The following is a 63,580-nucleotide window of genomic DNA, read 5'->3' on the forward strand; positions in this document are numbered from 1 at the left end:
GCCATCCCTGTGCTGAGTTCCCGGATCTGTCTGTACACCTGCTGTGGTGATATATTATGATGGGTGAGGGTGATATATGATGGATGGTATATGATGATGATGATGGGTGATGGTGGTATATGATGATGGTGGGTGATGGTGGTTTATGATGATGATGGGTGATGGTGATATATGATGATGGGTGATGGTGATATATGATGATGGCATTGGTGGTATATGATGATGATGGGTGATAATGGTATATGATGATGGGTGATGGTGGTATATGATGATGATGATGATGGGTGATGGTGGTATATGCTGATGGGTGATGGTGGTATATGATGATGATGGGTGATGGTGGTATATGATGATGATGGGTGATGGTGGTATATGATGATGGGTGATGGTGGTATATGATGATGATGATGGGTGATGGTGGTATGTGATGATGATGATGATGATGATGGTGGTATATGATGATGATGGGTGATGGTGGTATGTGATGATGATGATGATGGTGGTATATGATGATGATGGGTGATGGTGGTATATGATGATGGGTGATGGTGGTATATTGTGATGATGATGGGTAATGGTGGTATATGATGATGATGGGTGATGGTGGTATATTGTGATGATGGTGGTATACTGTGATGATGATGGGTGATGGTGGTATACTGTGATGATGATGATGGGTGATGGTGGTATATGATGATGATGATGGGTGATGGTGGTATATTGTGATGATGATGGGTGATGGTGGTATATGATGAAGAATGATGATATGGGTGATGAAGAGGAATGATGGTGGTATATTATAATATTATGAGATATAATGGGTGGAATGTGATGATGGGTTATGGTGGTATAATGTGATGATGATGGTGGGTGTCAGTGGTATATGATGATGATGGTGGGTGATGAAGAGGGATAATGATGATATAATAATTTATTATGAGATATATACAGATATAATATAGATAATATACAGATATCACACATCGCCCCCTCAGAGGGGGTTGGTGTTTCCTCCCCAGCAGGGAAGGTTGGTAGAGGGGGGTCTCGGTGACGTCACAGGAAGTCTGACCCCCGCTCCATCTCCTCTCTGCACAGTCCCGCTGCGAGGTGGGCGGCCATATTTCCGGTGACAATCTGACTGCGGACAGGCCGAGCGGCTCCGGGATCATGGCTCCATGGCCGGGGACACGTGTGGAAAATAGGAGCTGCGCCCCAGCGCTCGCAGTCACAGCCCGGTGACATAATAAAGAGCCGACATGTTCTTGGGAGTTTACATTTTAGTGATTGCAAACTGGAGGCAGATGTGTCTCCTATAGTGCGGCCAATCCGGCTGTGACCTGGCCAGACAGGTGAGCCTGATGCCTTCCAGCGGACAGGAGGGGGGCGGGGCGGCCTGCATGGGGGGAGGAGCCACACAGCACCTGTACACAGGGATAAGGACAGAGAGCAGCCAGGCAATGTGCAGAGCCCAGCACAGGGAGATCCTCCTCCATCATCAGTGCTAATCATCCATTTATTATATATATTAATACATTTTATATATAATAATTACATATATCAATTAATAATATATACAATTCTGCAGCACAAGAGCTTACACTCTAATGTCTACTAATAGTGTAATATTATTATATATCTCTGACATATACCGCAGTGCTGTACACAGAACATCTCACCTGTTTCTGCACCAGAAGAGCTTACACTCTAATGTCCCCCCACAGTCACTATTATACATTTATATAGCTCTGACATATACCATAGTGATGTACAGAGAACACACTGGCCCAGATTCAGTAAGAATTGCGCTTTTTTTTCTACGGAGGCGCAGGGCAACGTTTTTGCCCTGCGCCCCCGCAATTATTTTGCGCTGCCCTCGGTTCACGGAGCACAAGCTCCGTAAATTGCGTGGGAGCGCCGGCAAAATGCCCGGCGCAAGCGCGCGCAATTTAAATGATCCCGTAGGGGGCGGGAATCATTTAAATTAGGCGCGTTCCCGCGCCGATCGTAGAGCGCATGCTCCGTCGGGAAACTTTCCCGACGTGAATTGCGGCAAATGACGTCGCAAGGGCGTCATTTGCTTCAAAGTGAACGTGAATGGCGTCCGGCGCCATTCACGAATCACTTACGCAAAGTACGTAAAATTTAAACTTCGCGACGCGGGAACGACGGGTATACGTAACATTGGCTGCCCCTGCTAATAGCAGGGGCAGCCTTGCACGAAAACCTGCCGTACGGAAACTACGTAAACTGCGTACGCAGGGCTCGCGCAATGTTGTGAATCGGTGTTAGTATGCAATTTGCATACTATACGCTGAGCACAACGGGAACGCCACCTAGCGGCCATCGCAAGAATGCAGCCTAAGATATGCGGGCATAAGAGCCTTATGCCGCGCATATCTTAGGCTGCAGTCGGCGTAACGAGGTTCCTGAATCAGGAGCATTTGCTACGCCGGGGCAAGTAAGCAATTGCGCTGTGTAACCTATGGTTACACAGGCGCAATTGCTTCTTGAATCCAGGCCATTCATTGGCTATGGAACGGGGGGGGGGGGGCTGGATAATCATTAACGAACGTTCGCAGGTGAAGAAGAATATTCCGGAGTCCTGAAAATCCTCTACAAACATTTCCTTCTTTTTTTTTTCCAAAAAATAGAATTTGTCTGACAAAAAAAATATCACAATGTGTTCCCGGCCCCGCCCACATTCCACGGAGACCTCCTCTTTTATTCTTTCCATCCTCGCCTTCATCAGTAATTTAACCGAACACCTGTAGCTGCGATGTTACATTCGGGGGGGGACTCCTCCTTTAGGGTTTCCTCGCATTCCCATTGGCTGATACCAGTTGAAATAGACGAACCGCGTAGGGGGAGGATGTTTTTTTTCCCAAGGTTTACAGGTAAAGTATTTCTCAACCAACCACATTACACTACAGTGACCAGCCGGGGTCTTTTCTAGAGCCAAAGCCGGCACCTGGTAGAACGCTATAGGGCTCCACTGTTACAGTGGACCAAGGAGCTAGCATCAGTACCTGGGGGAGGGCACACCACCCAAGGTCTTCTTTCTAGCCAAAGCACATGTGTGGGGTCATCGGTATCTTGTAGAGCCCTATAGGTGCCCACTACTACAGGATCGAGGAGCCACCATCGGTACCTGGGACAAGGCACACCATCCGGGGTCTTCTTTTTAGCCACAGCAAGTATGGGGTCACCGGTATCTTGTAGAGCCCTGAAGGGGCCCACTGTTACAGGATCGAGGAGCCACCATCCAGGGTCTACTTTCCAGCCAAAGCACACATGGGGTCACCGGTATCTTGTAGAGCCCTGTAGGGGTCCACTGTTACAGGATCGAGGAGCCACCATCAGTACCTGGGACAAGGCACACCATCCGGGGTCTACTTTCTAGCCACAGCACATGTGGGGTCACTGGTATCTTGTAGAGCCCTATAGGGGCCCACTGTTACAGGATTGAGGAGCCACCATGCAGGGTCTACTTTCCAGCCAAAGCACACATGGGGTCACCGGTATCTTGTAGGGGTCCACTGTTACAGGATCGAGGAGCCACCATCAGTACCTGGGACAGGGCACACCATCCGGGGTCTTCTTTCTAGCCACAGCACATGTGGGGGGGGCAACGGTATCTTGTAGGTGCCCACTACTACAGAATCGAGGAGCCACCATCAGTACCTGGGACAGGGCACACCATCCGGGGTCTACTTTCTAGCCACAGCACATGTGGGGTCACCGGTATCTTGTAGAGCCCTATAGGGGCCCAGTGTTACAGGATTGAGGAGTTACCATCTGGGGTCTACTTTCTAGCCAAAGCACACATGGGGTCACCGGTATCTTGTAGGGGTCCACTGTTACAGGATCGAGGAGCCACCATCAGTACCTGGGACAGGGCACACCATCCGGGGTCTTCTTTCTAGCCACAGCACATGTGGGGGGGGGCAACGGTATCTTGTAGAGCCCTATAGGGGCCCACTGTTACAGGATTGAGGAGTCACCATCAGTACTTGGAACAGGGCACACCATCCAGGGTCTTCTTTCTAGCCACAGCACATGTGGGGTCACTGGTATCTTGTAGAGCCCTATAGGTGCCCACTACTACAGGATCGAGGAGCCACCATCAGTACCTGGGACAGGGCACACCATCCGGGGTCTACTTTCTAGCCACAGCACATGTGGGGTCACCGGTATCTTGTAGAGCCCTATAGGGGCCCACTGTTACAGGATCGAGGAGCCACCATCAGTACTTGGGACAAGGCACACTATCCGGGGTCTTCTTTTTAGCCACAGCAAGTATGGGGTCACTGGTATCTTGTAGGGGCCCACTGTTACAGGATCAAGGAGCCACCATGTAGGGTCTACTTTCCAGCCAAAGCACACATGAGGTAACCAGTATCTTGTAGGGGTCCACTGTTACAGGATCGAGGAGCCACCATCAGTACCTGGGACAGGGAACACCACCCAAGGTCTTCTTTCTAGCCAAAGCACATGTGGGGGGTCACCGGTATCTTGTAGAGCCTTATAGGGGCCCACTGTTACAGGATTGAGGAGTCACCATCAGTACTTGGGACAGGGCACACCATCCGGGGTCTACTTTCTAGCCAAAGCACACATGGGGTCACCGTTATCTTGTAGGGGCCCATTGTTACAGGATCGGGGAGTCACCACCATCCAGGGTCTACTTTCCAGCCAAAGCACACATGGGGTCACCGGTATCTTGTAGAGCCCTTATAGGGGCCCACTGTTACATGATTGAAGAGCCACCATCAGTACCTGGGGGAGGGCACACCATCCGGGGTCTTCTTTCTAGCCACAGCACATGTGGGGTCACTGGTATCTTCTAGAGCCCTATAGGGGCCCACTGTTACAGGAGCCACCATCAGTACCAGGGACAGGGAACACCATCCGGGGTCTTCTTTCTAGCCACAGCACATGTGGGGGGGTCTCCGTTATCTTGTAGAGCCCTATAAGGGCCCACTGTTACAGGATTGAGGAGTCACCATCCGGGGTCTACTTTCTAGCCACAGCACATGTGGGGTCACCGGGATCTTGTAGAGCCCTGTAGGGGCCCACTGTTATGGGATCCAGGAGCCACCATCAGTACCTGGGACAGGGAACACCATCCGGGGTCTTCTTTCTAGCCACAGCACATGTGGGGTCTCCGTTATCTTGTAGAGCCCTATAGGGGCCCACTGTTACAGGATCGAGAAGCCACCATCAGGGGTCTACTTTCTAGCCACAGCACATGTGGGGTCACCGGGATCTTGTAGAGCCATGTAGGGGCCCACTGTTATGGGATCCAGGAGCCACCATCAGTACCTGGGACAGGGAACACCATCCGGGGTCTTCTTTCTAGCCACAGCACATGTGGGGTCACCGTTATCTTGTAGAGCCCTATAGGGGCACACTGTTACAGGATTTAGGAGTCACCATCCGGGGTCTACTTTCTAGCCACAGCACATGTGGGGTCACCGGGATCTTGTAGAGCCCTATAGGGGCCCACTGTTCCAGGAGCCACCATCAGTACCTGGGACAGGGCACACCATCCATGGTCTTCTTTCTAGCCAAAGTACTTGTAAGCTCACTGGTATCTTGTAAAGCCCTATAGGGGCCCGCTACTACAGGGTCGAGGATCCAGTCTCAGTACTAGAGATAGGGCACACCATCCGGCGTCTTCTTTCTAGCCAAAGCACATGTGTGGGGTCACCGGAGTTTTGTAGAGCCCTACAGACCCCCACTGTTACAGGACCAAGAAGCCACCATCAGTACCTGGGACAGGGCACACCGTCCAGGGACTTCTTTCAAGCCCAAGAAACAAGTATAGGGTCACCGGTTTCTTGTAGAACGGTTTAGGCACCCACTCTTACAGGATGGAGAAGCCAGCATCATTACCTGGGACAGGGCACGCCATAGCACATTGAACTCTCTGTTTCGTAAAGGTTAAAAAAAAGTGGGTGTGGCCTAAATATTGGCACTGTGATAGCTGGTGGTTTGTATCGCTCTGTGTCATAGGTCGGTCTTTGGTGGTATCAGTGGTTCCAAGTTGCTGGCTATATTGAAGGTCACCAGGGATGAGCCTTAGGTCCAAGTCCAGAAGTTAGCTGTCATATCTGGACCAATGAACTATGTGTAGAGGATTGCCCACTGTTCAGCTGCTCATACGTAAAGGGGCGGGGATGCTTGTGACATTATTGACCTGATATGGCCACATGGTCATGTTATGGTCAGTGTTCATGGGCTCATTGGCCCCGGAATGACAGCTGACTTCCAGGTTCCGACCCAAACTTAGTTTGGGTCGGAACAAATACAAGCTCATCCCTAGTGGCCAACCCCTGTGTCTATTGGTCACCAGTGTTGCCAAACTACCAGTTTGAAATTTACTGGCACGACGCATGAAATTTACTGGCGCAGCCAAGTTTTTACTTGCATTTCACAAAAGTTACCGTATTTATTGGGGTATAGCGCGCACCCCTAAAGTTGGCCAGAAATTCCTGTGGGAAAAAAGGATTTTGTGCTTACAGTTTTGGTGTCTTGCGCGGCGGCCTCGTCGGGTCCGGCGTCCGTCTGCGGCTTCGGGTGTCCTCTTTGTCGGGTCCGGCGTCCTCCTCGCTCGTTTCCCGCGCCAAATTTGAATACTGCACCGGCATATACCGAGCGCAGTACACTCGGGCAGGCTCGGCTACTGTCGCGCTCACTTCCTGTACGTCCAGGATGTGAGCGCGGGAGTAGCCGAGATTGCCTGACTATACACGAGTGTACTGCGCTCGGTATATGCCGGCGCAGTATTCAAACTCGGCGCGGGTATCAGCGTATATCGCGCACCCACAATTTTTCCCTGATTTTCAGGGCAAAAAAGTGCGCGGTATACGCAGATAAATACGGTACTAAATTACATTTTTAGGTGCAAATTTCAATATTTAGGCTACTTAAAAGTACGCTAGGCAAATAGCAATGTGATTTAAGGTAGATATTAAGGTAAAAAAACATATTTTTGTTATTTTCGATATATTAAGGGCAAATTATTTAGTCACATCACCCCCTGCCTCCATCCTCCTCTGCCACCAACACCCCCTGCCTTCACCCCCCTCTATGGTGCCACAATCTCCCCCTGCCTCCAATCTACCTCTGCCTCCAATCCCCTATGCCTCCAATTTGCCACTGCCTCCAATATCCCCCAGGCCCCCTGCCTCCATCCCCCTCTGCGGTGCCACCAACAACCCCTGTCTCCATCCCCCACCCTCTGCGGTGCCAACATCCCCCTCTGCAGTGCCACCAACACCCCCTGCCTTCAATCATCCCCTGCCACTAACACCCCCTGCCTCCATCCCCCTCTGCGGTGCCACCGCAGCCACCATCACCCCCTGCCTCCAATCTCCATGCGCAGTTCCAAGCCGAACCGATCTCAGCTATTTTTACTGGCACATTCCCGCAACTACAGACATTTACGAACGGGGGGAAAAGGTGCCCGTTTTTACGAACTGTTCGTAAAAAAAACGGACGGTTGGCAAAACTGGTCACTCACCAGCCATTTTTTACCGTCGTCTCTGCGCTCAGCTCCAGTTTCTCACTTAGAGCCGTCCAGGAGCCTGACTATTATGGGAGATGTAGCACAATGCTGGAGCAAATGGTAAATAAGTGACTACTGTGTCCCACCATGAGTGACTTGACACCAGCTTACCCGGTGCCAGGTCCGTAAGAACAATTTTTGTTATATTGTTTCAGAACGGTTATATGACTCCATGAGGATGGAGAAAGACAGGAACCAGATGACTGATAGGATACTGAACATCACCCTGGAGATCATCTACTTGCTGACCGGAGAGGTGAGGAGGATTCTGGGAGGTCACATGAAATCACTCTTATCTCTATTAATAAAACGCAGACCTGACCGGAGAGGTGAGGAGGATTCTGCGAGGTCACGTGACATCACTCTTATCTGTATTAATAAAACACAGACCTGACCGAGAGGTAAGGAGGATTCTGGGAGGTCACATGACATCACTCTTATCTCTATTAATAAAGCGCAGACCTGACCGGAGAGGTGAGGAGGATTCTGCGAGGTCACGTGACATCACTCTTATCTCTATTAATAAAATACAGACCTGACCGGAGAGGTGAGGAGGATTCTGGGAGGTCACGTGACATCACTCTTATCTGTATTAATACAACACAGAGCTGACCGGAGAGGTGAGGAGGATTCTGGGAGGTCACATGACATCACTCTTATCTCTATTAATAAAATACAGACCTGACCGGAGAGGTGAGGAGGATTCTGGGAGGTCACATGACGTCACTCTTATCTCTATTAATAAAACACAGACCTGACCGGAGAGGTGAGGAGGATTCTGGGAGGTCACATGACATCACTCATCTCTATTAATAAAACCCAGACCTGACCAGCGAGGCAAGGAAAATCCTGGGGAGGGATTACAAGACATTACTTCTCTCACTTTGTTGTCACCTAGGATTATGTACCTTCAAAGAAGACTGGTGATGACGCGGCGCCCAGCAGTAGTCACCCCCCTGTCTCGGAGGGTTCAAGCCGGAGCCAGAGCCCCAGCACAGAATCTCCAGCTCCCTCCCTGACACCTGAGAGAGATGACAAGAAGATTCTACAACTGACCAACAAGATCATTGAGCTGCTGACGGGAGAGGTGAGCGGTGTCGGGAATTCTGGGACATTATCCAGTAACAGACAAGGGATGTGCCTGGATAGTCACACTCTCTCATTGTGTGTGTCAGGTTCCCGTAAGGTGTGAGGATGTCGCTGTCTACTTATCCATGGAGGAGTGGGAATATTTTGAAGGACACAAGGATCTGTACACTGAAGCCATGATGAAAGGCCATCAACCTCGGGCTCCACAGGGTGAGATAATATGTAAAGACTTGCATTTGAATGTCTTGGGAAAAAAATTGGGCACATGTTCCCAATATTATATCCTGTAAAACGGAGTGAGCATTACGATCTGTTTTGGACACTGTTAGTATAAATTATGTTCTTTAGATGATTCCAAGAACATTTTAGGTTGGTCATAGAGCCAAGGTGGTCTTGAAGAATAACGATCCAACTTTGGCTCAAAAGATAGTCAGACATAGATACTCCTTTTGTAGACCCAAGATGGTCTTGAAGGTTAAGGATACAACTATTGCTTGATAAGTTGCCACACATAGATACCCTTTTGCAGACACAAGATGGTCTTCAAGAATAACAATCCAACTATTGCTTGATACGTAGCCAGACATAGATGATTCTTTTGTAGACCCAAGATGGTCTTGAAGATTAACAATCCAACTATTGCTCGATAGATAGCCAGACATAGATACTTCTTTTGTAGACCCAAGATGGTCTTGAAGATTAAAGAACCAACTATTGCGCGATAGATAGCCAGACATAGATACTTCTTTTTTAGACCCAAGATGATCTTGAAGATTAATGAACCAACTATTGCTCGATAGATAGTCAGACATAGATACTCCTTTTGTAGACCCAAGATGGTCTTGAAGGTTCACAATCCAACTATTGCTTGATACATAGACAGACATAGATACTCCTTTTGTGGATCCAAGATGGTCTTGAAGATTAAGGATCCAAGTAGCCAGACAGATACGTCTTTTGTAGACCCAAGATGGTCTTGAAGATTAATGAACCAACTATTGCTCGATAGATAGCCAGACATAAATACTCCTTTTGTAGATCCAAGATGGTCTTGAAGATTAACGAACCAACTATTGCTCGATAGATAGCCAGACATAAATACTCCTTTTGTAGACCCAAGATGGTCTTGAAGATCAACAATCCAACTATTGCTTGATACGTAGCCAAACATAGATGATCCTTTTGTAGACCCAAGATGGTCTTGAAGATTAACAATCCAACTATTGCTCGATAGATAGCGAGACATAGATACTTCTTTTGTAGATCCAAGATGGTCTTGAAGAGTAAGGATCCAACTATTGCTCGATAGATAGCCAGACAGATACTTCTTTTGTAGACCCAAGATGGTCTTGAAGATTAAAGATCCAACTATTGCTTAATAGGTAGCCAGACAGATACTTCTTTTGTAGACCCAAGATGATCTTGAAGATTAACAATCCAACTATTGCTTAATAGTTCGCCAGACATAGATACTCCTTTTGTAGACCCAAGATGGTCTTGAAGATTAACAATCCAACTATTGCTCGATAGCCAGACATAGATACTCCTTTTGTAGACCCAAGATGGTCTTGAAGATTAACAATCCAACTATTGCTTGATAGCCAGACAGATACTTATTTTGTAGACCCAAGATGGTCTTGAAGATTAACGAACCAACTATTGCTCGATAGATAGCCAGACATAGATACTCCTTTTGTAGACCCAAGATGGTCTTGAAGATTAACAATCCAACTATTGCTTGATAGGTAGCCAGACGTAGATACTCCTTTTGTAGGCCCAAGATGGTCTTGAAGGTTAACAATCCAACTATTGCTTGATACATAGACAGACATAGATACTCCTTTTGTGGATCCAAGATGGTCTTGAAGATTAAGGATCCAAGTAGCCAGACAGATACTTCTTTTGTAGACCCAAGATGGTCTTGAAGGTTAACAATCCAACTATTGCTTGATACATAGACAGACATAGATACTCCTTTTGTGGATCCAAGATGGTCTTGAAGATTAAGGATCCAAGTAGCCAGACAGATACTTCTTTTGTAGACCCAAGATGGTCTTGAAGATTAATGAACCAACTATTGCTCGATAGATAGCCAGACATAAATACTCCTTTTGTAGACCCAAGATGGTCTTGAAGATCAACAATCCAACTATTGCTTGATACGTAGCCAAACATAGATGATCCTTTTGTAGACCCAAGATGGTCTTGAAGATTAACAATCCAACTATTGCTCGATAGATAGCGAGACATAGATACTTCTTTTGTAGATCCAAGATGGTCTTGAAGAGTAAGGATCCAACTATTGCTCGATAGATAGCCAGACAGATACTTCTTTTGTAGACCCAAGATGGTCTTGAAGATTAAGGATCCAACTATTGCTTAATAGGTAGCCAGACAGATACTTCTTTTGTAGACCCAAGATGATCTTGAAGATTAACAATCCAACTATTGCTTAATAGTTCGCCAGACATAGATACTCCTTTTGTAGACCCAAGATGGTCTTGAAGATTAACAATCCAACTATTGCTCGATAGCCAGACATAGATACTCCTTTTGTAGATCCAAGATGGTCTTGAAGATTAATGAACCAACTATTGCTCGATTGATAGCCAGACATAGATACTCCTTTTGTAGACCCAGGATGGTCTTGAACAATAACGATCCAACTATTGCTTGATAGGTAGCCAGACATAGATACTCTTTTTGTAGGACCCTTAACGTCTTTGGTCTTAGTAAACGCCTTTTATCCAACCCACCTTGTCCAACCCAAGATTCATAGAAGAATATCTTGAGATCTTGAGGGTACCAGTCCCAATCATCACCCAAGTTCTGAGGATTTTGGTAAGGCTGGGCAGCAATTGGAATCTTAGTCCTTACCCAGTAACATTTTGGTTTCTCCAGGTTCTAAAACTTGTGAATTTCTTTAGAATTCTGCCCATGTTTTTGTACTAGTCTGGTGGACTAAGCTTTCTTTGATTTTTTTTTAGAACAAGGCCTTACCTTAGCCCCTGCGGTGTTCCATAGAATGCTTCATGAATTCCATGTACAGTGGGACCTCGGATTGCGAGTAACGCGGTTATTTTTTTAAATTGCTTGGAGTCGAGCTTTAATATTTTCACCACCCAGTTTTTCTGCATTTTTCAAAAAGCAGGACATTAGGTTTAGAGCGGAACTAAACCCTCTTATTCTTTAAAGCCAAGGAAGCTGCCATCTTGGGCTCTGTTTGATCTGCAGTTTGCCATGGTGCTGCACATGGGATCAGTTATGACACCAGGCATTTGATGGCCTGAGAATTTGGTTAAGAGCAGAAGCAGGTTTAACAGCTATCATTCCTGGCATGCCATATATATATATAACTGTTTTGAAAAACCACTAAATCGATGGGTTTAAAGCGGAACTAAACCCATCAATTTAACAGTTTAACCACTTAAGCCCCGGACCTTTAGGCAGCTAAAGGACCCGGCCAGTTTTTGCGATTCGGCACTGCGTCGCTTTAACAGACAATTGCGCGGTCGTGCGACGTGGCTCCCAAACAAAATTGGCGTCCTTTTTTCCCCACAAATAGAGCTTTCTTTTGGTGGTATTTGATCACCTCTGCGGTTTTTATTTTTTGCGCTATAAACAAAAATAGAGCGACAATTTTGAAAAAAATGCAATATTTTTTACTTTTTGCTATAATAAATATCCCCCAAAAAATATATTAAAAAAACGTTTTTTTTCCTCAGTTTAGGCCGATACGTATTCTTCTACCTATTTTTGGTTAAAAAAAAATCGCAATAAGCGTTTATCGACTGGTTTGCGCAAAATTTATAGCGTTTACAAAATAGGGGATAGTTTTATTGCATTTTTTTTTTTTTTTACTACTAATGGCGGCGATCAACGATTTTTTTCATGACTGCGACATTATGGCGGACACTTCGGACAATTTTGACACATTTTTGGGACCATTGTCATCTTCACAGCAAAAAAATGCATTTAAAATGCATTGTTTACTGTGAAAATTACAATTGCCGTTCGGGAGTTAACCACAGGGGGCGCTGAAGGGGTTATGTATGACCTTATATGTGTTTCTAACTGTAGGGGGGTGTGGCTGTAGGTGTGACGTCATCGATTGGGTATCCCTATAGAAGGGATGACACGATCGATGACGCCGCCACAGTGAAGAACGGGGAAGCCGTGTTTACACACAGCTCTCCCCGTTCTTCAGCTCCGGGGACCAATCGCGGGACTCCAGCGGCGATCGGGTCCCGGTCACGGAGCTTCGGACCGGGTCGCGCGCCCGCGACCCACGGCTGGGCACTAGCACAGGACGTACCTGTACGTGCATGTGCCCAGCCGTGCCATTCTGCCGACGTAAATATGCAGGAGGTGGTCCTTAAGGGTCCTTTCACACGTGCGGACCGTTTTTTAGATCAGTTTTTTATCATCAGTTGATCCGTTTTTTCATCAGTTTTACATCCGTTTTTCATCAGTTGTCATCTGTTTTTCATCCGTTTTTTTTTTGTTAGAACTATATCTTTATTACATATTTTGATGAAAAACGGATGTTAGCGGATCGGATGTTAAACGGATCGTCCGCTAACATCCGTTTTTCGTCCGTTCCGTTTTTTTGACGGAAGAGAAATAGGGTTTTCTTCCGTTCAAAAAACCGGAGCTTAACGGAGACAGATGTTAAAGCGGGAGTTCATCCAATTCTTTTTTTTTTTCTATTTTCCCCTTAGATTCCTGCTCGTTTTGTCTAGGGGAATCGGAAATTTGTTTTAAAATATGATCCGTACTTACCCGTTTTCGAGATGCATCTTCTCCGTCGCTTCCGGGTATGGGTCTTCGGGAGCGGGCGTTCCTTCTTGATTGACAGTCTTCCGAGAGGCTTCCGACGGTCGCATCCATCGCGTCACTCGTAGCCGAACGTCGGTGCGGCTCTATACTGCGCCTGCGCACCGACGTTCGGCTTCTTTCGGAAAATCGTGACGCGATGGATGCGACCGTCGGAAGCCTCTCGGAAGACTGTCAATCAAGAAGGAACGCCCAGTCCCGCAGCCCATACCCGGAAGCGGCGGAGAAGATGCATCTCGAAAACGGGTAAGTACGGATCATATTTTAAAACAAATTGCCGATTCCCCTAGAGAAAACGAGCATGAAGCTAAGGGGAAAAGGTGTTGGCTATGGGTGAACCTCCGCTTTAAGGGACGTTAGCAGATGCTCATCTGCTAATGTACGCTATCCCATTGGAAAGCATTGCAGTCCGTAAACGGACGTATGAAAAAACAGACGAACGGTCCGCACGTGTGAAAGGACCCTTAGTGGTTAAAAAAACAGTTACATTCCCGGCACGTGCTTTCAACCCAACTGTCAAATCATCCAATGGTTGGTGTCATAACTGATCACATGTGTAGCACCATGGCAGTTGGAGATCAAACAAAGGCCAAGATGGCAGCTTCCTTGCCTGGAAACGATATGAAGGTTTAGTTCTGCTGTAATTTAGATGCTTTAGTTGAGTTACAACGTTATAAGCTCTTTGGACAATTTTCTAACCCTAAATAAATCTTCTGTTAACAGATGACTTAAATCCTAAAGGTTCTGCAGTATTCCATCCTACATTTCAGTCCATCAGGGGCATCAGAGGAATTGTCCCTAGGCCCATCCCGCGGACAGAATACCTGACAATATATAACCCAAGTGAGAAGCCAGGAAGATCCGTGAGCACCGAGTCAGATGATTCCTCTTCGTGTGATGATGACGATGACGAGGATGAGGATGACTATGACGAAGATCTCCACAACGCTGAGCTCTACATACAGGCTCAGTACACGTCTTCTAATGCCCAAGCTCCAGAGTCTGACTCAAGCGACGATGAGGATGTCATCTACATCTCCACAGAACACACTCAAACCAAACGTCCGATGTTCTATAGAAGAGAAGAACCAGTCTCTCGCCAAGAAATGAACCTTCAACACCTCTACATCCCTCGGGCCCTTGGCTACAGGCCAAACCCGATCCGGCAACCCCCCAAAACCATCATCAACAACGCTCCGAAAATGAGTGCCATGCTAATGAGGCACAACGCGCTCAACCGGGCCATTCACATCAAGCCAGCTCCAACCCCATCACTCCAGGCGATGCCCATGCCCCGAAGGCTCTACAACTGTTCCGAATGTTCCAAGCTCTTCCCTACCAACGCAGATCTGATGAGACACCAGAGGCTCCATAAGAAGAAGAAGCTGACGTGCAACCAGTGTGGCAAAATCTTCCCATACAAGTCGCACTTGGTCCGCCACCAGAGCGTCCACACCGGGGAGCGGGCCTTCGTCTGCTCCGAGTGCGGCGAGAACTTCATCTGTAAGTCGCACCTGGTCACCCACCTGAGGATCCACACGCGGGAAAAGCCGCTCGTCTGCCAAGACTGCGGCAAGCACTTCTCCTGCAATTCGGCGCTCATCACCCACCGCCGAATCCACACCGGCGAGAAGCCCTTCGTCTGCCCCATATGCGGGAAGGCTTTCGCCCAGAGCTCCAACCTCCTTTCCCACCAGAGAGGCCACACCGGCGTTAAGAAATTCATCTGCAGAGAGTGCGGCAAGAGCTTCGCACAGAAAAACGACTTGAATAGACACTTGAAAATTCATAGAGGACAAATCGCATTTCCACAGATGTAGACGGAGTAGTTTTTCTTTTCTTTTTTATTTTTTGTTTATGTTTTCTTTCGGAAATAAAAGCTTGTTAACCTTTTCCAAGTGCCTCTTGCTATTAAACCCGGAGTTTAAAGCGTGCGTCTGTACACTGTCATTGATGGATATATTGATGCGAGGGTCCTGCTCAGATTGCCGCCTTGATTTGGAAAACCCGTTAAAAGGTTCGGCCATCTGAAACGGGTGTTTAACCACTTGCTTACTGGGCACATATACCCCCCCTCCTACCCAGGTGAAATTTCAGCTTCCGACACTGCGTCGCTGTAACTGACAATTGCGCGGTCGTGCGACGTGGCTCCCAAACAAAAATTGGCGTCCTTTTTTTCCCCACAAATAGAGATTTCTTTTGGTGGTATTTGATCACCTATGCGGTTTTTATTTTTTGCGCTATAAACAAAAATAGAGCGACAATTTTGAAAAAAAAAATAATGGGCTAGATTCAGGTAGCTGCGCCTGATCTTACGGCGGCGCAGCGTATCGTATTTACGCTACGCCTCCGCAACTTACAGGAGCAAGTGCAGTATTCACAAAGAATACTCCGGCGGCGTAACGTAAATGGGGCCGGCGTAAGCGCGCGTAATTCAAATGTGTAAGGGGGGGCGTGTTTTATGTTAATGTGTACATATTCCAGTGTGCATTGCTCCAAATGACGTCGCAAGGACGTCATTGGTTTAGACTTGAACGTAAATTACGTCCAGCCCTATTCGCGAACGACTTACGTAAACGACGTAAAAAATTCAAAAATCGAAGCGGGAACGACGTCCATACTTAACATTGAGTGCGCCTCATAGAAGCAGGCACAACGTTACGCCGAAAAAAGCCGTACGCAAACGACGTAAAAAACGAACGCCGGGCGCACGTACGTTTGTGAATCGACGTAACTAGGTAATTTGCATATTCTACGCCGAAAACAACGAAAGCGCCACCTAGCGGCCAGCGTGAGAATGCACCCTAAGATACGACGGCGTAATAGAATTACGCCAGTCGGATCTTAGGCTAATGTCGGCGTATCTAGCTTTCTGAATACAGAAAGTAGATACGCCGGCGCAGCTTTGAATGTACGCGGCGTATCTATGGATACGCCGGCGTAATTCTTTGCTGAATCTAACCCAATATTTTTTACTTGTTGCTATAATAAATAGCCCAATTTTTTTAAAAAATACAATTTCTCAGTTTAGGCCGATACGTATTCTTCTACATATTTTTGGTAAAAAAAATCGCAATAAGCGACTGGTTTGCGCAAAAGTTATAGCGCCTACAAAATAGGGGACAGAATTATTATTTTTTATTATTTATTTTTTTACTAGTAATGGCGGCGATCTGCGATTTTTATTGGGACTGCGACATTATGGCGGACACATCGGACACTTTTGACACATTTTTGGCACCATTCACATTTATACAGCGATCAGTGCTATAAATATGCACAAATTACTGTATAAATGTGACTGGCATTGAAGGGGTTAACACTAGGGGGTGAGGAAGGGGTTGAATGTGTACCCTGCCTAGTGTTTCTAACTGTGGGGGGAGGGGGGTGACTGGGGGAAGTGACCGATCTGTGTCCCTATGTACAAGGGACACAGATCGATCTCCTCTCCCTGACAGGACGTGGATCTTTGTTGTACACACACACAGATCTACGTCCTTGTCTGTGTAACGGCCGATCGCGGGTGCCAGGCAGACATTGCGGCCGCCAGCCACGCACATCGGCATCTCAGTAATGTGGCGGGCGCGCGTGCTGCCGGCGGCGCTCGCGCGCCCCCCAGTGGCCCGGAGGAGCGGAGGCCGTAAAAAGATGGCCTCCCAGAGATTTAGAACCACACTGCGGCCGTATATAGTCGTGCGGCCGTCAGGAAGTGGTTAAGTGCCACTGTGTTGAGGCACCGCATTGTCTAGACCAGGGGTAGGCAACCTTTGAGAGGTGGTGAACCTACCTGAACAACATGAAAGAGATCAAAGATCTCCGGGGGTGTAAACACCTCTTTTTTTTATTTTTTATACTTTTAAGAAATTAACTAGCAAGGCATAATTAAATACTAAGGAAATATATATTAACCACTTCAGCCCCGGACCATTTAGCTGACCAAAGACCAGGCCACTTTTTGCGATTCGGCACTGCGTCGCTTTAACTGACAATTGCGCGGTCGTGCGACGTGGCTCCCAAACAAAATTGGCGTCCTTTTTTCCCCACAAATAGAGATTTATTTTGGTGGTATTTGATCACCTCTGCGGTTTTTATTTTTTGCGCTAAAAACAAAAATAGAGCGACAATTTTGAAAAAAATAAATCTATATTTTTTACATTTTGCTCTAATAAATATCCCCCAAAAATATAATTAAAAAAAATATTTTTTTCCTCAGTTTAGGCCGATACGTATTCTTCTACATATTTTTGGTTAAAAAAAAATTGCAATAAGCGTTTATCGATTGGTTTACGCAAAATTTAAAACCTCTTCAAAATAGGGGATAGTTTTATGGCAGTTTTATTAATATTTTTTTTTTTTTACTAGTAATGGCAGCGATCAGCGATTTTTATTGTGACTGCGACATTATGGCAGACGCAATCGGACACTTTTGACACCATTTTGGGACCATTGTCATTTTTACAGCGATCACTGCTATAAAAATGCACTGATTACTGTAAAAATGACACTGGCGGTGAGGGGGTTAACCTGTAGGGGGTGAGGAAGGGGTTAAGTGTGTCCTAGGGAGGGATTCTAACTGTTAGGGGGCGTGTCTTACTGTGACACGTCACTGATCGCTGCTCCCGATGAGAGGGAGCATTCGATCAGTGACATGTCACTAGGAAGAACGGGGAGATGCTGCGTTTACAGTGACATCTCCTCGTTCTTCAGCTCTGTGACCCGATCGTGGGACACCCGCGGTCGAGCTCGCATGCACGACCACACGGCGGGAAATTAAAGGGGACGTACCTGTACGCCCATCTGCCTGTCCGTGCCATTCTGTCAACGTAAATGTTCATGTGGCGGCCCTTAACTGCCACTCTTCTGCACCCACATCCTTCCATCCCTCTTCTGTGCCCAATTACCCCCATCCCTCTTCTGGGCCCAATTACCCCCATCCCTCTTCTGTGCCCAATTACCCCCATCCCTCTTCTGTGCCCAATTACCCCCATCCCTCTTCTGTGCCAATTACCCCCATCCCTCTTCTGGGCCCAATTACCCCCATCCCTCTTCTGGGCCCAATTACCCCCATCCCTCTTCTGTGCCCAATTACCCCCATCCCTCTTCTGTGCCCAATTACCCCCATCCCTCTTCTGGGCCCAATTACCCCCATCCCTCTTCTGGGCCCAATTACCCCCATCCCTCTTCTGGGCCCAATTACCCCCATCCCTCTTCTGGGCCCAATTACCCCCATCCCTCTTCTGGGCCCAATTACCCCCATCCCTCTTCTGTGCCCAATTACCCCCATCCCTCTTCTGGGCCCAATTACCCCCATCCCTCTTCTGTGCCCAATTACCCCCATCCCTCTTCTGTGCCCAATTACCCCCATCCCTCTTCTGTGCCCAATTACCCCCATCCCTCTTCTGGGCCCAATTACCCCCATCCCTCTTCTGTGCCCAATTACCCCCATCCCTCTTCTGGGCCCAATTACCCCCATCCCTCTTCTGGGCCCAATTACCCCCATCCCTCTTCTGGGCCCAATTACCCCCATCCCTCTTCTGTGCCCAATTACCCCCATCCCTCTTCTGTGCCCAATTACCCCCATCCCTCTTCTGTGCCCAATTACCCCCATCCCTCTTCTGGGCCCAATTACCCCCATCCCTCTTCTGTGCCCAATTACCCCCATCCCTCTTCTGGGCCCAATTACCCCCATCCCTCTTCTGGGCCCAATTACCCCCATTCCTCTTCTGGGCCCAATTACCCCCATCCCTCTTCTGTGCCCAATTACCCCCATCCCTCTTCTGGGCCCAATTACCCCTATCCCTCTTCTGGGCCCAATTATCCCCATCCCTCTTCTGGGCCCAATTACCCCCATCCCTCTTCTGGGCCCAATTACCCCCATCCCTCTTCTGGGCCCAATTACCCCCATCCCTCTTCTGTGCCCAATTACCCCCATCCCTCTTCTGTGCCCAATTACCCCCATCCCTCTTCTGTGCCCAATTACCCCCATCCCTCTTCTGGGCCCAATTACCCCCATCCCTCTTCTGTGCCCAATTACCCCCATCCCTCTTCTGTGCCCAATTACCCCCATCCCTCTTCTCGGCCCAATTACCCCCATCCCTCTTCTGTGCCCAATTACCCCCATCCCTCTTCTGGGCCCAATTACCCCCATCCCTCTTCTGTGCCCAATTACCCCCATCCCTCTTCTGGGCCCAATTACCCCCATCCCTCTTCTGTGCCCAATTACCCCCATCCCTCTTCTGTGCCCAATTACCCCCATCCCTCTTCTGGGCCCAATTACCCCCATCCCTCTTCTGGGCCCAATTACCCCCATTCCTCTTCTGGGCCCAATTACCCCCATCCCTCTTCTGTGCCCAATTACCCCCATCCCTCTTCTGGGCCCAATTACCCCCATCCCTCTTCTGTGCCCAATTACCCCCATCCCTCTTCTGTGCCCAATTACCCCCATCCCTCTTCTGGGCCCAATTACCCCCATCCCTCTTCTGTGCCCAATTACCCCCATCCCTCTTCTGTGCCCAATTACCCCCATCCCTCTTCTGGGCCCAATTACCCCCATCCCTCTTCTGTGCCCAATTACCCCCATCCCTCTTCTGGGCCCAATTACCCCTATCCCTCTTCTGGGCCCAATTATCCCCATCCCTCTTCTGGGCCCAATTACCCCCATCCCTCTTCTGGGCCCAATTATCCCCATCCCTCTTCTGGGCCCAATTACCCCCATCCCTCTTCTGTGCCCAATTACCCCCATCCCTCTTCTGTGCCCAATTACCCCCATCCCTCTTCTGTGCCCAATTACCCCCATCCCTCTTCTGGGCCCAATTATCCCCATCCCTCTTCTGGGCCCAATTACCCCCATCCCTCTTCTGGGCCCAATTACCCCTATCCCTCTTCTGGGCCCAATTATCCCCATCCCTCTTCTGGGCCCAATTACCCCCATCCCTCTTCTGGGCCCAATTACCCCCATCCCTCTTCTGTGCCCAATTACCCCCATCCCTCTTCTGGGCCCAATTACCCCTATCCCTCTTCTGGGCCCAATTATCCCCATCCCTCTTCTGGGCCCAATTACCCCCATCCCTCTTCTGGGCCCAATTATCCCCATCCCTCTTCTGGGCCCAATTACCCCCATCCCTCTTCTGGGCCCAATTATCCCCATCCCTCTTCTGGGCCCAATTACCCCCATCCCTCTTCTGGGCCCAATTATCCCCATCCCTCTTCTGGGCCCAATTACCCCCATCCCTCTTCTGTGCCCAATTACCCCCATCCCTCTTCTGGGCCCAATTACCCCCATCCCTCTTCTGGGCCCAATTACCCCCATCCCTCTTCTGGGCCCAATTATCCCCATCCCTCTTCTGGGCCCAATTACCCCCATCCCTCTTCTGTGCCCAATTACCCCCATCCCTCTTCTGGGCCCAATTACCCCCATCCCTCTTTTCTTGTAAAAATTGTCCTTTTTCCAGAACTAAATGACTCCACCTCTCTCCTCTACAACTGTCCTTCTTCTATACCCAAATCCCTTTGCCCCTCTTTCCCCTGTAACTGTCCTTCGTTCCTCCACATCTATATCGTGTCTAGAATTAAATCCCTCCATACCTCTTTCATCCACAACTGTCCCTCTTCTGGACCCAAATCCCTCAATCCCACAACTGTCCCTCTTCTGCAACCAAATTCCTTCATTCTTCACCACAACTGTCCCTCTTGTGGACCTGGATCTCCTTATCCATCTTTCTTTCACAACTGTCCCTCCTCTGAATCACTTCATCCATATTTTGAACACAACTGTCCTTCTGGACCCAAATCCCTCTATCCCTTTTCTGGATCAAAATCCCTCTGTCCTCTATAACTGTCCCTATTTTCTCATCTAGACCTAAATCCCTCTTTCATCTATAACTGTTCCTCTTCTGGACCCAATTTACTCCATCCCTCTTTTCTTTCGCAACAGTCCCCTTTCTATACCGAAAATCCTTTCATCCCTCTTTCCTCCATAACTGTCCCTTTTCTGGATCCTAAGCTCAATGTCCCTCCACAACTGTTTTGGATCCAAATCCCTTTATTCCTCTCTCTTGCTCAAGTGTTCCTCTTCTGGACCTGAATCCCTCTTTCCTACAACTGTCCCTCTTCTGGACCTGAATCCCTCTCTCCTACAACTGTCCCTCTTCTGGACCTGAACCCCTCTCTCCTACAACTGTCCCTCTTCTGGATCTGAATCCCCCTCTCCTACAACTGTCCCTCTACTGGACCTGAATCCCTGGTCCAGGGCTTAAGTGGTTAAGGCATTATATGTTCAGCCATGTGATGATCATTTTCCAATCTTAATGGACACAATTCAAAATAATTCACTTTTTTTATATATATATTAATATCAGTATCCTTCCTTATCCTGGTGTGGTAACTTAGTGGATTGAGCCCATTGCAAGGAATAATGACTGTCAGCCTGTAGTTCTGGCGGGGACCTCCAGGTGGCGGTGCGCAGAACATTCTCTCCTATTTCCGAACTGACTCCTCCGAAGCACCGTAGCGCGGTGTGGCCATTGCTCAGCCCTGTATAGCTCTCTTCCTCTCCGTGGGTGAACAAGGTGCGGGGGTGAGTCCTCGTTGCCGTCTGAGTACCGGTGTGCCCCTCCGCAGCCTCCGACCGGACCCGCTCCACACCCGGGCCCGAACTGGCGCGTCTGTAGCGAGCTGCCCTCACCCAACATGGCGGAGGGAGGGCCTCATGACGGCTTTCCAGGCCATGCGGCAGGACGTTGTACGCACGTACAGGAACTGATTAGAGGCTACGCATGCGCAGTGCTGGTAAAAGTTTGCACTTTAGTCTGGGAGTGAGTGTGCGGGCAGAGGCTGGGGTGAGTGCATGGAGGGGGGCTCCTATCTATATTGTATTATTATTATGGCCGCTAGGTGTGCGCTGGACCCCATTCTAACAAAAGGAGAGGCCTTATGGTGCCTATAGATGCCAGGGGGTAGGTGGCAGTGCTGACAGCAGCCAACCAAGAGAGTGGCAGCCAGCTGGGCCTGATCTCCAATGTTATTCATAGGAATCCAATACTGGAGGGGGATAGCCATCCCATTGCCTTCCTCCGACTCCTGTAACATGATCCCAGGCTCCTCCCACTCTGTAACATGACCCCCCAGGCTCCTCCCACTCTGTAACATGACCCACAGGCTCCTCCCACTCTGTAACATGACCCCAGGCTCCTCCCACTCCTGTAACGTGTCCCCCGGTTTCCTCCCACTCCTGTAATATGACCCCAGGCTCCTCCCACTCCTGTAACATGACCCCAGTCTCTTCCCACTCCTGTAACATATCCCTGGGCTCCTCCCTCTCCCATAACATGTCCACAGACTCCTCCCCCTCTGTACCACCCCCCCAGTCTCCTCCCACTCCTGTAACATGACCCCATACTCCTCCCACTCTTGTAACATGACCCCAGTCTCCTCCCACTCCTGTAACATGACCCCAGTCTCCTCCCACTCATGTAACATGATCCCAGTCTCCTCCCACTCATGTAACATGACCCCAGTCTCCTCCCACTCATGTAACATGACCTGATCTCCTCCCACTCCTGTAACATGACCCCAGTCTCCTCCCACTCCTGTTATATGACCCTCCCACTCCTGTAACATGTTCCCGGGCTTCTCCAAGTTCTGTAACGTGTCCCGATCTCCTTCCACTCCTGTTATATGACCTGGCCTCCTCCCACTCCTGTAACATGTTCCCGGGCTTCTCCCAGTTCTGTAACGTGTCCCGATCTCCTGCCACTCCTGCAACATGTCCCCGGTCTCCTCCCACTCCTGTAACATGTCCCCGGTCTCCTCCCATTACGTAACATGACCCCAGTCTCCTCCAACTCCTGTAATATGACCCCCAGTCTCCTCCCACTCTGTAACATTTCCCCAGTCTCCTCCCACTACGTACTGCCCCAGTCTCCTCCCACTCCTGTAACATGACCCCAGTCTCCTCCCACTCCTGTAATATGACCACAGTCTCCTCCCACTCTGTAACATGACCTGTAACATGACCCCCAGTCTCCTCCCACTACGTACTGCCCCCAGTCTCCTCCCACTCCTGTAACATGACCCCAGTCTCCTCCTGTAACATAACCCTAGTCTCCTCCCCCTCCTGTATCATGACCCCCAGTCTCCTCCCCCTCCTGTAACATGACCCCCAGTCTCCTCCCATTCCTGTAACTTGACCCCCAGTCTCTTCTCACTTTGCAACATTTCTCAAGTCTCCACCCAATCCATAGCATCCCCTCTGTCCACCCTCTCCTGTATCAGGTATTATTGGTGCCCAAAGCCCCATTGGAGTGGTTTCCTGTCCCTGCAATAACATTGTCCCCCAGGTAGGAGGTGAGCGATGAACTCTTATGGGGACACATGGCCATAAAAAGCTGACAAATTTGGAGCCTGTGTTCATATGGTGCCTATTGATGCATAACTACGATGAAATCTGTGTTTAGTGCCTATCCGGTTCATATATCTAATATTATCCCTTCCGGTAGGTTCACCACCAGGATCCAGCCAGTGTGATGGAGAGATCTCAGTAGTTGGCTACATGTGCCATTGAAGAACTAGTCCTCTCCCAGAATCCATTGCAGCAGACCTATAAGGGGTTGAAGGGGGAAAACGACTTTAGCGGCAGGTATGGAGTCCGGCGATAGCAGCACCGAATGCGGCACCACTAGTGTTGAGGAGGACTCCTATTCCGAGACAGACCTTGAAGAAGATCATGGAAATACAACAAGCCAAGAAAAGACCAAGTTCTTCTGCCCCGAGTGTGGGAAGAGCTTCATTTCCAACTCTCTGCTCACCATCCACCAGAGGATTCATACGGGGGAGCGGCCTTATGAGTGTTCAGAGTGCGGCAAACGCTTCACTCAAAAGCAGCACCTGCAGGTCCACCAGCGCACCCACACTGGGGTGAAGCCGTACCAGTGTGACGAGTGCGGGAAAAGATTTGCGACGTCCACAAGCCTCTCGGCGCACGAGAAGTTACACACGGGAGAAAGGCCGTTCCAGTGCTCTGAATGCGGCAAAGGTTTCACCATGAAGTACGTGCTCCGCAGGCACGAGATGACCCACACAGGGGCCAAGCCATTCCCTTGTTCCGAATGTGGCAAAAGCTTCCCGACCATGCCTAGACTACGACACCACCAGTTGACCCACACCGGAGAAAAGCCCTATGAATGTCCAGAGTGCGGGAGACGCTTCTCCACCAACTCGCACCTCTACAGCCACAAGGCCACCCACACCGGAGAAAAGCCCTTTAAATGCTCTGAATGTGGGAGAGGGTTCGCCCGCAGGAGCCACCTACGGGGCCACCAAAGGGTCCACACTGGAGAGAGGCCGTTCGCCTGCAGCGAGTGCGACAAGCGGTTCGCCGTAAAAAATCAACTCCTCAAGCACGAAAAAACGCACACGGGCGAAGCGAAGAGCAAGCCCTCCAGGAACGACGAGGAAAACGACATCTTCGAGAGAGTTCTTGACGGTAAAAGAGCGTTTGAGTGCTCCGAATGCGACAAGCACTTCTTTCACAAGAGTCACCTGAAACAGCACAAGAAGACTCACACCGGCGAGAAAGCCTTCCAGTGCCAAGAATGCGAGAAGCGGTTCACGCAGAAGGCGGCCATGGTCAACCACGTGCAGAGGAAGCACGGCAACGAGAAGACCTTCCATTGCTCGGAATGCAACAAGGCCTTCTTCCTGAAGGAAGAGCTGAAAAAGCATGAAAAGACTCACACTGGGGAGAAACCTTTCTCCTGCTCCGAGTGCAGCAAAGGATTCAGAGACAAAGGCCGTTTGGTGGTCCATCAACGCAGCCACACCGGCGAGAAGCCATTTTCCTGCCCTGTGTGCGGGAAATGCTTTGGCGACAACGGAAACCTCACCCGACATCAGAAGATCCACGCGGGTCATAAACCGTTCTCGTGTTCCGAGTGCGGGAAAGCCTTCCTCCGCAACGCTCAGCTTCTCTCCCATCAGAGGTCCCACACGGGTGAGAAGCCCTACACGTGCTCGGAATGCGGCGAGGGCTACAAAGATAGGAGCGTCCTGGCCCAGCACCAGAAAAACCACACCGGGAACAAACCGTTTGCCTGCTCCGAATGCGGGAAGTGCTTCTCCATCAACTCCGAACTGACGAGACATAAGATGACCCACAGCGACGAGAGGCCGTTTTCCTGCTCGGAGTGCGGCAAATGTTTTAGAGACAAGAAGAGCCTGGTCTTGCACCATCGGAGCCACACGGGGGAAAAGCCGTACGAGTGTCGGGAGTGCGGGAAATGTTTCAGCTGCAACGGGAACCTTAGAGTTCACGAGCGGATACACACGGGCGAAAAGCCCTACGCTTGCCAGGACTGTGAGCTGTCCTTTACTTCTGCCTCCGGGTTGGTGGCTCATCGGAAAGTCCGCCACTCAAGTGCTAAAAATGGATCTAAAGCCTAGGGGAGGACTCTTCTTTTTTATTTTTATTTTATTCTCAGATGCCAATAACAGTTTCAGACAAAGGGGCTTTAGACGGCAATATAACAAGATCAAGAAGTATGAAATGGATAACAAAAGCATTACCGTATTTATCGGGGTAAAGCGCGCACCGCCGTATAGCGCGCACCCCAAACCTAGAAGGGAATTTTAGGGAAAAAAATAAATACTTAGGCTGCATTCACACCTGAGCGTTTTGTCGCCTGAAGCGCGACGCTCAAAGACGCTAGAGGGGGAAAATAACATTATTCTCTATGAAGATGGTTCACATCTCCAATGCAAAACGCCGAAAGAACACCGAACGCCTGAATTTCAAACAAGTCCTGGACCCTTTTTTGAGGCGCGAATCGAGCGGCTTGGGCGTTTTACATTGATGCCAATGACCTGTACAAAACCGCGGGGAAAAACGCAGCGTTTTGTCGCGGCAAATCGCAGGGAAAAACGCCGCAATTTGTCGCGCCAAATCGCGGTAAAAAACGCTGCAAATCGCCTACGCCTAGGTGTGAATGCAGCCTTACAGTTTGAATGCCCCCCGTCGGTGTCTTGCCCGGCGTTCATCGGCGGCCTTGTCCGGTCCGGCGTCCGTCTGCGGCCTTGGTAGTGTCCTCCCCGCTTCTCCCGCGCTGTCTCTGAGCACCGCTGGCGACATATACCGAGCGCAGTACACTCGGCTAGGCTCGGCCACGCTCAGCTCATCTCGCATAATGGCTAGGAGGCGGGACAGGGCGTGACCGCGAGCGGAGCCGAGCGTGGCCGAACTTAGCCGAGTGTACCCAAGTGTACTGCGCTCGGTATATGTCGGCGGCGGCTCTCAGACAGCGCAGATCGACGTATAACGCGCACCCACGATTTTAAGGGGAAAAAAGTGCGCGTTATACGCATATAAATACGGTAATTTATTCAATGGTTATACAGATGTCCTAATGTAGTTTCAAATATAACATATAAAAACTAGTGCCGTACGCATTCCACAATATAGCATATAGACAGGGGGCCAGATTCACGTAGAATCGGGCAAATCTGCGGCGGCGTAACGTATGACATTTACGTTACGCCACCGCAAGTTTTACGGGCAAGTGCTTGATTCACAAAGCACTTGCCTGTAAAGTTGCGGCGGCGTAGCGTAAATGCCCCGGCGCAAGCCCGCCTAATTCAAATGATCCGGGTAGGGGGCGTGGATCATTTAAATTAGGCGCTTTCCTGCGTCGAACGTACTGCGCATGCGCCGTCCCTAAAATTTCCCGACGTGCATTGCGCTAAATGACGTCGCAAGGACGTCATTGGTTTCGACGTGAACGTAAATGGCGTCCAGCCCCATTCACGGACGAATTACGCAAACAACGTACAATTTTCAAATTTCGATGCGGGAACGACGGCCATACCTCACATTGGATACGCCACCTAGGGGGCAGGTTTATCTTTACGCAGCGTATCTCTTACGGAAACGGAGTAAATTTACTGCGACGGGCAAGCGTACGTTCGTGAATCGGCGTAACGACTCATTTGCATATTCTACGCCGACCACAATGGAAGCGCCACCTAGCAGTCAGCGTAAATATTGCACCCTAAGATACGACGGCGCAGGCCGTCGTATCTTAGGCATGTTTAAGTGTATCTCAGTTTGAGAATACATTTAAACATACGACGGGCTTAGATTCGGAGTTACGTCGGCGTATCTGCTGATACGCCGGCGTAACTCTTTGAGAATCTGGCCCAGGGTTTACACAAGATTGTACATATAGTTACATGACAAGATGCTATAGGGCAGGGATATGCAATTAGCGGACCTCCAGCTGTTGCAGAACTACAAGTCCCATTAGGCATAGCAAGACTCTGACAGCCACAAGCATGACACCCAGAGGCAGAGGCATGATGGGACTTGTAGTTTTGCAACAGCTGGAGGTCCGCTAATTGCATATCCCTGCTATAGGGTGTAGAATTCCAGACGCGTTTCGGCCGGTCATCTTCAGGGGGATATTTGGCTCTATAAGAAACATTGAATATCATCAGAATTTCAAAAAATATGTCATCCTAAGTCCCATTAAAGTATAGCATGGCAATATATTTACCGCCAAGGAGTGGAATGAGTGATGACGTGGCCAGGCTGGATGATCCGAAGGGCCCCATACCTGCCCCCACCTCCCCAGGGTGGATGAGCCCAACCCGAAGGGCTTACAAGGAGCAACATTGGTGACGCCCCACCAGGGGACGGAAGAGTCGTCACCTGCAACGAATTCCCAATCAATGACCATGTATATGCAAGTTTATTTTTTTTGTATATGTTATATTTTAACTACATTAGGACATCTGTATAACCATTGAATAAATGAATGCTTTTGTTATTTTATTCATACTTCTTGATCTTGTTATATTTCTGTCTAAAGGTCCCTTTGGGAAAACTGTTTCCATATTATTCGTTTCGGGGTGTGCAGCTTATACATCTCTCCCATATGTGTGTCCCCCTTACTATAAGGCTCCATTCACACCTAGGCATTTTGTCGCCTGTAGCGCGACGCTATTGCAGCCTGAAATACGCTGGAGGGGTGATTTAACATTGTCGGCTATGGAGATGGTTCACATCTCCATGCCGTACGCCTGAAGCTCAAAACAAGTCCCTGACCCTTTTTTTCAGGCGGCTTCGGCGTCCGGCCATAGCCGACAATGTGTAAATCACCCCTCCAGCGAAAATCTCGGGACAAAACGCCGCAATTTGTCGCGGTAAAATACGCAGCGTTCAGGTGTGAATGCAGCCTGAGGCTCCATTCACACCTAGGCATTTTAACGCCTGAAGCGCGACGCTACAATACGCCGGAGGGTCGAAATTACATTATTCTCTATGGAGACTGTTCACATCTCAACGCCGAACGCTGAAACGACGATCGCCTGAAGCTCGCGACAACGGGCGTTTTGTCGCTTTAATCAATAGAACTTGTCGCCCATGCAGAAGATTAAAAAAATCTACCAACATAGCAACAAGTGATGAAAAGATGATAATTTTTCCTATTGGCTAAAATAAAAAACGTCGAAGTACAAAAACGTCGGACAACGCTGTATGCAAACGCGCAAATAAGCATGAATACGTGCGACAAAACGCCGGAAAAAAACGACCGACGCTCAGGTGTGAATGCAGCCTAAAGTTCTTATTGAACCTTTTTAAACGTTGTTGTTTTTTTTTGCTCACTTGTGCTTCTCTCTGTCCTCCATTTGTACATGAAAGTGGGCGACACTTTAAGCTTTTGATACTTTATTTAAGGGCTTGTTTACACTTGCTTCAAAATGTGGCACTTTACAAGTATTTTTAAAGCACTCTGAAAGCCAATCAAAGCTCCTGCCGCTAAATAAAATGGTAAGCTTGCAGTCCAGTTTACACAATTATACCCCGTGTCGCTTTCTTGGTGCTTCAAAGTGTCTCCAAAGCCTCCACCTGTAGCGTTTGAGGGCTTTTATTCAGTATTGGCTTTGCTTTGTTTTGGAGGTATGAGGTATCCCAGGATGCACTGGCAAACCAACAAGCGAACAGGAAAGACGTCATCAGCAGTCACTGGTTCATGTGAATATATTCTGGGAGTTTCTGGTGCAGACGTTGGGCTAGATTCAACTTTGTGCGGGCGTAGCATATCTCAGATACGCTACGCCGCCGTAACTTAGTGAGGCAGGTTGTGTATTCACCAAGAACCTGCGCCCTAAGTTACGGCGGCGTAGCGTAAATCTGCCGGCGTAAGCACGCCTAATTCAAATTGTGAAGAGGTAGGCGTGTTTTATGTAAATAAAACATTTCCCCCACGTAAATTACGTTTTTGCGCCGTCCGTGAACGTAACCCAGTGCACAATGCTCCAAATTAACCCCCAAAAAGCCAATGCTTTCGACCTGAACGTAAATTGCGCACAGCCCTATTCACGAACGACTTACGTAATCGACGGAAAATTCAACGCTGGCCCGACGTCTATACTTAACATAGGATACGCCTCATATAGCAGGGGTAACTTTACGCCGGAAAAAGCCTAACGTAAACGATGTAAAAAAATGCGCCGGGCGGACGTACGTTTCTGAATCGGCGTATCTACCTAATTTGCATATTCATCTCGTAAATCGACGGAAGCGCCACCTAGCGGCCAGCGTAAATATGCAACTGAGATACAACGGCGTAAGAGACTTACGCCAGTCGGATCTTAGCCAAATTCAGGCGTATCTTGTTTTCTGAATACAGAAAAAAAGATACGCCGGAGTATCCTAGAAGTTACGCGGCGTATCAATAGATACGCCAGCGTAACTTCTTTCTGAATCTACCCCGTTGTGTGCAACATGGGAACGCTATAGCAGATGCTGAGCAAGGACCGGAGAGAGAGGATTGAGCTGCAGAGGTTTAACAGCACTGTGGGCCAGGGCAGGAGTAGGTTTCAGATGTTTAACATGGTGAACAGTGTAGGAGCAATATAGCAAGAGGTGAGTGGGGACCAGAGAGAAAGGAGGATCAGCAAACCAGAGGATATCGGCAGAGCTGGGGGTTACGACTGAGTGGGGGGATCAGCAAAGCTGGGGGTTACTACTGAGCAGGGGATCAGCAGAGCTGGGGGTTACTACTGAGTGGGGCATCAGCAGAACTGGGGCTTGCTACTGAGCGGTAGATCAGCAGAGCTGGGGGTTATTACTGAGTGGGGGATCGTCAGGGCCGAGGGTACTACTGAGCGGGGTGTCAGCAGAGCTGGGGCTTGCTACTGAGTGGGGCATCAGCAGAGCTGGGGGTTACTACGAAGTGGGGGATCAGCAGAACTGGGGCTTGCTACTGAGCGGTAGATCAGCAGAGCTGGGGGTTATTACTGAGTGAGGGATCGTCAGGGCCGAGGGTACTACTGAGCGGGGTGTCAGCAGAGCTGGGGCTTGCTACTGAGTGGGGCATCAGCGGAGCTGGGGGTTACTACTGAGTGGGGCATCAGCAGAACTGGGGCTTGCTACTGAGCGGTAGATCAGCAGAGCTGGGGCTTGCTACTGAGTGGGGCATCAGCAGAGCTGGGGGTTACTACTGAGTGGGGCATCATCAGAACTGGGGCTTGCTACTGAGCGGTAGATCAGCAGAGCTGGGGGTTATTACTGAGTGGGGGATCGTCAGGGCCGAGGGTACTACTGAGCGGGGTGTCAGCAGAGCTGGGGCTTGCTACTGAGTGGGGCATCAGCAGAGCTGGGGGTTACTACTGAGTGGGGGATCAGCAGGGCTGAGGGTACTACTGAGCATGGGATCTACTGAATGAGGGTACTAACAAGCTGGGGATCTGCTAAACATGTTTTATTTCTCCTCGGGTGATCTCCTGGGTATCAGACACCGCCAGTTGAAGGCAGACTCCAAAGAGTAGATTGTATAAGTGGACTTTAAATGGGTGCACCCAAGGACATCACTCATTCTGGAAGAGAACTGAAGCATAGTAAACTGTTCACTATGCTTCCGTATTTGTGAATGAACTGGGGCACTTCTGTACAGAGCACTCCCTGTTCAATCCTTTGCAGTACAGCTGAGAAAGGATTGGGGATCTATGTTCTCAAAAGTGAGACATCGGAGGTCTGTTTAGACACATTTCGCCAAAGCCCCCCACAGCATTGTGGAGAGAGAATTGTAAAAAAAAATAATAAAATTGAGTGATTCGGGTCCAGAAGGACAGTTGTGGAGGAATGAGGGATTCGGGTCCAGAAGGACAGTTGTGGAGGAATGAGGGACAGAGGAATTCAGGTCCAGAAGAGGGACAATTGTGGAAAAATGAGGGATGAAAGGATCTGGGTCCAGAAGAGGGACAGTTGTGGAGGAATGAGGGATTTGTGTCCAGAACAGTTGTGGAGGAATGAGGGATGGAGGGATTCAGGTCCAGAAGAGGGGCAGTTGTGGAGGAATGAGGGATTCGGGTCCAGAAGACAGACAGTTGTGGAGAAATGAGGGATTCGGGTCCAGAAGGACAGTTGTAGAGGAATGAGGGATTCGGGTCCAGAAGGACAGTTGTGGAGGGATGAGGGATTCTGGTCCAGGACAGTTGTGGAAGAATAAGGGATGGAGGGATTTCGGTCCAGAAGGACAGTTGTGGAGGAATGAGGGATTCGGATCCAGGACAGTTGTGGAGGAATGAGGGATTCGGGTCCAGAAGGACAGTTGTGGAGGAATGAGGATTCGGGTCCAGAAGGATAGTTGTGGAGGAATGAGGGATTTGGGTCCAGAAGGGGGACAGTTGTGGAGGAATGACGGATTCGAGACCAGAAGGACAGTTGTGGAGGGATTCGGGACCAGAAGGACAGTTGTGGAGGCATTTGGGTCTCGAAGGGAGACAGTTGTCAGAAGGACAGTTGTGGTGGAATGAGGGACAGATGAATTTGTGTCCAGAAGACCAGAGCACTTCGCTTTAAGTGACAATTGCGCGGTCGTGTGACGTGCCTCCCAAACAAAATTGACGTATTTTTCCCCCCACAAATAGAGCTTTCTTTTGGTGGTATTTGATCACCTCTGCGGTTTTTATTTTTTTGCGCTATAAACAAAAATAGAGCGTAAATTTTGAAAAAAAAAGCAATATTTTTTAGGGATTTCGGTCCAGAAGGACAGTTGTGGAGGAATGAGGGATTCGGATCCAGGACAGTTGTGGAGGAATGAGGGATTCGGGTCCAGAAGGACAGTTGTGGAGGAATGAGGGACAGAGGAATTCAGGTCCAGAAGAGGGACAATTGTGGAGAAATGAGGGATGAAAGGATTTGGGTCCAGAAGAGGGACAGTTGTGTAGGAATGAGGGATTTGGGTCCAGAACAGTTGCGGAGGAATGAGGGACGGAGGGATTCAGGTCCAGAAGAGGGGCAGTTGTGGAGGAATGAGGGATTCGGGTCCAGAAGGACAGTTGTGGAGGAATGAGGGATTCGGGTCTAGAAGGAAAGTTGTGGAGGAAGGAGGCATTCTGGTCCAGAAGGACAGTTGTGGAAGAATAAGGGATGGAGGCATTTGGGTCCAGAAGGACAGTTGTGGAGGAATGAGGGATTTGGGTCCAGAAGGACAGTTGTGGAGGAATGAGGGATTCGGGTCCAGAAGGACAGTTGTGGAGGGATTCGGGTCCAGAAGGTTAGTTGTGGAGGAATGAGGGATTCGGGTCCAGAAGGGGGACAGTTGTGGAGAAATGAGGGATTCGGGACCAGAAGGACAGTTGTGGAGGAATGAGGGATTCGGGTCCAGAAGGACAGTTGTGGAGGAATGAGGGATTCGGGTCCAGAAGGACAGTTGTGGACGAATAAGGGATTTGGGTCCAGAAGGACAGTTGTGGAGGAATGAGGGATTCGGGTCCAGAAGGATAGTTGTGGAGGAATGAGGGATTTGGGTCCAGAAGGGGGACAGTTGTGGAGGAATGACGGATTCGAGACCAGAAGGACAGTTGTGGAGGGATTCGGGACCAGAAGGACAGTTGTGGAGGCATTTGGGTCTCGAAGGGAGACAGTTGTCAGAAGGACAGTTGTGGTGGAATGAGGGACAGATGAATTTGTGTCCAGAAGACCAGAGCACTTCGCTTTAAGTGACAATTGCGCGGTCGTGTGACGTGCCTCCCAAACAAAATTGACGTATTTTTCCCCCCACAAATAGAGCTTTCTTTTGGTGGTATTTGATCACCTCTGCGGTTTTTATTTTTTTGCGCTATAAACAAAAATAGAGCGTAAATTTTGAAAAAAAAGCAATATTTTTTACTTTTTGCTATAATAAATATCCCCAAAAAATATATAAAAAAACGTTTTTTTCCCTCAGTTTAGGCCGATATGTAGTCTACATATTTTTGGTAAAAGAAATCGCAATAGGCGTTTATTGATTGGTTTGCGCAAAAGTTATAGCGTCTACAAAATAGGGGATAGATTTATGGCATATTTATACATTTTTTACTAGTAATGGCAGCGACCAGTGATTTTTTTTTTTTATTGTGACTGCGACATTATGGCGGACACATCGGACACTTTTGACACTTTTGGGACCATTGTCATTTAAAAAAAGCGATCAGTGCTTTAAAAATAGCCACTGATTACTGCGTAAATGTCACTGGAAGGCAAGGGGTTAACACTAGGGGGGCGATCAAGGGGTTAAATGTGTGTCCTATTGAGTGATTCTAACTGTGGGGGGGAGGGGACTGATGAGGGTAGGAGACCGATCGTTGTTCCTATATACAAGGAACATACAATCAGTTCTCTCCCCTGACAGGACGTGGATCTGTGTGTTTACTCTGTGATAAGCAATCGCGGGTGCCCGGCAGACATCGTGGCCGTCGGGCACGTGCATTGGGTCCCCAGTGATGCGGCGAGCGCGCGCGCTCTCTCCACAGTGCCAGGAAGATGAGGGCGTCATATGACGGCTGCCCGGAGGGGTGAAGGGTTCCTGTGGCCGTCATATATCGATACGGCAGAGATGATCAGGGACATTCCAGGCCCCAATCACTTTTATGGTAAGTTGGCGGAACCGCCAGCTTCAGTTCTGGGCTCCCCACCTCTTAAAGCAATCCAGCAGTGAATTAGTTGCTGGGATTGCTTTTGCAAAAAGCAGAATCGGCTGCTGAAAAAAGCAGAACCGAAATAACGCCTGTAGCTGAATGCATCATCCTGGTATACCACTTGAAACTGCTATAGGGGCAGATTCACGTACAATTGCATGGGCGCAGCGTATGTGAGATACGCTACGCCGCTGTAACTTACTTTTTAAAGCTTTGAATCCAGAAAGAATTTGCGCCGTAAGTTACGGCGGCGTAGTGTATCTCTCGCGGCGTAACGGCGCGTAATTCAAATCGGCGAGCAGGGGGCGTGTTTCATTTAAATGAAGCGCGTCCCCGCGCCGAACGAACTGCGCATGCGCCGTCCCTAAATTTCCCACCGTGCATTGCGCTAAATGACGTCGCAAGGACGTCATTGTTTTGACGTTGATGTAAATTACGTCCAGCCCGATTCATGGACGACTTACGCAAATATTTTCAAATTCGACGCGGGAACGACGGCCATACTTAACCTTGTGTACGCCACCAAATAGCAGCTTTAACTATACGCCGAAAAAAGCCGAACGTAAACGAGGTAAAAGAATGCGACGGCCGCTCGTACGTTCGTGGATCTGAAATAGCTAATTTGCATACTCAATGCGGATTACGATGGGAACGCTACCCAGCGGACGCCGAAGAATTGCATCTACGATCCGAAGGCGTACGAAGACATACGCCTGTCGGATCTAACCCAGATGCCGTCGTATCTTGTTTTGAGGATTCAAAACAAAGATACGACGCAGAAAATTTGAAAGTACGCCGGCGTATCAGTAGATACGCCGGCGTACTTCCTTTGTGGATCTGCCCCATAGTATATAATATCTGGCGTCACTTTTCTAAGTATTCAAACTGAGTAAGAATCGCAGAGAAACCGATTAGCGTTGGCCGAAGTTTATGAGTTGATGTGTACCAGAAATTCCAGGAGTTTGGACTACCCCGGGCGTGAAGGAGTTAAGGCTTCCTGGGATAGCCTGTCCTACAGGCAGTTCCTCCCCCCTCTTCCTGCTTAGGGTCAGAGTGGCTGTCCATCTATTCATTGTCCCTTCCAGGATCGTGCTGAGGACTTGGAGCTGTACTGAGGTGAGCTTCATGATCTCTTGGTGGATACAGATCGGAAGGTGGTTTAACAAGGACTTGGCCTTGGGGTGGCCCCCCTGGTTCCTTCACGGTCCATTCATTGGTTTAGAGAAACCCGTCTGATTGTTGTGCTTCATTGATGAGCCATCAAATCCTATCCCTCTACAAACAGGGAAATCTGGGACAGTCGTTAACCATCAACCACCGTTTGGAGTTCACAGCCAGTTTAGGAAGACCCTTACAAGGGCACGAAGGTCCTTCCAACTAGACATGTGCAAAACGAAAGAATTTGTTTTGTTTCGATTTGTCAATTAACTAATTTTGTTTAGTTGCAGAATTCATTTAGTTTCGTTTTGTTAAAAATTTTGGCAAATTTTTCATATCTAAGAACTGGAATATGTTTACATTTCAGATTAGTTTTCAAATTCGAATCTTCGTTATTTTGGACAAATTATATTTCCTTATTTCGGAGAATTTGTTGCTGTCGTGATTTGAAATTCGGATACATCTGAAAAAATTTGCCAAAATTTTGATTAGTAATTAAACGAATCGCACATGTCTACTTCCAATGTTCTTCCACCACCTACTAAGGGAGTTGTGTCATCAGATCCTGGTGAAGGACCACCCGTCTACCAAGACCAATAGAAATTCTCAACGGGACGATATTTTTTGGTCATGTTGCCACGCTGATTTCAATAAGGGGATTTCCTGTTATGCCGCGTTAACACATGGTTATTTCCAACTAGAAAAGTTTGATGTGAGCTTTTGGTCGGAAATTACGACCGTGTGTAGGCTCCATCTGATTTTTTCTGTCGGAATTTCCGACAGCAAAAATTTGAGAGCTGGTTCTCAATTTTTTCCGATAAGAAAAGTTCTTGTCGTAAATTTCGATCACCTGTATGCAGTTCCGATGCACAAGAATCCATCCAATGTTCTTCCACCACCTACTAAGGAGTTGTGTCATCAGATCCTGGTGAAGGACCACCCGTCTACCAAGACCAATAGAAATTCTCAACGGGACGATATTTTTTGGTCATGTTGCCACGCTGATTTCAATAAGGGGATTTCCTGTTATGCCGCGTTAACACATGGTTATTTCCGACAAGAAAAGTTCGATGTGAGCTTTTGGTCGGAAATTCCGACCGTGTGTAGGCTCCATCAGACTTTTTTTTTGTCGGAATTTCCGACAGCAAAAATTTGAGAGCTGGTTCTCAATTTTTCCGACAAGAAAAGTTCTCGGAATCGAGCAGAAGAGCCGCGCTGCCTATTGAACTTCAACTTTTCGGCATTAGTTGCTCGTCGTACGTGTTGTACGTCACCGCGTCCTTGACAGTCGGAATTTTGTGTGATCGTGTGTAGGCAACACAAGTTTGAGCCAACATTCCTTCGTAAAAAAATCCATGGTTTTCTCGTCGGAATTTTCGATCACGTGTACGCGGCATTAGTTGGAGTTTTGGGGTTGGAGGTTCAATGTAATGATTGTAAAATACTGCATGGCTGACGGTGACCGACAATCAACAGTTGGGTTTATGAATTCATATTTAGCGTCAGGTTAGGGGAGTTCCGAGTTCGTCAATTCCAACCCCAATCAAGAAAAAAGTCAGCATGGTCGATGCTCCTGAGGGCTTCTGCCAAAACCTTGAAACGATTAGCCACCGGTGGAGACAGAAGTTGACCTACAGCTTCATGGTCGGTGAATTAGAAAGTATCGAAAACATTGGATCAGCATGACACCTAGAAGGGAGAGGTCACCAATTTCGAGTCGGTCTCATCTACATCTGTGATGGGGTCACCATCCACTTTACAACATAACCGTATAATCAACTTTATATTTTACCAAAACGATGACCTACCTAATCTATCCAATCAAAGGCCCGGATTCACATACATCGGCGCATATATATGCCGCCATAGCGTATCTCTTTGACGCAACGCAGAGAGGCAAGCATGGAATTCACAAAGCAAATGCTCCCAACGTTGCCGCGCCGGCGTAACATAAATTTGTAGGCGTAAGCCCGCCTAATTCAAAGTAGGTGGAAGTGGGCGTGATCCATTTAAATGAAGCGCGACCCCATGCAAATGATGGGCCGAACGAGCGGCGCATGGGCCGAACCCGTGGACGCATCCCAGTGCGCATGCTCAAAATCACGTGGAAAATACTTGCTAAGATACGTCGAATCGCCCAGCCCTATTCACGTACTACGTAAACGACGTAAATAGCGACGGCTGTGTTCCCTGGTGCAGCCATTTGCATTGATGAGTCGTAAACTTTACGCCGGACGTACGACTTACGTAAACCGCGTACATTAATGCGCCGGGAGCAAGTACGTTCGTGAATCGGCGTATCTCACTCATTTGCATATTCGAATCGTAAATCAATGGGAGCGCCCCTTGCGGCCAGCGTAAATATGCGCCCACGATACGAAACTTACGTCGGTCGGATGAAGCCTATTGACAGGCGTATCTTGCTTTCAGAGTCAGGCGCATAGATACGACGGCGCATATGTGCACTTACGCGGCGTATCTCGAGACACGTCGGCGTAAGCGCTACGTGAATCCGGGCCAATATGTGTCCAATCAGGCAACTACCAAAGTCCTCCAAGTGAGAAGCACTCATCTAGCCCCAAGCAATGGCAAGACAGAGGAGGTCTAAGCATAGCCAGAGCTTTCATTAGCATCCCCCTCCCCCGTCACTGCTTCCCCCGACAGTTTCGGCTATGCGAGGGAGAAGGAGGTCTGCACAAACACTGAGGTGCCCACACACCTTTAAAGTCTGATCGTAGCCATGGGAAAAATCAACTGTGCAATTTTTCCAGTTGCTGACCAACTACAGTAACTTTTTAGGCAATAGTCGGAAATGTTTCACTTGCGTTGTTCAAAGAATTACCCAACTGGATATAAATTCAAAGGAAGAAAGCCCTCGAATTACAGTGGTTGGTAAAGCTAAAGGAGGTTGTACGGAGATTGTAACGTGTATGGCTGGCTCTTGGTGGCCCCGTTGATTCTCAGACAGGTTTAGCTGTGATATGTTGAAGGGATCACTGGCCCGGATTCAGTAAGAATTGCGCATAAATTACGGAGGCACAGGGCAAAATCGATTTTGCCCTGCGCCCCCGCAAATTTGCGCCGCTGCCCTCGATTCACGGAGCAGTAGCTCCGTAAATTGCGAGGGCGCGCCGGCAAAATTGCCCGGCGTAAGCGCGCGCAATTTAAATGATCCCGCAGGGGGCGGGAATCATTTAAATTAGGCGCGTTCCCGCGCCGATCGTAAAGCGCATGCGCCGTCGGGAAACTTTCCCGACGTGCATTGCGGCAAATGACGTCGCAAGGATGTCATTTGCTTCAAAGTGAATGTGAATGGCGTCCAGCGCCATTCACGAATCACTTACGCAAACGACGTGAAATTAAAATTTCACGACGCGGGAACGGCGGGTATACTTTAGCATTGGCTGCCCCTACTATTAGAAGGGGCGGCCTTACGCTAAAGACGCCGTACGGAAACTCCGTAATTTGCGTACGCAGGGCTCGCGCAACATTGTGAATCGGTGTTAGTATGCAATTTGCATACTATACACTGAGCACAATGGGAACGCCCCCTAGCGGTCAACGCAAGAATGCAGCCTAAAATCTGCGTGGCATAAGAGCCTTATGCCACGCAGATTTTAGGCTGCAGTCGGCGTTACGATGTTCCTGAATCAGGAGCATTCGTAACGCCGGCGCAAGCAAGCAATTGCGCTGCGTAACTATGGTTACGCAGGCGCAATTGCTCTCTGAATCCGGGCCACTGATGGCAGATACATTGGAAGACGTTATTTTCCAGCGTGCTGACATTTTTCCGACGTCTAGTACAATCACAGTCTGAAGCTTACGATACGTGTTACCATCTATTGTACAATCAACTATAGGTTTCCGAAACTATTTTAACATGAGGACTGACCTAAACTATCCAATCGATTTGTGTCCAATCGGTGCGCTGCATAATTGCTGGTAGATCTAAAGAATATTGTAGATTGTAATAGATGTGGTGAGCTTACTTGCCACTGAAACGTTTGATTGCCCAGGAAGCCAGCCGCACACGTCCCAATCTGATTGTACAAATGCGTCTAGATTTACCTGGAATTTTGTAGTGGGTAAGTCTGCTTAGGCTTATAATACATATAAATACACACATAGATAGATAGATATAATATCTATATTTAATATATTATTATAATATTAATAATATAGTATGTAACATATATACATATATTTTTTCCCCCTACATATTATAATTTAATATAATTACATTATAATATAACCTTATATTATAATATATATAAAACATATTATAATATAATATTAAAATACTATAAAATATAATATTAAAACATTAATATTATGTTATTATATGTAATGTGTGTGTGTGTATATATATATATCAAACTTATTATAATATAAAAATTATACATATATATATATATATTATAATATGTAGAGTTTATATATATATATATATATATATATATACATATATATATATATATATATATATATATATATATAAACTCTACATATTATAATATATATATATATATATATATGTATAATTTTTATATTATAATAAGTTTGATATATATATATATATATATATCTAAAAATTCTACATATTATAATATATATATATATATATATATATATATATATATATATATATATATCAAACTTATTATAATATAAAAATTATACAATACATTTTATAATATATTGTATAATAATAATATTATAATACCTATTTAGCATTACTTAATAAAACTGTACTATAATATATTACTATTACTATTACTATGTACTATTATATATTATATATATATATATATATATATATATATATATATATATATATATATATATATATATATATATATATATATATATATATATATACATATGAAACATGTGTAAAAGCGATGTGTAAATGTAAAGCAGAAATTATACTGATAAAAAAATATTATAACATTTATATTATGTTATTATATGTATGTGTGTGTGTATATATATAATATTAATAATATATAATGTATATATGAAACTTATTATAATAAAAAAATCATGCAATACATTTTATACTATAATGTATAATAATATTATAATACCTATTTAGCATTACTTAATAATACTGTTCTATAATATATTACATGAATATATACATATATTTATATATATATAATGTGTGTGTGTATGTATATATATATATATATATATATATATATATATATATATATATATATATATATATATATATATATATATATAGATATTATAATATTAAAATGATACTATTATTATGATATGATAATATATATTAAAATTATATTACATATGAAGCATGTGTAAATGTAAAGCAGATTGTATAGAAACTGTCCAATCAGATTGCTTCATCCGAGGCAAAAATGTTTAATAAAAAACAAAAAAAACATTGTCATCATCCGTTTATATTGGATCGCTTTAATAAATACTATTCGTTAGAATTTTTTCATATCGGTAAACCCACCCTAAATGAAACAACGACAGCAAACGAGGTCAGGCTCCAGAAAAATGGCGCCTGCAGCTGAGACAGGAAGTCATCTCTAGTGTTCAAAGGTCACATGTGCCTGGTGGTCAGCTGACCAAGCCAGCAAGTTTGTGAGGCTCGGCAGTAGGTGTGGTTGAGCGGTGAGGGATCAGCAGAGTTTGCAGTGTGCTTTTTTAGGACGTTAGAGGTTTGATGGCTCTTTTATTATTATTTTGTTTTTTATTTCCTCTGTGTGGGGACGGTTTGGTCTCTTTCGCTGCCTTATTTTTGCTGGAAATTATATAAGGGGTTTCTGGTCTCTTCAGGATGGCGATACATTTTTACATGCGCCGAGTTGTGCTTTGCAAGGATTGAATTGGCTTGACGTGGATGGGCAAGGAGTCGGAAGTGGGGAACAGGCAGCTTTTTTGTTGTATCGTGATCGGATCCCAGGTCTTTGCATGCAAAACCACATGGCCACAGGAAAGGGTCCGTTATTTGATTGGTATAGGTAACTTAGTTGTCAATGCTCCTGATCTCCAGAACAGGAAACATTTGTCCCTGGTGTCCTCAGTTGTATCAAGTATAATCCTGAATTTGTCTGCCGTTTAAAGTAGAGCTGTAGCCAGCAGGCAACTGGTTAAGAACTAGCATTTTATCGCGCCAAACCATATCCTGTACACCCAACGCTGCCTTAGCTTGGAGCCGGAACTCTTCATTTTACTCTAACCTCCTATCTTTTTGTCTTTCAGGGAACACCTTGAAGTTGAAGAACATTTCCAAGGTGACTCGGTGAAGATGGAAAAGGTCCCTGAAATTCCTGTAACTGACAGGCTACTGGATCTCACCCTGGAGATCATCTACCTACTGACCGGAGAGGTGAGGAGGATTCTGGGAGGTCACATGACATCACACTTATCTCAAATAATAAAACATAGACCTAACCGGAGAGGTGAGGAGGATTCTGTGAGGTCACATGACATCACTCTTGTCTCTATTAATAAAACACAGACCTGACCGGAGAGGTGAGGAGGATTCTGGGAGGTCACATGACATCACTCTTATCTCTATTAATAAAACACAGACCTGACCGGAGAGGTGAGGAGGATTCTGGGAGGTCACATGACATCACTCCTATCTCTATTAATAAAACACAGACCTGACCGGAGAGGTGAGGAGGATTCTGGGAGGTCACATGACATCACTCTTGTCTCTATTAATAAAACAGACCTGACCGGGGAGGTGAGGAGGATTCTGGGAGGTCACATGACATCACTCTTATCTCTATTAATAAAACACAGACCTGACCGGAGAGGTGAGGAGGATTCTGGGAGGTGACATGACATCATTCTTATCTCTATTAATAAAACACAGAGCTGACCGGAGAGGTGAGGAGGATTCTGGGAGGTCACATGACATCACTCTTATCTCTATTAATAAAACACAGAGCTGACCGGAGAGGTGAGGAGGATTCTGGGAGGTCACATGACATCACTCTTATCTCTATTAATAAAACACAGACCTGACCGGAGAGGTGAGGGGAATTCTGGGAGGTCACATGACATCACTCTTATCTCTATTAATAAAACACACACCTGACCGGAGAGGTGAGGAGGATTCTGGGAGGTCACATGACATCACTCTTATCTCTATTAATAAAACACAGACCTGACCGGATAGGTGAGGAGGATTCTGGGAGGTCACATGACATCACTCTTATTTTTATTAATAAAACACAGACCTGACCGGAGAGGTGAGGGGAATTCTGGGAGGTCACATGACATCACTCTTATCTCTATTAATAAAAAACAGACCTGACCGGAGAGGTGAGGAGGATTCTGGGAGGATACATGACATCACTCTTATCTCTATTAACGAAACACAGACCTGACCGGAGAGGTGAGGAGGATTCTGGGAGGTCACATGACATCACTCTTATTTTTATTAATAAAACACAGACCTGACCAGAGAGGTGAGGAGGATTCTGGGAGGTCACATGACATCACTCTTATCTCTATTAATAAAACACAGACCTGACTGGAGAGGCGAGGAGGATTCTGGGAGGTCACATGACATCACTCTTATGTTATTAAAATAAAACAATAAAGTCCAATAGAACCAGGCAGCGCTATACACACGATTCTTCAAAAGCATAGAAAAATCCAATCTATATATGCACATTCGATGTAGTCCATAAACGATTTCTAGGCTGGATGTTTATAAAAACCCAAGGTGAAACAATTCAGTCCTTGACAATTACATATGCTAATGTTGCTGACACCAACACCTCCATTTGTGCAGAAAGGAAAGAGGGGGGGGGGGGTGTAAAAAAACACCCTCTTGTGAAAACTCTTACCAAAAAGAGCTTGATCAATACATCTCCTACTACACTATACTCGTACCGACAGCGGTAGTCTCCGGTCATGTCCCCAAACTTGCTGACGTCACTACCCTCGTTGTATGGCTCCAGCCTAATGCGTTTCGTCATTCACGACATCATCTGAGGGTCAGGGTGGAGCCACACGTGGCTCAAAAAAAAAAAAAAACAGGGTGGAGTCACACGTGTGTAAAAAAAACACCCTCTTGTGAAAACTCTTAACATAAAGAGCTTGATCATTACACATAAATCACAAGGTATTGTGCTTTCTATACGGGTGGCTCCTCTCCCAGATAGTGTTGAGCTGAATACGCCATATTCGATTTCGCGATATATCACGAATATATAGCCGAATATTCGAGAAATATTCGCTAAATTCGAATATTCGTGATATTTTATCGAAATTAAATGTTTGCGAAATTTCGCTATTGCGAATGCGAAAATAATTGCGAAATTTCGACAACTGCGGTAGGAGCACTCTGATTGGCTCAGAATATTTGTGATATTTTATCGAAATTTCGCAAAATGCGAATGCGATATTTATTGCGGAATTTCGACAACTGCGGTAGGAGCCCTCTGATTGGCTCAGAATATTCGTGATATTTTATCGAAATTTTGCAAAATGCGAATGCCAAATTGATTGCGGAATTTCGACAACTGCGGTAGGAGCACTCTGATTGGCTCTGATGCAAAAGAAGGGCGGAGAAAATAATCGCGCAATATTCCTATTGCCGAATATTCGCATTGCGAATATTCGGCAATATAAAATGATCGCTTCAGCTACTCGGCCCAAGGTCTCTAATCATACCAGCAATGCTTTTAGACGTCGATGGAGATCACTAGGATGTGATCTGTTCTAAAAATAAAATTGAAAAAATTTGAATATTCGGAATAGCGAATATTGACCGCGAAATTCGAGATATTCGCGAATACTCGAATATGCCATATTCGAGCCGAATATTCGCAATACGAATATTCGTGAGCAACACTACTCCCAGACAGAGTAGTGCCAGACACTGTGATCTCTCCGTCATTCGTACAAAAGTAGGGAGATAAAACATAGCGTAATCCTGTTTGGTTTGTTTTTAATTCCGTTTAAAAGACAAACCTCCCTTTTAAGAAATACACTTACAAAAATCTGCATAAAGCTAGACACTGTTCACATAGACTCAGCATGGAAGATTCCTACGGGTGACTGTACGGCGTCTACTACCACACTATACTCGTACTAACAGCGGGAGTCTCCGGCCGCGTCCCCGAGTTTGCTGACATCACTACGCTCTTTGTAATGGCTCCACCCTGATGTGTTTCATCATTCACATCATCTGAGGAATTAAAATTAATATTTGCTGGGCAGCAAATTTAAAGGGACGTACCTGTACGTCAATCTGCCTGCCCGTGCCATGATGTCGACGTAAATAGTCGTGCGGCGGTCGGCAAGCGGTTAATATCATAAAACACAGACCTGGATTCACAGACTCATCTGGAAATGAAAGAGAACCAAGTATCATAATATTGAACATTCATTTTCCTTTGGTACACAGGAATACACCGTTGTGAAGAAGACATTAAGCCATCATAAGAACTCCTGCAGTTGCTCTTATGGGTCCCAAGGATGGAACAGGAGCCAGGAAACTGCCAGGAAGCCTCCAACTCACACCCCAGTACCTGAGAGGAACAAGATGATCCTAGACATCACCAATGAGATCATTGAGCTGCTAACGAAAGAGGTGAGCGGGGGTAGGAATTCTGGGACATTATCCAGTAACAGACAAGGGATGTGTCTGGATGGTGACGGTATCATTGTGTGTGTCAGGTTCCTATAAGGTGTCAGGATGTCACTGTCTATTTCTCCAAGGAAGAGTGGGATTATTTAGAAGGCCATTGGGATGTCTACAAGCACGTCATGGAGAACCGGACAGCCCTCACATCACCAGGTAAGAGGAGACTTCCATTTCTTGTATAGGAGAGGATTAAGGGTCCACCTAGATACCCACAGATGGATTCAGTAATGGGAATCCAACAGAGAGATGTCCCTGTCCTCTGTATTCCTGGGATTCCACACAGGAACACCATAAGATCCCTCAAAATTATAAAGTGGAGGAATAGGGATACATCCTCTGATAAACACATATAATCATGTATTCAGTCAGTGTGTGTGTTTCCTACAGATGGATCCAGTAATGGGAACCCACCAGAGAGATGTCCCAAACCTCTGATTTCCCAAAATTCCACTAAGGAACTTTCCAAGATCCCGCAAGACTATTCTGTAAGTAAAATCAGTGATCCTCCTATTCTACTCTACACTATATGGCCAAATGTTTGACACCCGACCATCACACCTACCTTGATTTTGGTAGTCAATATTTTTCTGTTTTAATATAAGGCTATAAACCACACACTACTAAAATAATACTTTTGGGTGATTCTCAGGATGGCAGCTTGATTGTTGTTAAAGTAGAAGTTGAAGAGGAAGCAGAAGAACCATATATTCGCTGTAAGGAGGAGGAAATTCCTGCTGAGATTGGCACAGGTGAGTAATAAACACTGAATCCACAGAAGAGGGCCTGTACGCAGTGGGGGAGTCAGGGGGAGACAGCCTGTGCCCAGTAGGGAAGTCAGGGGAGACAGCCTGTACCCAGTGGGGGAGTCAGGGGAGACGACCTATGCCCAGTGGGGGAGTCAGGGGAGACGGCCTGTGCCCAGTGGAGGAGTCAGGGGAGACGGCCTGTGCCCAGTGGAGGAGTCAGGGGAGACGGACTGTGCCCAGTGGAGGAGTCAGGGGAGACAGCCTGTGCCCAGTGGGGGAGTCAGGGGAGACGACCTGTGCCCAGTGGAGGAGTCAGGGGAGACGGCCTGTGCCCAGTGGGGGGAGTCAGGGGGGACAGCCTGTACCTAGTGGGGGGAGTCAGGGGTGACGGCCTGTGCCCTGTGGGGTAGACAGCCTGTTCCCAGTGGGGGGGAGTCAGGGGAGACGACCTGTGCCCATGGGGGAGTCAGGGGAGATGGCAAGTGCCCAGTGGGGAAGACAGGGGTGACGGCCTGTGCCCAGTGGGGGGAGTCAGGGGGGACGGCCTGTGCCCAGTGGTGGAGTCAGGGGAGACGGCTTGTGACCAGTGGGGGAGTTGGCCTGTGCCCAGTGGGGGAGTCAAGGGAGACAGCCTGTGCCCAGTGGGGGGAGTCAGGGGGGACGGCCTGTGCCCAGTGGGGGAGTCAAGAGCCATCAAACTCTAGTTCTTCTCCTTACAACTCTGGTATGGTTAGCTCAGTGGCAGAACCACCAGGGCCACAAAGGTCACACTTGTGACCGGACCTTGGCATTCTGCCACCGTGTGACGGGGCCAACTCAGCAGGAAGGGGACCTGCTGCACAACATGTAAAAAGGGTCCTGGTGTGGGACCATAAGGCTCGGTTCACACTGCTGCGTGCAATTTGCTTGCGATTTCCTTGTGATTTCCTTGCGACTTGTGTGATTTAACATTGCAGTCGGTGGCACTCAAATCGCACCAAAGTCAGAGAAAAGTAAGGCAGGAACCTTTTTTTCTTCTGTCGACCTGAGTTGCATTGAGTAACAGCACCCGTTGAAATGAATGTGTTTTGACTTGTCATGAGTCTAAGTCGCAGCAGTGTGAATTGGGGCTTATAAATTCCCCCAGGATTGATGGGAAGGGCCCCCCTTCCCCAGAGGGATAAACGCCGGGACCGATGCAAAGGACCCCGGTGGTAAGGGGGACCCTTCATGTTTTCTTGCACTGGGGACCTGAAGGTTCTAGTTATGCCTCTGGGTTAGCCTAACTCTCCAAGAAGAAAAAAAAAAGTTGTGCCATATCAAATTAATGGTGGTCTTCTCATCCAACAGGTGAGGTCTATGCTAACAGAAACTTTAAGAAAGAGGACCATCTTCTAGGATCACAGAATCTGGTAGACAATGGACTGATGATGCCAAGCAAAGAGACTGTTGGAACAAAGTCTGAGTACAGCTCCCCAAGTGGAGAGGAGGACTTTGAGTCGGATATGGAAGAAGACACAAAGCCGGTGCACAATGGAGAGGGCAGGTTCTCTTGCGGGGAATGTGGCAAACACTTCCGTTACAAAGCTCATCTAACCGTCCACCAAAGAATCCATACGGGAGAGCGCCCTTACGAGTGTCCAGAGTGTGGGAAATGTTTCGCCACCAGTTCCCAGCTCACCAGCCACAAGACCTCCCACAGCGAGGAGAAACGCTACGAGTGCGCCGAATGCGGCAAGCGCTTCCGGTGGAAAAGTCTTCTCGTCGTTCACGAGAGGCGCCACAGAGGAGAGAAGCCCTTCGAGTGTCGTCAGTGCGGGAAGGCCTTTGCCGGGAAGTCTAATCTCCTTACTCATGAGAGGAGCCACATTGGGGAGAGACCCTTCACCTGTTCTGAGTGTGGGAAGTGCTTTGTGGCGAAACACACGCTGTCGCGCCATATGGTCATCCACACGGGCGAGAAGCCCTTCACCTGTCCCGAATGCGGCAGGCAGTTTAAGCTCAAGCAAACCCTGTGTAGTCATCTACGCACTCACACAAGGACCCAACCCTCTGAGGGAGCAGACTATAACAGTCGGAAGGTCAGTCCTTATTGGGGAGGATCCCTTGAAGAGCCTCAGGTCTGGCCTAAGTACCCATAAAAAAAAAAGACAAACTTTAAAAATTAGTGTTTAGAATGGCAGAAATCATTGGCCAATCTGGATTACCTTGGGTGGCTCTTGATAAAACGGCGGTGGAAAACGATTTGAGTGTGGGAGGCAGAAGAACTTCAGCATCAGAGATCTCCAAACTGTGGCCCGGGGGGCCAGATGTGGCCCCGTGCTTGACTTTATCTGGCCCTTGGGGCACTATTACATCCACGGACACTAACAATGGGGCACTATTCCTCCCAATGACACCAACGATGGGTCACTATTTCTTCCACTGACACCAATGATGGGGCACTATTTCTTCTACTGACACCAATGATGAGGCACTATTTTTTCCACTGACACCAATAATGGGACACTATATCTTCCACTAACACCAATGATGGGGCACTATATCTTCCACTAACACCAATGATGGGGCACTATTTCTTCCACTGACACCAATGATAGGGTACTATTCCTTCTCCTGACAACCACAATGGAGCACTATTCCTCCAGCTAAAACCAATGATGGAACACTATTTCTCCCACTGAAGCCAAGGATGGAACACTATTTCTCCCACTGACACCAATGATGGGGCACTATTCGTTCCACTGACATCAATGATGGAACACTATTCCTCCCGCTGCTTCCCATAATGGGGTGCTATTCCTCTTACTGATACCAAAGATGGGTCATTGTTTACTTGCACTGACACCCGGACATCTTCTACTCCCACTGACTACAGTCTGGTCCCCCGAAAAGTCTGAAGGACAGTAAACTGGCCCTATGTTTAGAAAGTTTGAAGACCCCGATCAACCTCAATTGAGAAAGTAATTTTGTTCCTCCAAACATGTTTCGTTTGAAAGCTTCACCATGTTTACCGCTATAGACTTTAGAACAAGACTTTTACGTGTTAAGTAAATGCAAAAAAATTTAGGATACAATCTTCATGGTCAGGAAACAGAACCTGTAGAGCAGAGAAAATCCCCATAGTTGCCTTAAGATCGACAAACCTGTGGCCTATAACTGTTATCTTTTCAAAACGCAAGAAAACCCCACCTACGAGGAACTTTTGTAAGATCTCCAAAAGAAAATGAACCATTTTAATGCTCCAGGCGTGGTAAATGTTTTGATCTCAGGAGAGAATAATTAAATTCTCTTTGTTCACAGTATGGGAAAGGTTAGGGCAAAACCCATCTTCTTGCCCTAAAGTCAGCCATGTTATTGCAGCCTATCATACTCTCATTGATAGCCTTACTAGCACCCAAAACAAGGGGAAAAACTTTAACTGAAGCCTTGGACTCACCAGAAAAGTACATGCCATAAACTTGAGTCTTTGTAGAGTGTTGCAGGGCTTTTATGTGTCTTTTATGTTTGATCAGTCATCATTCGGGAATGATGTCAAGAGTCTTGGTGATGGACAATGTACTTGGTTCGAAAGATGCCAAGAGTCTTGGTGATGGACAGTGGTTTTGGTTTGAAAGATGCCAAGAGCCACAATGATGGACAATGTACTTGGTTTGAAAGATGCCAAGAGCCACAGTGATAGAAAATGTACTTGGTTCAATAGACGCCAATAGCCACAGTGATGGAGAATGTACTTGAATCGAAAGATGCCAATAGCCATGGTGATGGAGAATGTACTTGATTCGAAAGATGCCAAGAGCCACGGTGATGGACAATGTAATTGGTTTGAAAGAAGCCAAGAGCCACGGTGATGGACAATGTAATTGGTTCGAAAGACGCCAAGAGCCACGGTGATGGACAATGTACTTGATTCGAAAGATGCCAAGAGCCACAGTGATGGACAATGTACTCGGTTTGAAAGACACCGAGAGCCACGGTGATGGACAATGTACTCGGTTTGAAAGACACCAAGAGCCACGGTGATGGACAATGTACTTGATTCGAAAGATGCCAAGAGCCATGGTGATGGAGAATGTACTTGTATCGAAAGATGCCAAGAGCCATGGTGATGGCATCTTTCGAACCAAGTACATTGTCCATCAACCGTGGCTTTTGGCATCTTTCTAGCCAAGTACATTGTCCAAGAGCCACAATGATGGACGGTGTACTTGGTTCAAAAGATACCAAGGTGATGACATCTTTCGAACCAAGTACATTGTCCATCACTGTGGCTTCTGGTATCTTTCGAACCAAGAACATTGTCCATCACTGTGGCTTCTGGCATCCTTCGAACCAAGTACATTGTCCATCACCATGGCTTTTGGCATCTTTCTAGCCAAGTACATTGTCCAACACCCACAATGGTGGACGGTGTACTTGGTTCAAAAGATACCAAGAGCCATGGTGATGACATCGAACCAAGTACATTGTCCATCACTGTGGCTTCTGGTATCTTTCCAACCAAGTACATTGTCCATCACTGTTGGCTTCTCACATCTTTCCAAACAAGTACATTCTCCATCTCCATGGCTCTTGGCATCTTTCGAACCAAGTACATTGTCCAACACCCACAGTGATGGACAATGTACTTGGTTCTTTTTCAAGAATAAAAGATTTTGTATTTTTTGCTCAGATGTATGGGATTTCAAGTCTATGCTAGTCCTGCTTTTGTGTTTCTATTCTTTACCCATGTGGGGATTAGGTTGTAGATGTACAGTAACAGGGGAGTTAGTTACCCTGCGAAGAGTTATAGACCTTCACAGAAAGTGATGTGACATTGTCACTCAAAATTACCATTATTTTTACCCACCTTTTTCTCTTTTTTTGTGGCTTCCTTTTTCTTCCCTTCAGCGCCTCGGAATACTATTGGATGCAACACCTAAACTGTATTATAACCTTACATCTGAATGCATATGGTGCTCATAGGAGTGGAGATCACTATTGACCTGCCAAAGGTAAACCTAATAACTGACGAAAAAACACATTCCCTGTAAATTGGGGCATAGCCAGCTTGAATTTCATTAAACCCTACTGTGGAGGTAGACCAGCCTTTCTCAACATAGAGGAACCCTTCAAAATACTTTCTGATCTCAGGTAACCCCTTCTAAAATGACTATCTACAATTCATGATACATTAGTGTGATGGTCAGTGGGAAGAATGTTCCTTACACTTGTGGTCATTGGGAAGAATTTCCCACTTACATATAGCGAAAAGAATCAATGGAAGGCAGACATTTCTCAAGGAACCCCTAGCAACCTCTGGAAGAACCCTAGGGCTAGGGTTTCATGGAACCCTGGTTGACAAACCCTGAGTTATGCCGCGTACACACGATCGGAATTTCTGATGTAAAAAGTCAGACGGACTTTTTCCATAGGAAATTCCGACCGTGTGTATGCCCCATCGGAGAAATTCCATCGGAATTTAAATATAGAACATGTTCTATTTTACTCTGATGGTATTCCGATGTGCCTTTGGCCAGGCAAAAGCCTGATCATGTGTACGCGGTAAAGGCTGATCATTATGCTGTAAATCTCCTATGAAGTCATTTTCTTGCTGTTTGTACCCTGCTAGGGGGATTTTCCTGCATGGTCCTCGCTTGGAGATGCAACAGGAAGTGAGAAGAACTCTCCCAAAAATGAAGGGAATCCCCATTTTAGACCATTTCCACCAGAAAAGGTGTATTGGAAGACTTTGCCTCGTTTCTTGGCCTGGGGACAACTTTAAAATGTAGGCTGTCCATTTTCTGTCTCATCAATGACAATGATCACCAGAAACAATAAACAGGCTAATAAAACTTGACAGATGGTCTAATCTTCCCTACTCTGTCCAAAACAGAAACAAAAAGGGTTTTGCCTTAGCCAGTTTATTGCGACTAGTTTGTTATCCACCTAAAGTTTTCTGGACATTACAAATCACTTCCTGTCCTGGTGACTCCAAAGGAATTGAGAGAAGGAAGTCTCCAAGTGGGAACACAAAAAGCAATAAATACCCAACAGTGGTTCTAACCCTTCCAAACATAATTTATTGGGGATCCTACCTTAATTTGAATTTGATTTACAAGCTTCACTTTGTACTTTTTCATGGTTTGAATGGTGTAGTCATTATGTTAAAGGGAAACCAAAATGTTGCTTAGACAGCTGAAATTAATACAACATGTTACATAATTTTATAATTATTTGTATAAAAATCTACATTTTACAAATAAACTTTGAATACTGGGTGATTCGATGACATGTAGTTTGCAAGGAACACTGAGCATTCTATTAAGCAAAACTGAATAAAAAGGTACAGTTGTGAAAAGGGCAGTGGTGAAATTTGGGGCCAGGAGATTGATAGTTGTGGAGGAAAAGGGGGACAGAGGGGTTTTGGTCAGGAGTCAAGTCCCAGGGGAAAAAGTGTGGGAACTCCCACCCAAGATTCACTCCCCCACCAAAAAAATTTAAATAATACGCTCATATGCATAATTACTAAACCGCAAGTTCTTTCTAAATCCCGCGATAACTCGCTGCAGACCTCCGCAATGTCTCCTGGGAACAATGACAAAAGCTCCCAGGAGACATTGAGGAAGTGACGGAATACTACCCGATGAATCCATATACAGGAGGCGGCCAGTAACATAAAGGATTACTAAGGTTCGCCTGCCCCTGAGAGTGACTCGAGCTGGGCATCGCCGCTTAGTGAAGGATTGGCTCGGGCGGCTCGGCTGCTCTAGTCCTGCAAAGGGAACTGAGTTCCTGCTGTGAAAAAAGTGCAGGAACTCCGTTCCCATGCGTTCCCGCAGGACTTGAGCCCTGGTTTTGGTCCTGAAGAGGTATAGTCGCAGAGAAGCGAGGGATTGAAGGTATTTGGGTTCAGGAGGACAGTTGAGGCAGAAAGTGGGTTGGAGGGATTTGGGTCCAGAAGAAGGAGATTTGTGGAGGGATCGACAGATGGTCCAGAAGAGGGACAGTTCTGAAGCAAAGAGAGATGGAGGAATTCTGGTCTGGATGAGGGACAGTGGTGGAGTTAAAAGGGACAAAGGTATTTGGGTCCGGAAGATGGACAACTCTACAGGGATGGAGAGATTTAGGTCTAGAAGCAGGACCGTTTTGAAGGGACAAAAAGATTTGGCTCCAATAGAAGGACAATTTAGAGGAAAGAGACATCAAAGGATTTGGGGACAGAAGATGGACAGTTATGGAGGGATTGAGAGTCCAGAAGAGGGGCAGTTGTGGAAGAATGAGGGATGAAGGAATTTAGGTACAGAAGTGGGACAGTTGTGAAGAGATGGAGAGATTTGGCTCGAGAAGAGGGATCGAAGGATTTAGGTCCAGAGGAAGGACAATTGAGTGGGAGATTGACACATGGTCCAGAAGAGGGACAGTTCTGAAGCAAAGAGAAATAGAGGAATTCTGGTCTGGAAGAGAACGCCTGGTGGGCTGATTCAGCCTTTGGCGTCCTATGCGTATATCTTGAAAAACTCCTTAGAAACAACTGTTTTCCAAAATTTCCTATGCAAACAGTAAACGAGGACATTGAGGGGCTGTGTTTTGGCACAAGGGCTGGATTGTAGAACGGAGCTTCTGTAACCCTCGAAAATCTTTTAAAGTCAATTGCAACCTTAGAGGTCACCAAGAACCACCTTCATTTTCGTTTTCTATTGACTCTAAAAGGTCAAAACTTTGGCCAAACATCCAAATTTTTGCTTGAACTTTTGCTGAAATATAAACTACATTTTGCTCACCAGCATTTTAGCTATTGCAGAATCATTGGGAGCCCCGAGTGTGTCACTTGCTACCGTTGCCTGCCACGAGATGCGGATTGTCAATTGCCATGTCACTTGCCACATCCCCTGCCACCAGATGTGAATTGTCACTTGCCAGTGGATGTGACCCAGAGTGAGGGCAGACGGTGAGAGATGATGTCAGAAAGCTGCTACCCATCAGAATATGCAACCAAAGTGATGTTTTTTTTTTAACAGGGAAAACAACCAAAGTGATGTTGCATTGCGACCATCTTGGTACACCCGCATGCAGTAAACAGAGTTAGACGTCGGCAAGCAAACATCTTTATACACCCACCCGGAGTCTTGCTTTTCACAGTTATTTTTAACAGTAAACTCAGCTTATATACAGTGAAAAATAAGTTGGGTTTACTGTTAAAAATAACTGTGAAAAGCAAGACTCTGGTGGGTGTATAAAGATGTCCGCTTGTCGACTTCTAACTCTAGGCTTACTGCGTGCAGGTGTACCAAAATGGCCGCGATGCAACGTCACTTCAGTTGCATTTTAAGATGGGGAGCGGCTTCCTGACAGAACACCTGCCTGCTCGCTCGGTCACACGCTAGCCCGCTTACCAGCCTGACCGGCATGATTGCTCACCCGCCCTCCATCCAGAGCTGTCTTGCCTCTCGCTCTACTGTGAGGACAGTGGTGGAGGCTAGAGGAAAGAACCTAAATGGTGGGGGAATGGGACAGTGACTTGGTCTGGATTCAGACCACGGTCCACCATTTAGTGATACCTGTAAAATTGTATACCCACCTTCACTCTGACAATGTTCAAAAATACTTGAAGTCGGACATAAAGCCTTCTCCTTAAATATATATATTTTTTGTGTCAATGGCAACACATAATAGTATACATCTATAGGGGGATTTTCCCAAATTTGACTGCAAAACTTGAAATACACTTGAAGGCTCTCACATGAGGAAGCAAAGCCCTGCCTCTAGAACAAGACCAAGAAGGCCACCTCCACACAAAGCAGAACAAGGAATGGTAAGCAGTGGCGTAGTGTGGGTGGGACCACAAGGGTAGTTGACCTGGGCGCTAAGAATTTTGCGCCCAGGTCAACTACCCTTGGGGCCCCACAAGGGTAGTTGACCTGGGCGCAAAATTCTTAGGGGGCAAAATTAGTAAGGATTCGGGGTGAGATCAGTCTGTGTGTGTGCTACTGCTCTGGCCCTGTCAGTGGCATGCTTCCTCCTCTCTCTCACTCTTAGACTGTGTGGGCAAATCCAGCCAGTTCTAGGTCAGACTTGAGAGTGAGTGGCCCTCTCCCGCTGAATGTGTGCTGCTTGGTGCAGTTAAGGGTGGCTCTGGTTCCTCTTCTCCTCCCTCTTCTTACTCCTCCCTGGTACCAGTGCCTACCAGTATGCCAGGCATTGGAACTAGTCCAATTACCAATAAGCCTGGAGGGGGAGGGATAGGGAGGTAATATGGAGTCAGGGTGAACAATAAGGGGGTGGAGTGACTAGGGATGCACAATGAGGTGTGGGGGTGCTCACTTAGGAAGGTGTATGGAGTGGATGAGAAAGCGGGGCACACAAGAGGATGCCTGACCATTGATTCAGCATTCCTGAATTCATGGGGCTCCCTGATTGGGCTAAGCCTGATGTTGAATGACAACTTTTGTAAACCCCAATCTTCTTCTATACCTAACATCTTTCTGAAATGAATATAGGCCTCGGACCTGTGCACTGCATCCTGGGAGAAGGTCTCATGCCCAACTCCCCAGAGGTACCGTGTATTTCAGAGGGCTCCAACAGATTAATGGTGTAGCATTAGGATCACGGCAAAGGTTATTAGGAAAACCTGGGACTTTGCCAGGAATAAGAAAACTACTCTTTTCGACCACTTGACCTCCAGAAGGTTTTATCCCCTTCATGACCAGGGCATTTTTTGCCTTTCAGCACTGTGCTATGTTACCTGGCAATGGCACAGTCATGCTGTACCCAAATAAAGTTTTTTTATAATTTTTCCTTGAAAATAGAGCTTTCTTTTGGTGGTATTTCTGTTATAAATTTCATCCGATACAATCTGATTTCTTCATATATTTAGGCCAAAATTTATTCTGCTACATGTTTTTGGTAAAAAACAAACTGCGTTTTTGGGGACACGTTATTATTGAGGACACTAGTATAGTTCTTATCCTGATCACTTCTAAACCATGTACGGGAATACCCATGACTCCCTTCCCAGGTTTACTGCAGCTTGGTCGGAGGACCTAGGAAGAGATATTAGAATGGCGCAAAGCCTTTCTTTACACCCACAAATCCTCCATCTCGAGCTATGCTCAGGAAAAGAACTACAAAGTAATATCTAGATGGTATCGTGTCCCGGTCACCCTCAGGGTCATGTTTCCGTCTGCTTCTGACTCTTGCTGGAGATGCACACTTGCTACAGGTTCGTACTATCATATTTGGTGGGATTGTAACGTAATTCGCCCCTTCTGGAACTCAATTTTTCAAATATACTCAGACCTCTATGAGAAGCCCCTAGCCCCCTCTCCCTCGATAGCTCTCCTGTCCATTCTCCCAGGCTCTATCAAATTTCAAAAACACACCCTTCTGAAATTTTGCCTTAGCGCTGGTAGACAGCTGATTTCCAGACACTGGAAGTCTTCCGCCCCCCCATCTGTGGCTGAGTGGGTAGGCGAAATGAACAACATCATGCTCATGGAAGAGCTACAAGCCAAGTCCCTTGACGTTTATGCCAAGTTCTCCTTCACTTGGAGTGTTTGGAGGCATTACTCTACCTCTGATAGACTTAAGGCCAAGCTTGGTACAGCCGGAACCCCGAAACCCCCGTAGGCCCCGAACCTAATACCCTACCTTTCTACCTCCCCTACTAGTATGCCTTAGGCTACTGATCCCTGGAAAAGGGCTGAGCACGCTGCCTCCCCCCACCCCTCCCTCTCCCTTCTTTCTTTCCTGTCTCTCCCTCTATACCTCTCTCTTCTCTGTCTACTTGCCCTTCATCATGGCCCTCCACCTTAGCCATACCGTTTTATCAGTGGTTACCCACTTCCAGTTAGCCGTGTTCACCAGTCGAGACCACTGGTACAACTGTAAATCTTTCACTGTTATGTTACTCCCTGCACTTCTGCCTCCAGTTGTCTTCTTTTTAATTTCTCCTGCCTCCCTGGTTCCTGGCCGCAGCAGGCTCCCAATGGGGCGTCCAGGCCAGGGATGGCTCCGGCCAGACATAGGTGTGCAGTGCATCTCCCTGTCTGTACCACCACAGTGCCTATAGACTATTCACTTGTACACGCTTGGTTATCAGGTATCGCTATGTGTATGTGTTATACTGTATCGAATGGGTTACCCTTTGTTGGGCTCCTGATCCAATGTTTTCTGTTCTGTATTATATCTGTCAAAAATTTCTAATAAATACTTATTGAACCTAAACCATGTACGGGTACGTCGCAGTGCCTGGAGGAGCCACCTGCTAGCAGGAAATATACTGCTGGTGGTCGGCAAGAGGTTACAGAGTACGAAGAAAGCAAAGTTCAGAAACACTTATAGAAATTTTGGAATGATTTTTATCCATCAACTCCATAACTTACAAACCTACTTCTAGACAGGGTCAGTCCCACTCAACAGACCAATGGAAGGCTACAGATTTCAAGAAAACTATCAAACTATAACTGCATTTAAGTCCACAATAGAGGCTCACACAACAAGCCCTTGATATATTTTTTTAAGAAACTGTACATCAGTAAGTGGAAAAAGTTAAAGTCTTTCCTGGAGAGGCTCATTCACTTTCTAAATCGAAACTTTGACTTTTACCAGTTCCCCTGAGTCTCCATGGGTCTTCTGGTGCCTTACCAGGACAGAACTCTGGCTAAAACACCATCCACATTTCATACACCGAAAAGGTTTTTCCCCTGTGTGAACCCTCATATGGGTGACCAGGTTGGAGTTTTTGATAAAGCATTTTCCGCATTCGGAACACATGAAGGGTTTTTCCCCGGTGTGAACTCTCTGGTGGATGACAAGGTTGGCGTTCTTTAGGAAACTCTTCCCGCAGTCGGGGCAGCTGAATGGCTTGTAGCCGGAGTGGATCTTCTGATGTGCCGCCAACCGGGAGCTGTTGATAAAGCGCTTGCCACATTCAGAGCATGGATAAGGTTTCTCGTTCATGTGGTTCTTTTGGTGGTGGTACAAGTTGGCCCTCTGGATGAAGCTCTTGCCACAATCGGGGCAAACAAAGGGCTTCTCTCCTTTGTGGATTTTCTGGTGTTCCACCATGCTTCCCTTCTGGCTGAAACATTTGCCACAATCGGCGCACTGGTATGGTTTCTCTCCAGTGTGAATCCTCTGATGGTTAATGAAGACTGACTTGAAGTTAAAGTGCTTACCGCAGGAGGCACAGACGAATGGTCTCTCTTCTGAGTGCTTAGTCCTTCGTTTTATGACTTCCCTACCTTCCCGAGCAGGGTTTGGCAGTTTTGGTAGACATGTGGCCTTATCGCCTTTGGAGACTGCAATGTTGACATGTTGGCTGCTTGTGGTTGTTCCATAAGACCCATCACTCCTGATCTCATCACCCATTTTAAGACCTGGAAAAATTAAAGGGTAATATTGTTGTAATTTCTGTTTTTGGCCACTTTAAAGCTCTCAAGACATAAATCTAGATCAGTGGTCTCCAAACTGTGGCCCAGCGGCCAGATGCGACTCTTTGCTTCTTTTTAATACTCGGGGACAGCTCGGCTGATCTCGGAAACACTTGTATTTCTAAATGTTTCTGAATGGCTCCGAACCGGTCCGAGTGTCACTGCGCCCCCTCACCTCTGGCCAAATGCGGTACTGCACACCCCATTCGCTTGAACTCTGCTCGTTTTGCAAGACTACACTCACAAACCGAGTCAGAATTGAAAAAAAAAAAGTTAGTGTTATTCAAAACGCATGTTAACCGCGTTACTCCTTAACCGAGGTTCCACTGTACATTCTACCCAAAGAGGAGGGAGAAGAAGAGATTGTTGTAGTGACTGAACAAGGAGAATCTGGGACTCTTTTCTAGAATTAGTGTTTATTACTCACCTGTGCTGATCTCTGAAGGAACTTCCTCCTCCTTTATCTTCATGTAAAGATCTTCTTGATCATCAAGGTGTTCAACCACCACAATGTTTAAGTCCTCCATCTAAAGGCCATCAAAGAAGAGCAAGCACAGTAACCATTTTCACTTTCGGTATCTACTTACGTACATTTAATAGGCATGGCTTAGTTCTCATACATATTGTCTGTATGTGATTTTACCTCATCAGGTTCATTCCTGCCCTCTTCCTTCGCTTTATCATTTTGAGGGATCTTATGGTGTTCCTGAGTGGAATCCCAAGAAAACAGAGGATGGGGACATCTCTGTGATGGATTTCTGTTACCGGGTCCATCTATGGAAAGCACAAATACCAGAAGATGTCCGTGTTTAGGTGGATCCTCAATACTCTTCTCTCCGATATAAGAAATTAAAGTCTCCACTTACCCGGTGATGTGAGGGGTGGCCGATTCTCCATCATGACGTCCTTGTAGAGATCCTTGTGTCCTTCTATATACTCCCACTCCTCCATGGAGAAATAGACAGTGACATCCTGACACCTTATAGGAACCTGACACACACAATGATACAGTCACCATCCAGACACACCCCTTGTCTGTTACTGGATAATGTCCCAGAATTCCCGGCACCGCTCACCTCTCCTGTCAGCAGCTCTATGATCTTCTGGATGACTTCTAGGATCTTCTTTACAATGTTTCTCTCAGGTGTCAGGATGGGAGGTGGCGCGTCTATGATAGGCCACTGGTTCTTACTCTGTTCTTTGCAGACACAAGCATGATTAATTGGTGTAATACTCCCAGTGGACTTTGCTTCAGATACATAAACCTGAATGAAGACAAAAACTGAAGATGAGTATTATCAATACTCAATATCACTGTGATGTCATGTGATCTCCCAGAATCCTCCTCACCTCTCCGGTCAGCTCTGTGTTTTATTAATAGAGATAAGAGTGATGTCATGTGACCTCCCAGAATCCTCCTCACCTCTCCGGTCAGCTCTGTGTTTTATAAAAAGAGATAAGAGTGATGTCATGTGACCTCCCAGAATCCTCCTCACCTCTCCGGTCAGCTCTGTGTTTTATTAATAGAGATAAGAGTGATGTCATGTGACCTCCCAGAATCCTCCTCACCTCCCCGGTCAGCTCTGTGTTTTATTAATAGAGATAAGAGTGATGTCATGTGACCTCCCAGAATCCTCCTCACCTCTCCGGTCAGCTCTGTGTTTTATTAATAGAGATAAGAGTGATGTCATGTGACCTCCCAGAATCCTCCTCACCTCTCCGGTCAGCTCTGTGTTTTATAAATAGAGATAAGAGTGATGTCATGTGACCTCCCAGAATCCTCCTCACCTCTCCGGTCAGGTCTGTGTTTTATTAATAGAGATAAGAGTGATGTCATGTGACCTCCCAGAATCCTCCTCACCTCTCCGGTCAGCAGGTAGACGATCTCCAGCGTGAGCCGTAATATTCTCTCAGTTCCAGGAATTCCCCCGTCTGTGTTCATCTTCAGGGAGTTTCCAAAGGTGTGTTAGGTATTTCTTTATTCTGTTTTCTAGACATAAAAATAAATGAATAAATAAGATTCAACCTTTTTTTTTTTTAAATACTTAAAGTGGAAGTAAGGCCCCTTTCACACTTGTGCGACTTGTCCTGCAACTTGGGACTGCAAAGTCGCATTACAAGTCGTACCGCATTATTTCCAATGAGTACCGTTCATATCTGTGCGACTTCAAGTCGCAGCGACTTCAGAGTAGTCCCTGCACTACTTTGGTCCAACTTTGATGTGACTCCATAGACCTCAAGATTACACAGGCGTTGCTTCACGTCACGTCGAAGTTGCGTCAAAGTCGTGCGACTTTCAGGTCATACAAGTGTGAAAGGGACCTAAACCCATGGATTTAACAGTTTCAAAAAACAGTTACATCCCCGGCACGTGCTCTCAACCAAACTGTCAAATCATCCAATGGTTGGAGTCATAACTGATCACATGTGGAGCTCCATTGGTAGTTGCAGATCAAACAGAGGCCAAGATGGAACCTTCCTTGGCTGAAAACGATAGGAGGGGTTAGTTCCGCTTTAAAGCTGTACCCGAAGCAAATACACAGAGGAAATACATATATGGGAATAGATTTTAACTGCCAAACTCCCAAGACAGGTGTAGGCTGCAGATGTGCTGCGAGAGTGATCTCAGGCACTCCGGAGGCTGATCTAGGAGGGGAGCGAACTCCAGGCAATCAGGAAGGCCAGGAAAGCTTGTTGCGGCCGCCGCCGGGTGGACCAAGATGGCCGCCGCTCCGGGAGCTAGGTGGCCTTTCCAATGGCCGATGCAGGACCTGGAGGCCGCCCACACTACCTGCGTCCTACTCCAATCCGCGGATCACGTGTGTGCCGACCCGAAGGTGTTGATCCGTACGGATCACAGATCAATGACGATCCGTTGCACCACTCCTAATGAATATGAATCTGTGTTAGTCTGTGTATTTTATATCTGCATGGAGTGAAGCTTTAATACTTTTTTTCTATTATTATTATTACTGGAATAGTGACAAACGTTTTTTTGTTTTTTTGCAAAGGGTCATTTAATTATTATTGGGGCAGTTTCTGTTGTTATAAAAAAAAACAATAATACTATGGTCTTGGTTTAAATATTATATATATATATATATATATATATATATATATATATATATATATATATATATATATATTTATAAATTGATATATCAAAAATAAAAATTATATATATATATATATATATATATATATTTTTATATATATATTTTTATATATATATATATATATATATATATGTGTTTAATAGTATATACATAAAAAAAAAATCCGGCACCTCCAGCTCTGAATGTATGTAATGGTGCTCGGAGATGGGTAGGGAGTGAAACCAAGGAATGGTGCTCGGAGGTGGGTAGGGGGTGGAACCAAGGAATGGTGCTAGGAGGTGGGTAGGGGTAGAGAAAGGGAATGGTGCTCTGAGGTGGGTAGGGGTTGGAATCAAGGAATGGTGCTCGGAGGTGGGTAGGGGGTGGAACCAAGGAATGGTGCTCGGAGGTGGGTAGGGGGTGGAACCAAGGAATGGTGCTCGGAGGTGGGTAGGGAGTGGAACCAAGGAATGATGCTTGGAGGTGGGTAGGGGTAGAGAAAGGGAATGGTGCTCTGAGGTGGGTAGGGGGTGGAACCAAGGAATGGTGCTCGGAGGTGGGTAGGGAGTGGAACCAAGGAATGGTGCTTGGAGGTGGGTAGGGGTAGAGAAAGGGAATGGTGCTCTGAGGTGGGTAGGGGTTGGAACCAAGGAATGGTGCTCGGAGGTGGGTAGGGGGTGGAACCAAGGAATGGTGCTCTGAGGTGGGTAGGGGGTGGAACCAAGGAATGGTGCTCGGAGGTGGGTAGGGGGTGGAACCAAGGAATGGTGCTCGGAGGTGGGTAGGGGGTGGAACCAAGGAATGGTGCTCGGAGGTGGGTAGGGAGTGGAACCAAGGAATGGTGCTTGGAGGTGGGTAGGGGTAGAGAAAGGGAATGGTGCTCTGAGGTGGGTAGGGGTTGGAACCAAGGAATGGTGCTCGGAGGTGGGTAGGGGGTGGAACCAAGGAATGGTGCTCTGAGGTGGGTAGGGGGTGGAACCAAGGAATGGTGCTCGGAGGTGGGTAGGGGGTGGAACCAAGGAATGGTGCTCGGAGGTGGGTAGGGGATGGAACCAAGGAATGGTGCTCGGAGGTGGGTAGGGAGTGGAACCAAGGAATGGTGCTTGGAGGTGGGTAGGGGTAGAGAAAGGGAATGGTGCTCTGAGGTGGGTAGGGGTTGGAACCAAGGAATGGTGCTCGGAGGTGGGTAGGGGGTGGAACCAAGGAATGGTGCTCGGAGGTGGGTAGGGGGTGGAACCAAGGAATGGTGCTCGGAGGTGGGTAGGGGGTGGAACCAAGGAATGGTGCTCGGAGGTGGGTAGGGAGTGGAACCAAGGAATGATGCTTGGAGGTGGGTAGGGGTAGAGAAAGGGAATGGTGCTCTGAGGTGGGTAGGGGTTGGAACCAAGGAATGGTGCTCGAAGGTGGGTAGGGGGTAGAACCAAGAAATGGTGCTTAGCGGTGGGTAGGGGGTGAAACTAATGAATAGTGCTCGGTGGTGGGTAGGGGTTGGAACTAAGGAATAGTGCTCAGAGGTTGGTAGGGGGTGGAACTAAGGAATAGTGCTCGGAGGTGGGTAGGGGGTGGAACCAAGAAATGGTGCTTAGCGGTGGGTAGGGGGTGAAACTAATGAATAGTGCTCGGAGGTGGGTAGGGGGTGGAACTAATGAATAGTGCTCGGAGGTTGGTAGGGGGTGGAACCAAGGAACGGTGCTCAGAGGTGGGTAGGGGGTGGAACCAAGGAATGGTGCTCGGAGGTGGGTAGGGGGTGGAACCAAGGAATGGTGCTCGGAGGTGGGTAGGGAGTGGAACCAAGGAATGATGCTTGGAGGTGGGTAGGGGTAGAGAAAGGGAATGGTGCTCTGAGGTGGGTAGGGGTTGGAACCAAGGAATGGTGCTCGAAGGTGGGTAGGGGGTAGAACCAAGAAATGGTGCTTAGCGGTGGGTAGGGGGTGAAACTAATGAATAGTGCTCGGTGGTGGGTAGGGGTTGGAACTAAGGAATAGTGCTCAGAGGTTGGTAGGGGGTGGAACTAAGGAATAGTGCTCGGAGGTGGGTAGGGGGTGGAACCAAGAAATGGTGCTTAGCGGTGGGTAGGGGGTGAAACTAATGAA

The 63,580-nt window shown here is 47.0% G+C and overlaps 4 protein-coding genes across 6 annotated transcripts; 3 read left to right on the plus strand and 1 right to left on the minus strand.

The window, feature by feature from the left end:
* Positions 1-1,226: 1,226 nt before the first annotated feature.
* Positions 1,227-15,388, plus strand: LOC120909382 (zinc finger protein 189-like). The gene is made up of 5 exons (XM_040321140.1): positions 1,227-1,349; positions 7,726-7,826; positions 8,469-8,657; positions 8,746-8,869; positions 14,219-15,388. Exons 2-5 carry the CDS (start codon positions 7,743-7,745, stop codon positions 15,313-15,315), a joined length of 1,494 nt encoding a protein of 497 aa, XP_040177074.1. The 5' UTR covers positions 1,227-1,349; positions 7,726-7,742; the 3' UTR covers positions 15,316-15,388.
* A 6,644-nt stretch (positions 15,389-22,032) lies between these two features.
* LOC120909366 (gastrula zinc finger protein XlCGF26.1-like) lies at positions 22,033-26,125 on the plus strand. Of its 2 annotated transcripts, none has more exons than XM_040321122.1 (2): positions 22,033-22,332; positions 23,992-26,125. In XM_040321122.1, the coding sequence occupies exon 2, from the start codon at positions 24,134-24,136 to the stop codon at positions 25,931-25,933; it is 1,800 nt and encodes a 599-aa protein (XP_040177056.1). In that variant the 5' UTR covers positions 22,033-22,332; positions 23,992-24,133; the 3' UTR covers positions 25,934-26,125. The 2 variants fall into 2 exon arrangements, with proteins under 2 accessions (XP_040177056.1, XP_040177057.1); XM_040321123.1 differs by having other exon boundaries at positions 22,033-22,282.
* A 9,372-nt stretch (positions 26,126-35,497) lies between these two features.
* LOC120909386 (oocyte zinc finger protein XlCOF7.1-like) lies at positions 35,498-48,128 on the plus strand. 2 transcript variants are annotated; one of them, XM_040321146.1, is made up of 7 exons: positions 35,498-35,566; positions 41,846-41,972; positions 45,015-45,200; positions 45,287-45,407; positions 45,642-45,739; positions 45,904-46,003; positions 47,330-48,128. In XM_040321146.1, exons 2-7 carry the CDS (start codon positions 41,892-41,894, stop codon positions 48,118-48,120), a joined length of 1,377 nt encoding a protein of 458 aa, XP_040177080.1. In that variant the 5' UTR covers positions 35,498-35,566; positions 41,846-41,891; the 3' UTR covers positions 48,121-48,128. The 2 variants fall into 2 exon arrangements, with proteins under 2 accessions (XP_040177080.1, XP_040177079.1); XM_040321145.1 differs by lacking the exon at positions 35,498-35,566 and adding an exon at positions 41,195-41,301.
* A 9,172-nt stretch (positions 48,129-57,300) lies between these two features.
* Positions 57,301-59,293, minus strand: LOC120909398 (oocyte zinc finger protein XlCOF6.1-like). Its single transcript, XM_040321168.1, has 4 exons — positions 59,259-59,293; positions 59,036-59,166; positions 58,820-58,919; positions 57,301-58,338 (listed from the first exon to the last, which is right to left on the minus strand). The coding sequence occupies exons 1-4, from the start codon at positions 59,290-59,292 to the stop codon at positions 57,542-57,544; spliced, it is 1,062 nt and encodes a 353-aa protein (XP_040177102.1). The 5' UTR covers position 59,293; the 3' UTR covers positions 57,301-57,541.
* Between the last annotated feature and the right edge of the window lie 4,287 nt (positions 59,294-63,580).

Source organism: Rana temporaria, chromosome 8 (assembly GCF_905171775.1).
Source record: "Rana temporaria chromosome 8, aRanTem1.1, whole genome shotgun sequence".
Taxonomy (NCBI): Eukaryota; Metazoa; Chordata; class Amphibia; order Anura; family Ranidae; genus Rana; species Rana temporaria.

Excerpts from the sequence above, each read along its gene's own strand:
- LOC120909382 (XM_040321140.1), top strand. The coding sequence starts at position 7,743 with ATGAGGATGGAGAAAGACAGGAACCAGATGACTGATAGGATACTGAAC. Across the intron at positions 7,827-8,468 it reads TCTACTTGCTGACCGGAGAG|GATTATGTACCTTCAAAGAA; the intron begins GTGAGGAGGATT and ends GTTGTCACCTAG. Across the intron at positions 8,658-8,745 it reads TTGAGCTGCTGACGGGAGAG|GTTCCCGTAAGGTGTGAGGA; the intron begins GTGAGCGGTGTC and ends TGTGTGTGTCAG.
- LOC120909366 (XM_040321122.1), top strand. The coding sequence starts at position 24,134 with ATGGAGTCCGGCGATAGCAGCACCGAATGCGGCACCACTAGTGTTGAG.
- LOC120909386 (XM_040321146.1), top strand. The coding sequence starts at position 41,892 with ATGGAAAAGGTCCCTGAAATTCCTGTAACTGACAGGCTACTGGATCTC. Across the intron at positions 45,201-45,286 it reads TTGAGCTGCTAACGAAAGAG|GTTCCTATAAGGTGTCAGGA; the intron begins GTGAGCGGGGGT and ends TGTGTGTGTCAG. Across the intron at positions 45,408-45,641 it reads GACAGCCCTCACATCACCAG|ATGGATCCAGTAATGGGAAC; the intron begins GTAAGAGGAGAC and ends TGTTTCCTACAG.
- LOC120909398 (XM_040321168.1), bottom strand. The coding sequence starts at position 59,292 with ATGATGGAGAATCGGCCACCCCTCACATCACCGG. Across the intron at positions 59,167-59,258 it reads GCCACCCCTCACATCACCGG|ATGGACCCGGTAACAGAAAT; the intron begins GTAAGTGGAGAC and ends TGCTTTCCATAG. Across the intron at positions 58,920-59,035 it reads GCAGGAATGAACCTGATGAG|ATGGAGGACTTAAACATTGT; the intron begins GTAAAATCACAT and ends GATGGCCTTTAG.